This window comes from Bos grunniens, chromosome 26 (genome assembly GCF_055505025.1).
Source record: "Bos grunniens cultivar Pamir isolate PY7600 chromosome 26, Bosgru_T2T1.0, whole genome shotgun sequence".
NCBI lineage: Eukaryota > Metazoa > Chordata > Mammalia > Artiodactyla > Bovidae > Bos > Bos grunniens.
The window spans coordinates 639,101-700,055 of record NC_141190.1 but is presented as its reverse complement, the minus strand read 5'-3'; the positions used below and the strand labels follow the sequence as shown (position 1 = coordinate 700,055).

The window sequence follows — 60,955 nt, the reverse complement described above, 5'->3', positions numbered from 1 at the left end:
GATGAAAGTGAAAGAGGAGAGTGAAAAAGTTGACCTAAAGCTCAATATTCAGAAAACTAAGATCATAGCATCTAGTCCCATCACTTCATGGGAAATAGATGGGGAAACAGTGGAAACAGTGTCAGACTTTATATTTTGGGGGGCTCCAAAATCACTGCAGATGGTGACTGCAGCCATGAAATTAAAAGACGCTTACTCCTTGGAAGGAAAGTTATGACCAACCTAGATAGCATATTGAAAAGCAAAGACATTACTTTGCCCACAAAGCTCCGTCTAGTCAAGGCTATGGTTTTTCCGGTGGTAATGTATGGATGTGAGAGTTGGAATGTGAGGAAAGCTGAGAACTGAGGAATGATGCTTTTGAACTGTGGTGCTGGAGAAGACTCTTGAGAGTCCCTTGGACTGCAAGGAGATCCAACCAGTCCATTCTAAAGGAGATCAGTCCTGAGTGTTCGATGGATGGACTAATGCTAAAGCTGAAGCTCCAGTACTTTGGCCACCTCATGCGAAGAGTTGACTCATTGGAAAAGACCCTGATGCTGAGAGGGATTGGGGGTAGGGGGAGAAGGGGATTGCAGAGGATGAGATGGCTGGATGGCATCACCAACTCAATGGGCATGGGTTTGGGTTAACTCTGGGAGTTGGTGATGGACAGGGAGGCCTGGTGTGCTGTGATTCTGGGGTTGCAAAGAATCGGCCACGATTGAGTGACTGAACTGAACTGAACTGAACTGAATATGTACAAATATGGATAACTTAATATATCCCCCAATCAGCTCAAAGTGTCAAGACATTTAGGCTTAAGTTCAAACAAACAATGAGTCCCATTGCTTTACCATTTCACGGGATTTGATTCCTTGATAATATTGGGGTATGGCAAGAATTCATGTCTTCACTGAACTTAAGATTAAAAAAATAGTGAAACACTTATGTTTGTTCATAGCCTGAATTGTTTTCTATGAAAAATAGTTGAACCTTAAGGAGCTGGTTCTTCTGTGACATTCTGGTATAAACTTCTCAGAGTCTTCACATCAGTGCTGTCCCTTGGAAATCATTCTCCTTTCACAGGTAGGACTTGGTATTGTTAAAATATATTTTGGATATTAGAAATAGATACTTTAATCAATAAAAATAAAATTGTGGCCTGAAATCTACTCTCATAAATTAGAAAATGCTTTTATAAACAATTATAAAATGAATCAATAAAAAAATCTGAGTTTGCATAAAAAATAACAGCACATATTTATAATAAATACAATGTGAGAAACATTCTTCATTGAAAGTTGTATGAAAATCATTATTATTTTATAAATTAGGCAATGTTCTTTTTTAAAAGTTTTCTTCTCTTTCTCTGCAATGTGGGTAAAAATGTATTAGTGGTACCTAGATCATCAGCTAAGTAATTACTGTTATTGAGTACTTTCTACTATGAAAGTGAAAAAAAAAAAGTGAATGTGCTCATCACTCAGTCATGTGCAAATCTTTGCATGGACCAAAGCTCACCAGGCTCCTCTGTCCATGACTTATTGAGGTAAGAATACTGGAGTGGAGAGTGTCTTCCTGAACCAGGGATTGAACCCATGTCACCTGCATTGCAGGCATTTCTTAACCATCTGGGCGACCAGTGAAGTCCACATTCTCCTATGTTGCCCCCTCTAATTGCCACTAACTTTCACCTGATGCAAGTGATATGCTATGTTTCCCCCACAAAACAGGATGCCATAAGCACACACATCATATGTAAGATACAATTCAGTTCGACAAATGCTAAAATGTGACTCTCAGATTCAGGAGTCATTTCTAAGTACTGGACAAATTGTTTTGGACACTTACCTCAGACAGGTAAGTGTGAGAACTCATTAAGTGAAAATTACCACCCTCATTAACATACAGATGAAAAAAATAAGCAGGTTTACATTTTTTTCTATTTTCTCATAGTACAAATGTTTATAAATGTACCTTGGAGTGGTATCATAATGGAAAAAGAAAAATAGATCAAAGACCACATGGCAGAGCTCAGCATGAGGGTGATTGTCCAGAGTACAAAGCTTGTTAGACTCCAGAGCCATCTCTGCCCACTTCTCTCTGAGTTTTCCTTGCCCCATCATGTAGGATGTTGTGCTCTGTTTTTGTGAAGAAACGTCATAACCATGAAGTATTCAAGTAAATGATCTAACATGTTGACTGTTTGCACTATCTCAATTCTTCACAGTAAATATGGAATGGAGATGTTAATTATTTGGGGGTCTTATTGATGATTTAATAAATATAGAGATTAAAGAAACAATCCAGAAAAAAAATAATGTTTGCTTGTTATGACAATAAATATAAGCATCAATTCAGTTCAGTTCAGTCTCTCAGTCGTGTCCAACTCTTTGCGAACCCATGAATTGCAGCACGCCAGGCCTCCTTGTCCATCACCAACTCCCGGAGTTCACTAAGACTCACGTCCATCGAGTCAGTGATGCCATCCAGCCATCTCATCCTCTGTAGTCCCCTTTTCCTCCTGCCCCCAATCCCTCCCAGCATCAGAGTCTTTTCCAATGAGTCAACTCTTCGCATGAGGTGGCCAAAGTACTGGAGTTTCAGCTTTAGCATCATTCCTTCCAAAGAACACCCAGGACTGATCTCTTTAGAATGGACTGGTTGGATCTCCTTGCAGTCCAAGGGACTCTCAAGAGTCTTCTCCAACACCACAGTTCAAAAGCATCAATACTTCGGCGCTCAGCTTTCTTCACAGTCCAACTCTCACATCCATACATGACCACAGGAAAAACCATAGCCTTGACTAGACGGACCTTTGTTGGCAAGGTAATGTCTCTGCTTTTGAATATGTTATCTAGGTTGGTCATAACTTTCCTTCCAAGGAGTAAGCATCTTTTAATTTCATGGTTGCAATCACCATCTGCAGTGATTTTTGAACCCCCCAAAATAAAGTCTGACAGTGTTTCCACTGTTTCCCCATCTATTTCCCATGAAGTGATGGGACCAGAAGGCATGATCTTCGTTTTCTGAATGTTGAGCTGTAAGCCAACTTTTTCACTCTCCACTTTCACTTTCATCAAGAGGCTTTTTAGTTCCTCTTCACTTTCTGCCATAAGGGTGGTGTCATCTGCATATCTGAGGTTATTGATACTTTGCCCGGCACTCTTGATTCTAGCTTGTGCTTCTTCCCGTCCAGCATTTCTCATGATGTACTCTACATATAAGTTAAATAAGCAGGATGATGATATACAGCCTTGACGTCCTCCTTTTCCTATTTGGAACCAGTCTGTTGTTCCATGTCCAGTTCTAACTGTTGCTTCCTGACCTGCATATAGATTTCTCAAGAGCCAGGTCAGGTGGTCTGGTATCCCCATCTCTTTCAGAATTTCCCACAGTTTATTGTAGCATAGGTGTTTATAAAAGGAAACCAAATGATTGTGATTTCATTGATTTAGATGACTTTGGCATGGGCTTCCCTTGTGGCTCAGCTGGTAAATAATCTGCCTGCAACGTAGGAGACCTGGGTTTGATCCCTGGGTTGGGAAGATCCCCTGGAGAAGGTAAAAGCTACCTACTCGAGAACTCTGGCCAGGAGAATTCCATGGACTGTGTAGTTCATTGGGTCACAAACAGTTGGACACGACTGAGTGACTTTCACTTTCACTTTCAATTTACCACCCTGGTCAATAAATTCAAATATCTCAGTGGGATAATGAACTAGTGTAAATGGGTGAGAAAGCAGGCGTGGTTCTTCATTTACAAAGTGTTTTAAACATGGTCTGTGTCCATCCCTGTACTGTAGCTTTTAATAAGAGTTGTTATAACAATGACCTACCTGGTCATTTCCTGCTACTGAACAAAAATATAGATTCTTCCAGCACTGCCTTTATGGTTTCCTTTATCATTCACAAAAGTTGAAAAGTGAACCTTATGATTTTTCACATAATATCACAATTTTGTAGGTAATATGATTATTATTATCAGTGTGACCATTTACATGTTTTAAAGAACTTGAAACAAACTTTTATCATCTAATTTATTCTTACCCTCTGTAAGAGTTAAAATGAGGGGTAGTTTCAGCAAAATCATTACAGTTTGGGGATGTGTCTGACAATCATTTTAAAATAATTGTCTCCTCCCCCAAGAGAAAACTTTTCATACAATATTTCCCCTAATTAGGCCCTCCTTTATTATTTAATATCAATTATATACATATGTGTGTTTGTATAAAAAGCTACACATATTTTTGTGTAATGTATACTTATTTTTATAGAAAAAAGAACTGACTTACTTTTGTGTCCCATGAACCAAATTATGCCCTCAATATTTGGCTATAATAAACAAAACTAAGGATATCCTGAATGGTATAGGGGTTTTCCCTACTATCTTCAATTTAAGTCTGGATTTGGCAATAAGGAGCTCATGATCTGAGCCACAGTCAGCTCCCGGTCTTGTTTTTGCTGACTGTATAGAGCTTCTCCATCTTTGGCTGCAAAGAATATAATCAATCTGATTTTGGTGTTGACCATCTGGTGATGTCCATGTGTAGAGTCTCCTCTTGTGTTGTTGGAAGGGGGTCTTTGCTATGACCAGTGCATTTTCTTGGCAAAACGCTATTAGTCTTTGCCCTGCTTCATTCCGTATTCCAAGGCCAAAGTGAGAAATAGATTTAAGAGCCTTGATCTGATAGATACAGTGCCTGATGAACTATGGAATGAGGTTCGTTACATTGTACAGGAGACAGGGATCAAGACCATCCCCATGGAAAAGAAATGCAAAAAAGCAAAATGGCTGTCTGGGGAGGCCTTACAAATAGCTGTGAAAAGAAGAGAAGCAAAAAGCAAAGGAGAAGAGGAAAGATATAAACATCTGAATGCAGAGTTCCAAAGAATAGCAAGGAGAGAAAGAAAGACATCCTCAGAGATCAATGGAAAGAAATAGAGGAAAACAACAGAATGGGAAAGACTAGAGATCTCTTCAAGAAAATTACAGATACCAAGGGAACATTTCATGCAAAGATGGGCTCGATAAAAGACAGAAGTGGTATGGATCTAACAGAAGCAATATTAATAAGCAATATTAAGAAGAGGTGGCAAGAATACACAGAAGAACTGTACAAAAAACATCTTCACAACCCAGATAATTATGATGATGTGATCACTGACCTAGAGCCAGACATCCTGGAATGTGAAGTCAAGTGGGCCTTAGAAAGCATCACTACAAACAAAGCTAGTGGAGGTGATGGAATTCCAGTTGAGCTGTTTCAAATCCTGAAAGATTATTCTGTTGCACTCCTTACGCCAGCAAATGTGGAAAACTCAGCAGTGGCCACAGGACTGCAAAAGGTCAGTTTTCATTCCGATCCCAAAGAAAGGCAATGCCAAAGAATGCTCAAACTACTGCACAATTGCACTCATCTCACACACTAGTAAAGTGATGATCAAAATTCTCAAAGCCAGGCTTCAGCAATACATGAATCATGAACTTTCTGATGTTCAAGCTGGTTTTAGAAAAGGCAGAGGAACCAGAGATCAAATTGCCAACATCTGCTGGATCATGGAAAAAGCAATAGAGTTCCAGAAAAACACCTATTTCTGCTTTATTGACTATGCCAAAGCCTTTGACTGTGTGGATCACAATAAACTGTGGAAAATTCTGAAAGAGATGGGAATACCAGACCACCTGACCTGCTTCTTGAGAAACCTATATGCAGGTCAGGAAGCAACAGTTAGAACTGGACATGGAACAACAGACTGGATCCAAATAGGAAAAGGAGGACGTCAAGGCTGTATATTGCCATCCTGCTTATTTAACTTATATGCAGAGTATATCATGAGAAATGCTGGACTAGAAGAAGCACAAGCTGGAATCAAGATTGCCAGGAGACATATCAATAACCTCAGATATGCAGATGACACCACCCTTATGGCAGAAAGTGAAGAGGAAAGAAAAAGCCTCTTGATGAAAGTGAAAGTGGAGAGTGAAAAAGTTGGCTTACAGCTCAACATTCAGAAAACGAAGATCATGCCTTCTGGTCCCATCACTTCATGGGAAATAGATGGGGAAACAGTGGAAACAGTGTCAGACTTTATTTTTTTGGGCTCCAAAATCACTGCAGATGATGACTGCAGCCATGAAATCAAAAGACACTTACTCCTTGGAAGGAAAGTTATGACCAACCTGGATAGCATATTGAAAATCAGAGACGTTACTTTGCCAACAAAGGTCGGTCTAGTCAAGCCTTTTCCTGTGGTCATGTATGGATGTGAGAGTTGGCCTGTGAAGAAGGCTGAGTGCCGAAGAATTGATGCTTTTGAACTGTGGTGTTGGAGAAGACTCTTGAGAGTCCCTTGGACTGCAAGGAGATCCAATCAGTCCATTCTAAAGGAGATCAGCCCTGGGATTTCTTTGGAAAGAATGATGCTAAAGCTGAAACTCCAGTACTTTGATCACCTCAATGAAGAGTTGACTCATTGGAAAAGACCCTGATGCTGGGAGCGAATGGGGACAGGAGGAGAAGGGGATGACAGAGGATGAAATGGCTGGATGGCATCAGTGACTTGATGGACATGATTCTGAGTGAACTCCGGGAGTTGGTGATGGACAGGGAGGCCTGGCGTGCTGCGATTCATGGGTTTGCAAAGAGTTGTACATGACTGAGTGACTGAACTGAACTGAAGGATATCCTGAGATGTCTTAAAAGTGAAACAAGTTTTGGTGATGTGAGGGCCACCTTAGGCAGGCAAGAATGGATGAAGTGAACAGGCATCACTTTATGTTGTGATGTGAGGGATTAACTTAAAATGTCCCTGAGGTTAGAGTGGCACATAGACAGACACTCTTTCTGTAAGTATGTATCTGTTCTACTTCCTTAAGTCCATTCAGCTCAAAAAATGCTTGAGCTTTATTGACTGATTTTTTAGACACTGCACCAAAATTATACTGAAGACAAACATCAAAATTTCAAAGAAAAGCAATGTTTAAGAGGAAATGTCAGTGACCAATTTATGAGAATGAATTGGAGAAAAGAGAAAAGATTTTCATATAGGAAAGACTTGTGCAAAAGCATTGGAAAATATAACTAATTTTATGTAAAGGAACTCTACATTAAGTTAACTATTGAAAACATCAAATACATGTTTACTAGGATATTTCTGTGCTTTTTTAAAAGAATTTTTCTATGTGGACAATTTTTAAAATACTTACTGAATTTCTGATAATATGGCTTCTGTTCTATATATAGAATATGTCAATGAGGCATGTGGGATCTTAGCTTCCTATCTGGAGATCAAACTCTCACCCCTTGCATTGTAGCACCACTGGATTCCCAGAGATGTCTCTTAGGTTACTTTAAAAGAAATTAATTTACTTATTTTAATTGGAGACTAATTACTTTACAATATTGTACTGGTTTTTGCCATACATTGACATGAATCAACCATTTATATGACATGTATTTAGAAGTTTGAGAGAGGTAAGCATCAGATGACACCATGTGAGTAATGGAAAAAAGACAAAGGACCAATTAATTTTTATTTCCTTTCTTTTCAAAATCATTGGAAGCTGAGCAAACACAAAGTTAAAGGAAAACTACACAGACGTGACTGAATTTATCCTCCTGGGACTGACAGATCGAGCTGAGTTGCAGCCTGTCCTTTTTGTGGTCTTCCTAGGTTCGATCCCTGGGTTGGGAAGATACCCTGGAGAAGGAAATGGCAACTCACTCCAGTACTCTTGCCTGGAAAATCCCGTGGACAGAGGAGCCTGATAGTCCATGGGGTCGCAAAGAGTTGGACACGACTGAGCGACTTCACTCACTCACTCGCTCACTAGTCATCTATCAGATCACAGTCATCGGCAATGTGAGCATGATTTTGTTAATCAAACTGACTCAAAGTTTCACACTCCAATGTACTTCTTCCTCAGCCACCTCTCCTTTGTAGATCTCTGTTGTACCACGAATGTCACTCCTCAGATGCTGGTTAATCTCTCATCTAAGAAAAAAACCATTTCCTTCCTTGGTTGCTTTATACAATTTGACTTTTCCATTTTCTTGGGGCTCACAGATAGCTATAGGCTCAAAGCAATGGCTTATGACTGCTACATGGCCAACTAAAAACCCTTGTTATATGGCAGCAAAATGTCCTGAGGTGTCTGCCTCTCTCTCATTGCTGCTACTTATACTTACAGCTTTGCAAATGGTCTTACCCAGACCATCCTGATGCTCCGCCTCTCCTACTGTGGACACAATGAAATCAACCACTTTTACTGTATGGACCCACCTTTCCTAGTCCTGGCCTGCTCAGATACTTATGTCAATGAAACTGCCACGTTTGTGGTGGCTGGTTCCAACCTCATGTTTGCTCTCACCATCATCCTCATCTCCTACATTGTCATCTTTACAGCCATTCTGCAAGGTCGTTCTCCAGAAGGGAGGTGCAAGTCCGTCTCTACTTGTGGGTCTCATCTGACAGTTGTCACTATGTTTTATGGGACACTGTTCTGGATGTATCTGAGGCCGCCTTCTGAGGCATCTGTAGAACAGACCAAAAATTCAGCTGTTTTTTATGTCTTTGTGAGTCCTATGCTAAACCCTTTGATCTACAGCCTTCAGAACAAAGATGTTAAAAGAGCAATAAGGAAAGTGTTTCAAGAGAAATTATTTGTCAAATCAGGTACACATTTAGTCAGAGGTATGTAATATAATTGTATTCTTTGACCAATTAGAGAAAATTTTCAAATAATAAGTCACTTTTTCCTATTGACTTGTCTTTGTCTTTTATAATTCACCTATGAGACTGGAAAGAATGTTTCCAGTCATTAGCTTGTGTTAATTTACTGTATTAAAATGACTACAACCTTGAATGGATAAAGAAATGGCAACCCACTCCAGTATTGTTGCCTGGAGAATCACATGGACAGAGGAGCCTGGCAGGCTACAGTCCATGGGGTCTCAAGAGTTTGACAGGACTTAGTGACTAAACCATCACCACCTACCATGCTGAAATTCATAAAGCATTGCTATTGCTCTGTAAAATTAATATATGTCAGATAATTCTACCCATAGTACTCATAATGGTAGAAATTTATGAAAGACAGATTTACCAAATGACAATTTGTTTGATTTGGAGGGCTTAATAATTTGCAAACTATTTATCAAAACCTGTCAACCATATCAGGAAGAAATGTTTTCCTTTCTTTGATTCTTTTGGTTGGTTTTTCCTTTGTTCACCTTATATATCAGTTAAGATCATTGGGTATCTTAAGTTATTATTCTAAGAAATATATGTAGATATTAGTATTAGTGTAATGGAATCCTCAGTCATAAAACTTTTGAGAGAAATCCCAAATTTCCTTTAGGTTTTTTAAAAACTTATTTATTTTGACTTTTGTTTGTTGTTTTACCAATATGCTTTCCACTTTAAAACTGATACTGTGTTTTTACTATTTTTTTTTATTATTATGAACTCCTCACAGTCAGAAGTAGAAAATATTGTAATGAGCACTTGACTATGCATAACTAATCATCAGTAAGCATTCACACAACCACACTTTTCTTTAGGATTTTCACACATCTCCATGTCATGGACCCCACTGCTCACCTTTGGCATCTCCTCCTGAGGTGTGCAAGTTGGGGAATCTTATGGTGCTGGAAAAATCTCAGAAGAGATGGCAGTTGAGCAGAATATGGTTCTATTTGGCCAAGTTAGTTGATTTCTCTGCTTTTTTCAGATCTTCAGTATCCTCACATGTGTTTATTATTTCATACATAAAACATGAGACAGAAGTGTGTGGATTTTTCTCTTTCTTTTCATGATTCTTTAAATATTAAACTGAGAACTGCCTTATGACCCAGCAATCCCACTGCTGGGCATACACACCGAGGAAACCAGAACTGAAAGAGATGCGTGTACCCCAATGTTCATTGCAGCACTGTTCATCAGCCAGGACATGGAAGCAACCTAGATGTCCATCAGCAGATGAATGGATAAAAAAGCTGTGGTACATATACACAATGGAGTATTACTCAGCCATTAAAAAAATACATTTGAATCAGTTCTAATGAGGTGGATGAAACTGGAGCCTATTATACAGAGTGAAGTAAGCCAGAAAGAAAAACACCAATACACTATACTAATGCATATATATGGAATTTAGAAAGACGGTAACAAACCCTGTATATGAGACAGCAAAAGAGACACTGATGTATAGAACAGTCTTTTGGACTCTGTGGGAGAGGGAGAGGGTGGGATGATTTGGGAGAATGGCATTGAAACATGTATAATATACATGAAATGAGTCGCCAGTCCAGGCATGATGAACGATACTGGATGCTTGGGGCTGGTGCACTGGGACAACCCAGAACAATGGTACGGGGAGGGAGGAGGGAGGAGGGTTCAGGATGGGGAACACGTGTATTCCTATGGCGGATTCATGTTGATATATGGCAAAATCAATACAATATTGTAAAGTTAAAAAAAAAAGAAAAAAAATAAAGGAAAAAAAGTAATAAACTAGTATTATTCCTCATATCACTTATAGTTTCTATCCCATCTCTGATATTTAAAAATCTAAAAATTGCTTATGATAATCATAAATCCTCAGCAGCACTTTTTACTGTTTTTCAGTTCAGTTCAGTCGCTCAGTCATGTCCGACTCTTTGTGACCCCATGAATCGCAGCACACCAGGCCTCCCTGTCCATCACCAACTCCCAGAGTTCACTGAGACTCACGTCCATCGAGTCAGTGATACTATCTAGCCATCTCATCCTCTGTCATCCCCTTCTCCTCCTACCTCCAATCCCTCCCAGCAAAAGAGTCTTTCCAATGAGTCAACTCTTCACATGAGGTGGCCAAAGTACTGGAGTTTCAGCTTTAGCATCATTCCTTCCAAAGAAATCCCAGGCCTAATCTCCTTAAGAATGGACTGATTGGATCTCCTTGCAGTCCAAGGGACTCTCAAGAGTCTTCTCCAACACCACAGTTCAAAAGCATCAATTCTTTGGCACTCAGCTTTCTTCACAGTCCAACTCTCACATCCATGCATGACCACTGGAAAAACCATAGCCCTGACTAGACAGACCTTTGTTGGCAAAGTAATGTCTCTGCTTTTAAATATGCTATCTACGTTGGTCATAACTTTTCTTCCAATGAGTAAGCATCTTTAAATTTCATGGCTGCAGTGACCATCTGCAGTGATTTTGGAGCCCCCCAAAATATAAAGTCTGACACTGTTTCCACTGGTTCCCCATCTATTTCCCATGAAGTGATGGGACCAGATGGCATGATCTTAATTTTCTGAATGTTGAGCTGTAAGCCAACTTTTTCCCTTTCCACTTTCACTTTCATCAAGAGGCTTTTTAGTTCCTCTTCACTTTCTGCCATAAGGGTGGTGTCATCTGCATATCTGAGGTTATTGATATTTCTCCCAGAAATCTTGATTCCAGCCTGTGCTTCCTCCAGCCCAGCATTTCTCAAGATGTACTCTGTATATAAGTTAAATAAGCAGGGTGACAATATACAGCCTTGACGTCCTCCTTTTCCTATTTGGAACCAGTCTGTTGTTCCATGTCCAGTTCTAACTGTTGCTTCTTGACCTGCATATAGCTTTCTCAAGAGGCAGGTCAAGTGATCTGGTATTCCCATCTCTTTCAGAATTTTCCACAGTTTATTGTGATTCACAGTCAAAGGCTTTGGCATAGTCAATAAAGCAGAAATAGATATTTGTTTCTGGAACTCTCTTGTTTTTTCGATGATCCAGCAGATGTTGGCAATTTGATCTCTTGTTCTTCTGCCTTTTCTAAAATGAGCTTGAACATCTGGAAGTTCACGGTTCACGTATTGCTGAAGCCTGGGTTGGAGAGTTTTGATCATTACTTTACTAGCGTGTGAGATGAGTGCAATTGTGTGGTAGTTTGAGCATTCTTTGGCATTGCCTTTCTTTGGGATTGGAATGAAAACTGACCTTTTCCAGTTGCTGGTATATTGAGTGCAGCACTTTGAAAGCAGCATCTTTCAGGATTTGAAATAGCTCAACTGGAGTTCCATCACCTCCACTAGCTTTGTTCGTAGTGATGCTTTCTAAGGCCCACTTGACTTCACATTCCAGGATGTCTGGCTCTAGGTAAGTGATCATACCATCGTGATTATCTGTGTCATGAAGATTTTTTTTGTACAGTTCTGTGTATTCTTGCCACCTCTTCTTAATATCTTCTGCTTCTTTTAGGTCCATACCATTTCTGTCTTTTATCGCGCCTATCTTTCCATGAAATGTTCCCTTGGTATCTCTAATTTTCTTGAAGAGATCTCTAGTCTTTCCCATTCTATTGTTTTACTCTATTTCTTTGCATTGATCGCTGCAGAAGGCTTTCTTATCTCTTCTTGCCATTCTTTGAAACTCTGCATTCAGATGCTTATATCTTTCCTTTTCTCCTTTGCTTTTCACTTCTCTTCTTTTCACAGCTATTTGTAAGGCCTCCTCAGACAGCCATTTTACTTTTTTGCATTTCTTTTCCATGGGGATGGTCTTGATCCCTGTCTCCTGTACAATGTCACAAACCTCCATCCATAGTTCATAGGCATTCTGTCTATCAGATCTATTCCCTTAAATCTATTTCTCACTTCCACTGTATAATCATAAGGAATTTGACTTAGGTCATACCTGAATGGTCTAGTGGTTTTCTGGAATCAAGATTGCTGGGAGAAATATCAATAAGCTCAGATACGCAGATGACACCACCCTTATGGCAGAAAGTGAAGAGGAACGAAAAAGCCTCTTGATGAAAGTGAAAGTGGAGAGGGAAAAAGTTGGCTTACAGCTCAACATTCAGAAAACAAAGATCATGGCATCTGGTCCCATCACTTCATGTCAAATAGATGGGGAAATGGTGGAAACAATGTCAGATTTTATTTTTGGGGGCTCCAAAATCACTGCAGATGGTGATTGTAGCCATGAAATTAAAAGATGCTTACTCCTTGGAAGAAAAGTTATGACCAACCTAGATAGCATATTTAAAAGCAGAGACATTACTTTGCAAACAAAGGTCCGTCTAATCAAGGCTATGGTTTTTTCAGTGGTCATGCATGGATGTGAGAGTTGGACTGTGAGGAAAGCTGAGTGCCAAATAATTGATGCTTTTGAACTGTGGTGTTGGAGAAGACTCTTGAGAGTCCCTTGGACTGCATCGGGATCCAACCAGTCCATTCTAAAGCAGGTCAGCCCTGGGATTTCTTTGGAAGGAATGATGCTAAAGCTGAAACTCCAGTACTTTGGCCACCTCATGCGAAGAGTTGACTCATTGGTAAAGACTCTGATGCTGGGAGGGATTGGGGGCAGGAGGAGAAGGGGACAACAGAGGATGAGATGGCTGGATCGCATCACTGACTCGATGGACGTGAGTTTGTGTGAACTCTGGGAGATGGTGATGGACAGAGAGGCTTGGTGTGCTGCGATTCATGGGGTCACAAAGAGTCGGACACAACTGAGCGATTGAACTGAACTGAGGTTATTTCTTTATTTCACATGTATTTGCAAGTCTGAAAAAAGGAATAAGTATTAGATGACATGATGTAGGAAATGGAAAAATGATAAAACACAAATGAATTTTATTTCCATTACTTTAGCCATTGTTGGAAGTTGAGCAACATGATGTTAAAGAAAAACTATACAGAGGTGACTCAGTTTATCTTCCTGGGACTGACAGATTGAACTGATTTGCAGCCTGTTTTTTTCATGGTCTTCCTAGTCATCTACCTGATCACAGTCATTGCCAATGTGAGCATGATTTTGTTAATCAGAACTGACTCAAAGCTTCAGACTCCAATGTACTTCTTCCTCAGCCACCTCTCCTTTGTATATCTCTGTCATGCCACCACTGTTGCTCCTCAGATGCTGGTCAATATCTTTTCAAAGAGAAAAAAATATTTCTTTCCTTGGTTGCATCATACAATTTCACTTTTTCATTGCCCTGGTGATCACAGATTATTATATTTTGGCAGTGTTGGCTTCTGGTCACTATGTGGCCATCTGCAAGATGTCCTGAGATGTCTGCCTCTCTCTCGTTGCTGCTCCATATACTTACAGCTTTGCAAATGGTCTTGCCCAGACCATTCTTATGCCCTGTCTCTCCTTCTGTGAACCCAATGAAATCAAACACTTTTACTGTCATACCCACCTCTCCTAGTAGTGGCCTGCTCAGATATTTATGTCAAAGAGACTGCCATGTTTGTGGTGGCTGATTTCAACCTCACGTGTTCTCTCACCATCATTCTCATCTCCTACATTTTCATTTTCACAACCATTCTGCATTTCCACTCTGCAGAAGGGAGGCACAAGGCCTTTTCTACCTGTGGGTCTCACCTGACGGCTGTCACTATATTTTATGGACACTGTTCTGCATGCATCTGAGACCCCTTTCTGAGACATCTGTAGAACAGGGAAAAATTGTAGCTGTTTTTTATATGTTTGTGAGTCCTATGCTAAATCCTTTGATCTACAGCCTTCAGAACAAAGATGTTAAAAGAGCATCAAGGAAAGTAATTCAAAGGAAATTGTTCACTAAATAGGGTAAACATTTTGGTCACAGGTATTTAACATATCTGTATTCTATGAGCATTTATTGAACATTTTAAATTAAGTCATTTTTTTGTCTTTTGTAATTGGCCTATTATATTTACAAGAATTTGTCAAATTATTAGCTTGTGTTGCCTTAGTTTAGTTAAAATGAATACTGCACAGAAATTAAAATACAAGACTAGACAGCATTATTATTGCTCTATAAAATTGATAAAGGACAGAAAATTCTATTGGCAGTACTCAGAGGGATATGGATAAGACAATGGCAACCCACTCCAGTACTCTTGCCTGGAAAATCCCATGGACAGAGGAGCCTGGTAGGCTGCAGTCCATGGGGTTGCTAAGAGTCGGACACGACTGAGCGACTTCCCGTTCACTTTTCACTTTCATGCATTGGAGAAGGAAATGGCAACCCACTCCAGTTTTCTTGTCTGGAGAATCCCAGGGACGGGGGAGCCTGGTGGGCTGCCGTCTCTGGGGTAGCACAGAGTTGGACATGACTGAAGCAACTTAGCAGCAGCAGCAGAATACTGATAAACATGACTCAAAATTTTCAAGAATAAAACAAATCCATTCATTTCTTTTAATTTGTTCATAGGCAATGCAGACTGGTCTAAGTCAAGGCAATTCCAAATTTCACAGATGTGACAGAATTTGTTCTTCTGGGATTGACCAGTCATCAGGAGCTTCAAGTTCTCTTTTTTGTGGTGTTTCTAGTAGTTTACATGATTACTCTGATAGGGAACATTGGCATGATTATTTTGATCAGCATCAGCCTCCAGCTTCAGAGCTTCATGTACTTTTTCTTGAGTCACTTGTCTTTTGTGGATGTGTGGTTCTCTTTCAATGTCACTCTGAAGATGCTGGAAAACTTACTATCAGAGAAAAAACCATTTCCTATGTGGGATGCTTGGTGCAGTGTTACTTCTTCAGAGCCCTTGTCCACGTGGAAGTATATATCTTGGCTATGATGGCCTTTGATTGCTACATGGCCATCTGCAACCCTCTGCTTTATGGCAGTAAAATGTCCAGGACTCTGTGCTAGTCTCATCTCTGTGCCATACATCTATGGGTTCTCTGATACCCTAATTTGCACATTGTGGACATATAGCCTGTATTTCTATGGAAACTTTGAAATCAACCACTTCTATTGTGCTGACCATCCTCTTACAAAGATTGCCTGTGGAGGGGTCCACATTAAAGAATACATCCACGTGTGGGTCCCACCTGACAGCTGTTACCATGTTTTATGGGACTCTCCTCTTCATGTATCTCAGGAGGCCCGCTGAAGAGTCTGTGGAGCAGGGGAAGATGGTGGCTGTGTCTTACACCACAGTGATTCCCATGCTGAATCCCATGATCTACAGTTTGAGGAACAAAGATGTGAAAGAGGTGGTAAACAAAGCAATCATCAAGGCAAACTTGAGGCAGTGAACCTGCAGGACATAATCCCGTGTATACCACTTCCTGTTATAAATGTCCAGGCATATAAATTCCCTGTTTAAAATAGACTGTGTACAGGCAACACTTAAATATGCTAAGAGGTCCAGTCTAACACAGTGATGGCTTATCCATGAATGGACTCTCAGGACTAGGCCTCCTTTATCTACATATGCAAACATACTAACACTGCCCTATTACTGTTAGTCACAGTGTATGTAAAATTATGCTAAGTGTAGTCATCGGATAACTCATAAATACTCATAAATATTTGGATAAGCACATGTTAATTTGGAGGCATCTTTGTAAGAGTTGAATATGATTTCTTAAGATATTTTCTATATATAATTGCTCTTCACTTGTTTTATAAGTAATATATAATTTCATGAGAAAAAATTAAGACTTCATCACTTTTCCATGAATATAAAAGTTGGTGGATCCTCATTTACCAAAAAACTTTCAATAACATTCATACATGCATGGACTTTTGAAAACAAAAATGTATTCAGAATCTTCAACTAGTGTCATGAATCAATCAGAAGGTTAATTCTCAGTATGTATTGCTCTATAATTAACACTATTTGTGTTTCAATCTGTTGACTCACCGTAATTCTACTCTTTGGTTTGGATTTTGGCTGCTGTTTTTCTCCTTATTAATTTAAATAGGTGAAAAATTTTGACTAAAGCCTATCATGTCCTTCTCATAGTTTAAAAAGATGAAGCAATATGGATTTTTGTCATTTAAAATCTAACTTTTGATCAGAAGAATGTCCTATTAAACATTTGATTACTATGATGAAGCTATTGTTTGATTCCAAATTCTTGTCACTAACATTACATTCTTAGGTCTGTGTTTAGTTGCTTAATTCAAGCTTTTAATAACTAGTGTGGGTCAACCAGATAAGAATCTCTGTAAAACCAAATGCCATTGCACTAGACATGTATTAAAATGTGATCAGCACAGCTCAAACTGGTATCCATTGGGATCTGATTACAAGTTTACTATTCAATTTATGTTGATTGGTGTCCACTTAATCTACCTTCATTCTTAATATGAGTAGAATATATATATATTTTTGTCCTTGTTGACTCTTGCTAATAATACCAGCATAAAAGCAAGTCAGAAGCAGAAGTAATTTCTCATTGAATGATTTTTATTCTTGTTTAAGGGCTAATCCAATTAAAAGGGGTGCACAATTGAACATATGTAGAAAGACTCTGAGAAGTAATGTTTACTTGTGGTAATATCACTGGAAAGATGTATTCATTTAAGCCCAGAAAGTATTGTTACTCAGGCTAATTTACTAATTGCCCACAAGCCACATTCCCTCAGATTGGTTCTGAGAAAAGGCGGATGGTGGGAGGAGAGTTCTTTTTCATAACTTTAGGTTCTGAGCAGGAAGAAAAAGTACCATTTGATTAGTATTGGAAACTACACTAACAATTTTTTTTAATGTTTTCAAATCACCCAAATTTGCTTCTAACAAGTTGGTGTCAAGTGTGAAATGATAGGCTGTTCAAGAAACAATTGTATTGACAGAGATCATTATAACTTGACCCTTTAAGATCACATTTTCTGTGATCCTTATGGCAGACATATTCCTCAGTGTCCACTATTTTATATTTTATTTTATAAATAAAGCATCTGTCATCCAGCTGTTAACCACCTTTCCCATTGTCCCTTGTCAGTGAGGTACATAATGTTGTCAAGTCTTGGCAATGAGCCATCAGTAGAAAGTGGTGCCTGAAACCTAAAGATCACCTTCTCTATGTTAGAGCCATTAGATACAGACTTTTTTCTCCTTCTTCCCACTTGAAAATGTTGCCACTGAAATGATCACTTTTTAGACAAAGTTGGAAACCACATAATGAGGGTCTAATTGCCTTTCCCAAATACCTTAACTCATACTGCTGCCTGAGAAAGAAAGAAATTATTTTATCAAGTCACTGCATCTTTGGAGTTCACTTAGCTATAGTGCTGTATTTGCTTTTATAATACTTTCCATAAACATATCCCTGGCACTTCACCTCTCCATCTTACCACTCACTAGGATGATTTTTACCTGAGAATGATCAAGTCTCTTCAGAAACTATTCTGGTGTTGAGAGAAGGGCATCTTGTCTTCTGTCTTAACCCGAAGGAGAAAAACTCAAGCTTCTGATCTATATTAGATATTAAGTTATATATACCTTTGTCCTAACTACTTGATGAGTTCTTGGGCTTGTTATGACCTTTAAGTTTCCAGTTGGCACATTAATTTGTTTTGGATTCCTTTTGACCCACCATCTAGGCCATTTCGCTAGCCTTTTTAGGTACTTACAAGTCTCTTTCTTAAGCTTAGGAAATCTCAGCTATTTTTTTTTTTTCCTGCACTGTGCTTGCAGGTGCAGATAAGGTGTGTTTTCACCAGACATTTGAGCCAGCACATCTTTAACTGTCCTTACTTATTAGTGGGGCTTCCCCAATGGCTCAGCAGTAAAGAATTATCTGCAAGGCAAGAGACATGGTTTCAATCCCTGGGGGAAACATCCCCTGGAGAAGGAAATGGCAACTCACTCCAGTATTCTTGCCTGGAAAACCCCATGGAAAGAGGAACCTGGCAGGTTACTGAGTGAGTGAACAGCAGCAAATAGTTTTACATTAATTATTTTCAACACATAATCAGGAATGCTTTCTTAATTATCTGGTAAATTTTTAGTGTAACAATAGCATGCACTCCTGCTTTTAAAAGACAGCCATCTCTTTGACAAGAGAAATAGCAATTATCTGAAAGTGGCACTCTTATCATGATGTTCCACTTGCATGATGTGGTTTTTGAGAATTCTCCACCTCTTTTCACTTCTGAGGCTAAGGAAGATAACTGGCTAATTTTAATTTCAAGAGTAAAGTTAAAAAAAAGAAAAACTCTCACCATAGCAAATTAAAATGAAGTGTGCAAAATAGAAAGAATAACACCTTACTTTTCCCCTAAACATTTTACCCAAAGGGAAGCTTCATTTCTTATTGTTGTTTTTTAACAAGTTACTGTGAGTAGTCAGAAAATGTGTCCTTTTAGTTTTTCCTCCTCTTTTTCAGCTTAATGTGATGACTTGTACCTAATGTGCTTTCCAGAAAAAAAAAAAAAACAACACATATATATATATATACGTGTGTGTTAAGTCGCTTCAGTTGTGTCTGACTCTTTGTAACACTATGGACTGTAGTCTGCAAGGGTCTTCTGTCCACAGAATTTTCCAGGCAAGAAAAGTTCAGTGGGTTGCTGTGCCCTCCTCCAGGGAATCTTCCCAACCCAGGAATCAAAACTGCATCTCCTTTGGCTCCTGCACTGCAGGCAGATTCTTTACCACTGAGCCACTGGAGAAGCCCATGTAAATATATATATATATATATATATATATATATATATATATATATATACACACACACACACACATACATACACACACACACATAAATATACATACATACATACATATATGGTAAATCATCTGGCTGCAATGCAGGAGACCCAAGTTCGATTCCTGTGTTGGAAAGATCCCCTGGAGAAGGAAATGCCAACCCACTCCAGTATTCTTGCCTGGAGAATCCCATGGACAAAGGAGCCTGGCAGACTACAGTCCATGAGATCACAAGAGTCGGACACGACTTAGCAACTAAACCACCACCATATACATATATACATACATATGCATATATACAAATACACTCATACTTACACAGAAGTACATACATAAAATATGATGTGAAAGCTGTTTTCCCCCATTCATTTATTTTCCTCTTGCTAGAGGCAAAACCCAGTTTGTGAAAGGTGTGTTTCAACTAACTTATCTTCCTGAACAGACATCTTTTTTTTTTTTTTTTTAACTTTACAATATTGTATTGGTTTTAACAGAGCTACTGGCACTACATCTCACCATTCTGGCAAAAGAATGGAAAAGATGATAAAATATTGATCTGAACATCATTTACCCATTTCCATGATGGTCATATAATAACTCTAGTCTCAGTTTGGTCTTCCATGATAAATATCAATTTGAATATTTTAGAGATAATTAGCAGAAATTTTGATACTGAGTTAGTTTTCTTTGAGCATACATTTAAATCAGGCTTGCTTTTTTTATATTTCTTCTTTGTAATAAAAGGGAAAAAATGCCAAATCCACACAGCCTCATCAATTTTGAAAAAAAGAGAAAAAACTCCCTCTTTTGTGAATTACTTTCAGCCACAAATGTCTCTTTTTACATTTTTTTTAAACAATCAAAAGTTTCCCCTGAGAGAAAGACAACACTCATACATAAAAATGCTCTTCTTCCTTAGGAATTGGCTTCCACACTTTCATCAACAAAGTGTTTCCTTCTAAAGGAAACTCAAGTCTTTGGCAGAAGTCAAAGAGGATATTTTATTTGGAGTGGGCTAAGAAAGTATTCCATTATTGTGTATACATGTCAGCTACATTCAGTTGGAGCAGAGTTAGACAGGGTCATCTACTTTCCTTTAAATGGTGAAAAGTGGAGAGGTTTGGAAAAGGAGGGTTATGGAAATGACTGACAGTACCTCTTAATCTACTTGGTTGTAGAAGAAATCTTCCCCTGAAGGTTGGAATACTGAGGTTACCTGAATGTGTGAAGTAGGCCTTTATAAAATGCAGTCTCTATTCCTTGGGGAGTTAATTCCTAATATTAACCAGACATGACTGGACCAGGTTCACTGACCCTCAAGGGTGCAACTGTGATTAGAAAGCTTCAATTAGATTCATGTTGATATATGGCAAAACCAATACAATATTGTAAAGTTAAAAAATAAAATAAATTTAAAAAGTCTAAAAAATAAATGTAACAGTAGGTCTTATTTTAAACTTAGAATGTTGTGAAGTAATTAGCCTTCAATTAAAATAAATAAATAAATTTTAAAAATTAGAAATACAAACTATAATGATGTCATCATAAAAACACTAATCCTTGATTCAGTTCAGTTCATTCATTCAGTCATGTCCAACTCTTTACAGCTCCATGGACTGCAGGATGCCAGGCTTCCCCTATCCATTACCAACTCCTGGAGCTTACTCAAACTCATGTCCATCAAGTCAGTAATGCCATCCAATCATCTGATATTCTGTCGGTCCCTTCTCCTCCCACCTTCATTTTTTCCCAGCATCAGGGTCTTTTCTAGTGAGTCAGGTCTTAGCATCAGGTGGTCAAAGTATTGGAGTTTCAGCCTCAGCATCAGTCCTTCCAGCGTTCCCTTGGTATCTCTAATTTTCTTGAAGAGATCTTTCCCATGCTAATGTTTTCCTCTATTTCTTTGCATTGATCACTGAGGAAGTCTTTCTTATCTCTCCTTGCTATTCTTTGGAACTCTACATTCAAAGTAACGTATCTTTCCTTTTCTCCTTTGCCTTTAGCCTCTCTTATTTTCTCAGCTATTTGTAAGGCCTCCTCAGACAACCATTTTGCTTTTTTGAATTTAGTTTTCTTGTGGATGGTCTTGTTCACTGCCTCCTGTGCAATGTTATGAACCTCTGCTCACAGTTCTTCAGGAACTCTGTCTATCAGATCTATTCCCTTGAATCTATTTGTCACTTCTGCTGTATAATTGTATGGGATTTGACTTAGGTCACATTTAAATGGTCTGGTGGTTCCCCCAACTTTCTTCAATTTAAGCCTGAATTTGTCAATAAGAAGTTCATGCTCTGAACCACAAGTCATCTCCCAGTCTTGTTTTTGCTGACTGTATAGAGCTTCTCCATCTTCAGCTACAAATAATATAATCAATCTGATTTTGGTATTGACCATCTGGTAATATCCAAGTGTAGAGTCTTCTCTTGTCTAATTGGAAGAGGGTGTTTGATATGACCAGTGTGTTCTCTTGGGAAAACTCTATTAGTCTTTGCCCTGCTTCATTCTGTACTCCAAGGCCAAACTTGCCTGTTACTCCAGGTATCTCTTGGCTTCCTACTTTTGCATTCCAGTCTCCTATAATGAAAAGGACATCTTTTTTGGGTGTTAGTTCTAGAAGGTCTTGTAGGTCTTCATCAGTTCAGTTCAGTCGCTCAGTCATGCCTGAGTCTTTTACCCCATGAACTGCAGCACGCCAGGCCTCCCTGTCCATCACCAACTGCCAGAGTTCACCCAAACCCATGTCCACTGAGTCAGTGATGCCATCCAACAATCTCATCCTCTATAGTCCCCTTCTCCTCCTGCCCTCAATCTTTCCCAGTATCAGGGTCTTTTCAAATGAGTTAGCTCATCAGTTGGCCAGAGTACTGGAATTTCAGCTTCAACATCAGTCCTTCCAATGAACACCCAGGACTGATCTCCTTTAGGATGGATTGGTTGGATCTCCTTGCAGTCCAAGGGACTCTCAAGAGTCTTCTCCAACACCACAATTCAAAAGCATCGATTCTTCTGCACTCAGCTTTCTTTATAGTCCAACTCTCACATCCATACATGACTACTGGATAAACCATAACCTTGACTAGGTGGACCTTTGTTGACAAAGTAATGTCTCTGCTTTTTAAAATGCTGTCAAGGTTGGTCATAACTTTCCTTCCAAAGAGTAAGCGTCTTTTAATTTCATGGCTCCAGCCACCATCTGCAGTGATTTTGGAGCCCCTCAAAATAAAGTCTGTCACTGTGTCCACTGTTTCCCCGTCTGTTTGCCATGAAGTGATGGGACCAGATGCCATGATCTTAGTTTTCTGAATGTTGAGCTTTAAGCCTTCATAGAGCTGTTCAACTTCAGCTTCTTCATCATGACTGGTCGAGGCATAGACTTGGTGTTTTTTTTTTTGTGTGTGTGTGTGTGTGTGTGTGTGTGTGTGATATTGAATCTTTTCCTTGGAAACAGAGATCATTCTGTCAGTTTTTGAGATTGCATCAAATACTGCATTTTGGACTCCTATGGAGTATAATGGCTACTCCATTTCGTCTAAGGGATTCTTGCCCACAGTAGTAGATATAATGGTCATCTGAGTTAAATTCACCCATTCCAGTCCATTTTAGTTCACTGATTCCTAAAATGTTCATACTCACTCTTGCCATCTCCTGTTTGACTGCTTCCAATTTGCCTTGATTCATGGACCTAATATTCGAGGTTCCTATGCAATATTGCTTTCTACAGCATCAGACTTTACTTCCATCACCAGTTATGTCCATAACTGGGTGTTGATTTTGCTTTGACTCTGTCTCTTCATTCTTTCTGGAGTTATTTCTCCACCAATCTCCAGTAGCATATTGAGCACCTCCCAACCTAGGAAGTTTACCTTTCAGTGTCCTGTCCATTTGCATTTTTATAGTGTTTATGGGGTTCTCAAGGCAAGAATACTGAAGTGGTTATCCTTGATTGTGCATGTCCAATTCAGTTGCTTGAAACAAAACAAGCAAAAGCAAAAAAATAAATAAATAAATAAATAAAGTGGTAAACTATTTAAATATCCCAACTGTTTCCGATGCATTGTCATCATTTGTTCACATTTGTCTCTTTCATTCCCTGTGACTTTCCTAGTTGAGGGGATTCTGATTCAAATTATTTGCTTTACATCTACTAACTGTGTTTTTCACCTAGATGTTATAAATCATAAGTTGTTTTCTTCATTCTTTGCTATGTGTAGACCTAAGAACAATAAATACCCTCTGTCTACATCATATATCATTAAAATTCAACTTTAAAAATTACATAGCATTAATTTGTTCTGTGACCTGTGGCAAGAATCTAAGCTATTGTTTTTCCACACAGCAAACTAACTTCCCTAACATTGTTAATTTAATAATCTGTCCCTTTCTTATTAATTTATAATTAACATGATTTTAAAAATATCACCTCATTTACTAAACTAACTCAATAAAATCCATGAGTTTAGAGTTTCAGAAACTTGATAGGTATAGGGCATTTTTATATATGCTTTACTTTATGAAAAGAAAATGTTTTTTTAGAACATAAATAAAGTATAGTTGACACCTGAACAATACGGGTTTGAACTGCATGGATCCACTTATATGCCATTTTCTTTTCAATAAATACTACTACAGTCCTACTCCATTCAAAGTTGTTTGACTCTTCAGATGAAGAACTGCATATCTAATGCAAAATTGAGGCAAATTCTACAACAAGTGGGGTTTATGTCCCTAATTCTACATTGCTCAAGGGTCAAATGTATATGTATGCATCATAATAAAATTTGATATATAGAAAAATATGAAAAAATATACAGTATAAATCATACAGTACAGGTAACTACTCTTTAAGTTTGAAGACAATTCATTTTACTTCATAATTTATGTACTTTATTAAAATATGTTCATAGAGTATATGATGATTTACTACTTATACTGCCTCCCCCTCTTTTTTTTTCCCATCCAGTCAGTCATTCATCAATATCCAGGGGGGAATGGTTCAAGGACAACTTTCCTCCCTCCCCACCAAATGCAGGGGTGATCAAGTCCCTTATACAAAATGGCATAGCACAGCACAGTTGTCCCTCCAATTCAGAGGTTCTGCATCAGTGGATTCACCAACCATGGTTCCTGGATGAATTGCCAAATTCAGGGTCCTCATATATAAAAGCCTGATGATATAGCAGGATTCTGGGCTTCCCTGGTGTCTCAGATGGTAAAGAATCTGCCTGTAATGCAGAAGACCTGGGTTTAATCCCTGGGTCAGGAAGATCCCATGGAGAAGGGAATAGCAACCCATTCCAGTATTCTTGCTTGGAAAATCCTATGGGCAAAGTAACCTGGCAGACTATAGTTCACAGAGTTGCAAAGAGTTGGACACCAGCTATTAACACTACTATTACTACAATATCAGGATTTTATATACCATGTAAGATTATTTCAAAAATGTTTCTAATACTCTGTTATATATCCAATTTTAATATTTTGTCACTTTTTCTAGTTAGTAAAATGCTTCCCTGGTGGCTCAGTTGTAAAGAATCCACCTGCCAATACAGGAGACATGAATTCTATCCCTGGGATAGAACCCAAGGAGAAGGAAATGGCAGGAAGATCCACTGGAGAAGGTAACGGCAACCCACTCCAGTATTCTTGCCTGGAAAATTCCATGGACAGAAGTTGCTAGCTGACTACAGTCCATGGACATGACTTGTCATCAAAAGAGTCAACATGACATAGTAACTAACCAACAACAAATTAGAAAATACTAATCCTATGATAAATTCTCTTACTCAAGATTGGTTTAGAATGATCCAATATTTTTAAGATTAAATAATGAAAAATAGAAATGCTGAATAAAACAATAAGTCTACTTTAACATTTTCCTGTTGTTGTTCAGTCACTAAGTTGTGTCCAACTCTTTTCAACCCCATGGACAGCAGCTTGCCAGTCTTCCCTGTCCTTCACTATCTCCAAGAGTTTGCCCAAACTCATGTACATTCAGTCAGTGATTCCATCCAACCATCTCATCCTCTGTCACCTCCTTCTCCTCCTGCCCTCGAACTTTCTCAACATCAAGCTCTTTTCCAATGAGTTGACTCTTCACATCAGATGGCCAGAGTATTGGAGCTTCAGATTCAACATCAGTCCTTCCAATGAATATTCAGGGTTAATTTCATTTAGGATTAATTGGTTTGATCTCCTTGCAGTCCAAGGACTCTTAAGAATCTTCTCTGGCATTACAGTTTGAAAGAATAAATTCTTTGGCCCTCAGGCTTCTTTATAGTCCAACCATCTCATCTGTACATGACTACTGGAAAAAACAAACAAACACACAAACATAGACTTGTACTTACTTTGCTTCAAAATTATCTTTTTTGCAGCACTGTTCTTTGCAAAGTTGTTTGTGTTTGTATGCTGCTTCCAGTGTATGTCTTCCCACTCCTCATGAAATCATTCCAGTCATCCTTTTATTCCCATTATTCAATATAGAGTCCACTTAACAAGATCATGCTATTAATCTATCAGCCATATTTGCCATAGTTTTTCCTTCCTTGATGAATTTTCTTACATTTGAATTTTCATGCCCCCTGAATTTCTTCCTGAATGTTCATCCTCAGTTTCATTGCTGGTTTCTCTTCATTGCCTTGACTTCTAAAATGTTGGACAGATACAAGTTCAAGTCCTTGTAAATTTCATCTGATTATATCTACACATTTTCCTTTATTTGTTAATTTCATTCAGTCTTATTCCATTTAACAGTGCCCATATGCAAATTGTTCCTAATATAACTCTTCACCTTAGTACATTCTGAATTCTAAACTCTCATATTCAGCATCAGATTGATGTCTTTACTTGGTAGTGCACTAAGCATCTTAGATTTAGTGTCCAAAACTGAGTTTCTAATACCATTCTCTTTCCTTTCTCAAGTCTGTTCTCAAACTCCTCTGAATCCTATGGTTGCTCCAGGCAAATACCTTGAGTCACTCTTGACTTGGAGGAAATCAGATTGGTGCTTTATTCCAATTTATCTGTCATCAAACTTATTTTACCAGCTAGAATGCTACTCCATGTTTTTATCCATCATCCTTTCAGCTAGGTTCCCTGTTTCCATCCCTTCTCTCTTCAGTTGATTGTAAAGCAGAGTAATTTGTTTAAAGAGTAAATTTGGTTATCTCACTCCCTGGTACAGAATCCTCCAACAGTTGCCCATTTTACCCTGTATAGAAATCAGATTCTTTTTTATGTTTTTTTTTTCAAATTTATTTTGAATTGGAATATAATTGATTTACAATGTTGTATTGATTTCTGCTGTGCAGCAATGTTAATCAGCTTTAAGTAGACATATCTCTCTTTCTCTTGAGTTTTCCTCCCAGTTTTCCTCTCCATCCCATCCCTCTAGGTCATCACAGAGCACCAAATGAGCTCCCTGTCCTCTACAGCATTTTCCCACTAGCTATCTATTATATACATGGTGGTGTATACATCTCAATGCCACACTCTCAATTTGCCCCACTCTCTCAGATAGGCAGATGACACTGTTCTAATGGCAGAAAGGAAAGAGAAACTAAAAAACCTTCTGATGAAGGTGAATGAGGAGAGTGAGAAAGCTGGCTTAATACTCAGTGTTCAAAAAATTAAGGTCTTGGCCTCCAATCTCATCACTTCATGGCAAATTGATGGGGAAAAAGTGGAAACAGTGCTAGATTTTATTTTCTTGGGCTCCAAAATTTCTGCAGACTGTGACTGTAGCCATAAAATTAAAAGATATTTGCTTCTTGGAAGAAAAGATAATAAATCTAGACAACTTCTTAAAAAGCAGAGACATTATTCTGCTGACAAAGGTCCATATAATCAAAGCTATGATTTTTTTCAGGGGTCATGTAAGGATGTGACAGTTGAACCATAAAGAAGGCTGAGTGCTAAAGAATCAATGCCTTCAAATTGTGTTGCTGCAGAAGACTCTTGAGATTCCCTTGGACTGCAAGAACATCAAACCAGTCAATCCTAAAGGAAATCAACACTGAGTATTCATTGGAAGGACTAAGGAAGAAGCTCCAATGATTTGGCCCCCTGATATGAAAAACTGACTCATTGGAAAAGACCCTGATGCTGGGAAAGACTAAGGGCAGGAAGAGAAAGGGGTGACAGAGGATGAGATTGCTGGATGGCCTTACTGACTCAATGGATATGAGTTTGAGCAAACTCCAAGAGAAGGTGGAAGACAGGGAAGCCTGGCATGCTGCAGTCTACGGGTTTGAAAAGAGCCGGGCATGCTTAGGGGCTGATCGACAACTTATTCTCCTCCTGTGTTCACAAGTCCCTTCTCTAAATCTGTCTCTATTTCTGCCCTGCAGATAGGTTCATCAGCACCATTTTTCTAGATTTCATATATATGCAGTAATATATGATATTTATTTTTCTTTTTCGGACTTACTTCATCCTGTATAACAGGCTCTAGGTTAATCAACATCACTTCAAAAATTTTACAGAGGTCCACAGAACTGGGAATGATTGAGCTGTATATGGCTTTCTGACTACACTTATCTTAATTCTTCCCCCTCCCCCATTCCCTTTTTTCTATCTATCTATCTATCTACCTATATATTAGTATTTTGGGGCATGCAAGCTTGCATGTGTGTGTTCTGGGCTCTTCTGTCCATTGGATAATCCAGGAAAGGATACTGGAGTGGGTTGTCATGCCCTCCCTCAGGGGGAATCTTTCCATCCCAGGGATCAAACCCATGTCTCTTATATCTCCTGCACTGGCAAACTTGTTCTTTACCACTAGAGCCACCTGGGAGACACCATGTTTGCATTTGTTCCCTCTGCCTAGGATACCTTTCTTTGACATCTCAATCTTTCGCCCCCTGGACACTTTCACAGTGTGAAATGTGAGAACACTAAAGTTAGATTATCTAGGCCCAAATTTTGGATTTGTTGGTATGAGTCATGACAATACTTATTCACGTAACACCCTATGTTTTGCTTTCAACATCTTTGAAACAAAAATGGACATAGTAACTGCTTCTGGTGTGGCTTTGAGGATTAAATGTGTGTGTAAACTATGCAAATATAAAGGATATAAATTGTGTAAAAGATCTAGAATCATGTCTGTATTATCATAAATGCCACATCAGCATTAATTGCTAGTGCACTACTTCTCTTCCCTAATTTAAGTTTTTTCCCCAATATCATTTATCATTATACCAAACTTTTAGTTGGTTTGTTCCTTTGTCTTCTCTGTTGTTTATCATATGGGAAGAAGTTTTGGTCTCTTATCAGCCTCTTTATATGTGTTTGTTGACACAAACTGGAGACTCAGTAAAGATTCTCAACAGAGTTGTAATCGTTTTTATTTTTTTCTGCATTAACATTAATAATTATATATGTAGTTTTCACTTGCCAAGCTCATTCTTTAAAAATAATATTTTCTCTCTTATGCCTATTAAATCATTGTTGTTGTTTAGTTGCTATGTCATTTCCAACTCTTTTGCAACCCCAAGGACTGTAACCCACTAGGCTCCTGTGTTCATGGGATTTTCCAGATAAAAATATGAAGTGGGTTGTCATTTCCTTCCACAGAAGGTCTCCCTGACCCAGGGGTTGAACTTGTGTTTCCTTCATTGGCAGGCAGATTCTTTATCACTGAGCCACCAGGGAAGCATTAAATCTTTAGTAAATTATATGTTTATCATTAGTAAAATTTAAATTTTACTAATAATTAAATAAATTAACATAAAAGAGGAAACATCCTTTGAAAATAATGAGATTGGTATTGTTGGGAGTCAAACTGCCAAAACTTTTTGAGAAATTCATTTATTGCTCAGCAATAATTTAAGTCCCCAGTTGTGTCAGGAACTACAGATAAAGTGGCTCAAAAATGTTTTATTTTTTGTTGTTTTTTTTAAATTTCTAAATCAAGTTACATAAGGCTTTTTATTTTCTTTGCCCAGTTTTTGGTACTTAATTTCTAATATACCTAGGTTCAATCTTTCTTATTTAACTATGAAGGAGGATACTGCTATTCATGAATAATTCTCTACATATACCTTCATTTGTATTCTTTTAGCTTTTATTTCAGAGAAGGCAATGGCAACCCACTCCAGTACTCTTGCCTGGAAAATCCCATGGACGGAGGAGCCTGGTAGGCTGCAGTCCATGCAGTCGTGAAGAGTTGGCCACGACTGAGAGACTTCACTTTCACTTTTCACTTTGATGCTTTGGAGAAGGAAATAGCAACCCACTCCAGTGTTCTTGCCTGGAGAATCCCAGGGACGGGGGAGCCTTGTGGGCTGCCGTCTATGGGGTCGTGTAGAGTCAGACATCACTGAAGCGACTTAGCAGCAGCAGCAGCAGCTTTTATTTGAGCTTCCCTGGCAACTCAAATGGTAAAGCATCTGCCTGCAGTGTAGAAGACCCTGGTATTAAACACACACACATACGCAATTATTTCTCTGATATTTTTAAGCTGAAAATTTGACATTCCTTGAAGCAAGTTTTTTATTTGTTTTCACAGAGTAAGTTGATTTGAGGGCTTCCCAGCTAATGATAAAGAAAATGCCTACCAGTGCAGGAGATGCAACAGACATAGGTTCAATCCCTCAGCTGGGAAGATTCCTTGGATTAGGAAATGGCAACCTACTCCAGTATTCTTGCTTGGAAAAGTCTGTGGACAAAGGAGCTTGGCAGGTTACAATTCACACAGGAACAAAGAGTTGGACAAAACAGGACACTGGGCACTGGCGCTGACTGGACTTATGAATAATTGCTGATCATTAAGTAAAGAGAAACTGAAGTTAGAGTGTGCTTAAGTTTCAGTGATGAAACTGTCTCTCTGGGTCTTATTACAAAACTCTTCCCTGCAAACAGAATTCCCTACTGTAATTGCTAAAGGTAGATTTACCTTTTAATCAGTTTCAAGGAGACTTATTAAAATTATGTTCCTCAGCTTTTTCTTGGTGATGTATTAACAGAAACCAATTTCAACAAATAAAGTTTCAACTCAGGATTAATGAATATGGAGTTCAGTTTGAGTGTGCTGAAGTAATCATCTGATTCCTCAGGGATGACTATGTCCTCAGCCTTGAAGCATCTTCCTTTAAGAGATCAAACTGCAGACTGCAGTGGGAAGATTACAGGTTTTGGAGCAGGATGTAGGTTTGACTCAAGCTCATCAATTACCTCCCTACACACACTTGGGAAAGTCATAAACTCTGAGTCCCAATTAAGAAAGAAAAATACTTATAACACCAGGCACTTTTGATGAGTAAACCTTTCAATTCAGTTCAGTCACTTTGCAGACTGCAAATTGATGCTGCTATAATAATTGCAAGTAGAATGATAGTAATGATGATAACTGACTAAGATTTATTGGGTCCTAATTATATGATAAGAAAGGTACTAAAAAATCTACATACTTTATATTGTTATTCCTTGCAAAACACAATGATGCAGGAAAAATACTCCCATATATTAGATAAGAGAAACTCAGATAATTTAAATAATTTGTCTCAAGTCACAGCTGATTAAATCATTAGCTAGTATCAAGAATCAAGGTCTAACTGCAGAATGGCTATATATTTCAAAATTAATGCTATCTAAAATTCTCAAGAATGTACTATTATTATGTCCCTTTCAGAATGTCTAACAAAATTCTTGGATACTTTTGTCATTTGTAGTAGTATATTAGATAGATGATAGATAGATAAATACATACATACATATATACATATGTATATCATTAAATTATTTTAAATATCTCAACCAAAGAAATTATTTTTCTTTCCTCAAAAAGAATCCCACTATAAAACCCCTTATCACACCAACATAAACCAGAGAGCAATGAACTATGAAAGTACATCTCTAAATTCTCTTGTTTTTGAAGTACACACATAGCATCTATAATATATATATTTTTCATTTTGAATTCCATTTTTTCTATCACATTCGGAGCTAGCAACTGTAAAGGACAGTTTGAAGGTATATATGTAATATATATTTTTTCTTGTGTAAAGATTTGCTGACCTGTATGATAATAGTTTTAATAAAGATGTATTAATATTTCAAACCACAAGCTGAAACAACTACTAACAGACTTTCAATGATTTTTATCTTTTTACTAAAAAAACTAACTATCATGTAATCAGGATTTTTGCTATGGAAATTTTCAAACCTATACATAATTACAAGATTTGATACAATAATTTCCTCCATAAAACCTGCCAGCTTTAACATGTCTGTTCATTGTTAGATATGTTCCATCCATACCTCTTGTTGTTCAGTGGCTCAGTTCATCTCTAGGTCCATTCATGTTGCTGCAAATGGCATTATTTCATTTTTTCTTTATGGCTCAGTAGTAGTATTCTATTGTATATATTTTAATCGTAAGGACATATAGAATGGATAAACAACATGTTCCCACTGTATAGCACAGGGAACTATATTCAATACTCTGTGATAAACCATAATAGAAATGAACATGAAGAATATGTATATTCAATATTATATATTATATATAATATTATATATTATATATTCATATATATTATATTATTCAATATTATATATATATTGCATGCTTATATATGTTATATATTATATTATATATTATCAGTTCAGTTCAGTTCAGTCGCTCAGTCACGTCCGACTCTTTGCGACCCCATGAATCGCAGCACGCCAGGCCTCCCTGTCCATCACCAACTCCCGGAGTTCACTGAGACTCACGTCCATCGAGTCAGTGATGCCATCCAGCCATTTCATCCTCTGTCGTCCCCTTCTCCTGCCCCCCAATCCCTCATAATATATATTATATATATATATAAAATATATAATTATATATATATATTATTCAATATTATATATATATTGCATGCTCAATATTATATATATATATATATATATATATATATATATAAAATGCATGCTCAGTCACTCAGTCATGTCCACCTCATTGTGACCCAATGGACTGTAGCCTTTCAGGCACTTTATATATATATATATATATATATATATATATATATATATATATATATATATATATATATCTGTGTGTGTATATACACACAGATATGAATCACTTTCCTCTGAAGAAATGTCAACTATCCTTTAATTAAAAAAGAAAAGAAAATGTGGCATATACATACATAGGAATATCAGTCTTAAAAAGAAAGAAATTCTGCCATATGTGACTACATAAATGAGCCTGGAGGATATTGTAAGTAAGATAAGCCAGTTAGAGTAGGATAAATTGCTCGTTATTCCACTTATATAATGTATCTAAAATAGTCCTTCAAAGAAATGGTCGAATGGTGGTTGCCGGGATCTGGGAGGAGGGGTGAATAAGAGCTGTTTAGGAAAGAAAAGTGTCAGTTATACAAGATGAATAGCTCTAGAGATCTCCTGTACAATACTTTGTCTGTAGTTAACAATATCTTATTGTGTACCTAAAAATTAAAGTGGGTAGATCTTATGTTAAGTGTCCTTACTACAGGTAAAAAAAAAAAAAGAAAGAAAGAAAGAGGGACTTCCTTGGTGGCCCAGTGGTTAAGAATCTGCCTGCCAATGCAGCGGACACAGGCTCTATCCCTGGTCTGGAAAGATCCCACATGTTGCAGAGAAACTGAGCCTGTGCAACACAAACTCACAAATTACTGAAGCCAACAAAGGTCCGTCTAGTCAGGGCTATGATTTTTCCTGTGGTCATGTATGAATGTGAGAGTTGGACTGTGAAGAAGGCTGAGTGCTGAAGAATTGATGCTTTTGAACTGTGGTGTTGGAGAAGACTCTTGAAAGTCCTTTAGACTACAAGGAGATCCAACCAATCCATTCTGAAGGAGATCAGCCCTGGGATTTCTTTGGAAGGAACGATGCTAAAGCTGAAACTGCAGTACTTTGGCCACCTCATGTGAAGAGTTGACTCATTGGAAAAGACTCTGATGCTGGGAGGGATTGGGGGCAGGAGGAGAAGGTGACGACAGAGGATGAGATGGCTGGATGGCATCACTGACTCAATGGACATGAGTCTGAGTGAACTCTGGGAGTTGGTAATGGACAGGGAGGCCTGGCGTGCTGCAATTCATGGGGTCGCAAGAGTCGGACACGACTGAGTGACTGAACTGAACTGATGTTCCTAGAGCCCATGCTCCATAACAAGCATAGCCACTGGAATGAGAAACCCACACACTGCAATGTAGACCAAAATGAATAAATTAAAAATATCATAAAAAAGAAACAAATCAAAGAAATCATGGTATCATAAATGACAAGAAGTGAGATAATGTACAACATTTTCAAATTTCAGAGGAATCTAACTAAGACTGACAAAAGTTTATTGTGTTTATCAATCATATAAGCTAGAAAGGACTGGTGTCAGTGTTGTGGGAAAAAACTGGGTGGAAAGGACAAGGTTTAGGAAAAACTGGAAGCAGTGGACAGCTTTTTCAGGAAGTTGGTGTACTGCTGTGAGTAACGTTTTCATGCACAAACATATTTTGAAATTGGTTTAAAGTTGATTTTCTAGTTTGAAATTTGTGAAAAAAAATCTGGATTTCACCATTAATGGTAACATTTCCTTTACTGTGCAGATTCACCAAGATAGAGTCTGACACTGTGTTGAAGTGGTTCCATTTTTCAGGTAGTTTTTTGGAGTATGTTTATTTTTTTTAATGTTCTGATTTACTTCCTTTTTTCAGAGAAGGCAATGGCACCCCACTCCAGTACTCTTGCCTGGAAAATCCCACGGACGAAGGAGCCTAGTATGCTGCAGTCCATGGGGTCGCTCAGAGTCAGACACAACTGAGTGACTTCCCTTTCACTTTTCACTTTCATGCACCAGAGAGGGAAATGGCAACCCACTCCAGTGTTCTTGCCTGGAGAATCCCAGAGACGGTAGAGCCTCATAGGCTGTCGTCTATGGGGCCGCACAGAGTCGGACACGACTGAAGCGATTTAGCAGCAGCAGCACTTCCTTTTTTAAAGAAAATATCTTTTGAGTATTCACTATTTATCATAGAGTTTACTGAGTCTTTACATATATTAATACATTCAATGTTCATTAAAACATAAAACATGTTTTACTTGATTTTACAATTGAGGAAGCTGAGATCTAAAAAGAATAAGACATTACCCACATTCTTATACTTTACTCAGAATTTAAATTCTGGTCTTATCCTTTCACAAAGCTTGAGTTCTTATTTAAATGAATGAAAGTGTATGGTCTTTTTACATTGCTGTCTTTAATACAGCCTACTTTTGCTTCTGTGGAAATTGTCTGATAGGTATACTTGAAATATAGCTTCTTTAGGAATACAGATAATTATATATTTTTTTCAAATCCCCAGTTATAATTTGTTCAGCTCATCATACTTTGAAAGAAACAGATATCTCTCGAGGTTCAAATTTAGACTCAAAGGGATCTAGGAACTATTAAATCACCCAGACAACTTTGGAATGAGTACATTTGGAGCCAGAATCATGGCTAAGCAGGTGAGTCTTGTGAAGTTTGTAGAGTGAATAGTCAACCGTCCACCTAGAACTTAGCTTTCCACTAGAAACCTTTCTCCTTTATATGCTGAGGTATTGAATGGAATCCTAATACCTCTTAACTGCATTTCTTACTTTCATACTGTCTGCATTTCAGTCCTTTCTACAGGATATCTATTGGTACTTCAAATACTTTTAAAAGAGTTTTTAGAAGTTTGATCTCCTGAAATTTGGCTCAACTATAGTTTTCATTTTTGACTTCTCTAAACATTAGGTTCATACCAGAGCAAAATAGGCATATCTGCCAGTATTGTTACACATTGGGCAGCATGGCTTGATGGATTAGGAATATGGACTCTGCAGTCAAACAAACCCAGTTACATCCATACTGTACCATCTACTCTCTGTGTTGCTGTTGCTGTTTAGTTGCTAAGTAATTTCCAACCCTTTGCAACCCCATGGACTGTAGCCCACCAAACTCCTCTGTCCATGGGACTTCTCAGGCAAGAATACAGGAATGGGTTTCCATTTCCTTTTCTACAGGATCTTCCCAACATAGGGATAGAACCTGCATTTCCTGCATTGGCAGGCATATTCTTTACTGCTAAGCCATCAGGGAAGTCCCTATTCTCTGTGACCATAGCTCTAAGCCTGAGTTTTTCCATTGTTACTCAGACATGATGGGATAGAAATTTCATCAGAGTGTGTTAGCAAGAAACTATGAAAAATGAAAGTGAAAGTCGCTCAGTTGTGTCCAACTCTTTGCAACCCCATAGACTTCACAGTCCATGGAATTCTCCAGGCCAGAATACCGGAGTGAGTAGCCTTTTCCTTCTCCAGGGGATCTTCCCAACCCAGGGATTGAACTCAGATCTCCAACATTGCAGGTGGATTTGTTACCAGCTGAACTACAAAGGAAGCTCAAGAATACTGGAGTGGGTAGCTTATCCCTTCTCCAGTGGATTATCCTCACCCAGGAATTGAACCGGGTTCTCCTGCATTGCAGGTGGATTCTTTACCAACTGAGCTGTGAAGGAAGCCCATAGCACAAGTGAATTCATGTTTTGCACTATGTAGAATATCTGTAAGGACAGTCCTCAACTTCAACAGATAAATAATTATAGTATTAATAAATAAAATTTGAAATGCGAAGGAATTATACAGAGTTATGTCTTGAGGCTCCTTTTTTGTTAATATTTCATGGTTCCACTATGTGGGAAATAAAAACAGGATCAAAAATAAAATTCAAATAGGCTAACATTGGATTTAGTGAAACTAGTCTTATTTTTCCAGAGCTGCCAAAAATAAAAGTAATTATTCGGAAGCATTCATGAAGAACTACTATACATCCTTCCACAAAACTTCGTTTACAATTGAAGGTAAGTACTTTGGATGTTTTAAGCCCCTGAAATATACTGACACATGTTTATGGGAAAAGATGTTATCTACATATAGTATAGAATACATTATCTAACAGACTACTTAATTAGTGTTATCTATCAGAAACAAAGTACAAAATGTAGTAAATTTTTGAATGGGAACATAATCCTAAGTCTCTTTAATTATTATGCAAATAAAATTATATTTTCACATAGATCTGATTAATTTCCTTTTAACTTACATAGCATCAAGTATGTATTTTATAAAAGTAAGTAAGTCATGCTAGATCATTTTTATATTTTAAAGCTTTGGGGACTTACACAAAATTGAAAAACAGGGAAATATAAGTGTATTTTCATTTATCTATTATGTATTTTTAACCGCCACTTTTGTTACCAAATCAAAGCTTACTCTGCTTACTGCAAGGCAAGCCAATTAACTGTGAGCTTAAGTATTGAGGCAAGGAATATTGACTTTATTCAGAAAGCCAGCAGGCCAAGAAGATAGCAGACTGATGTCTCAAAATAATCATCTAATCAGGGTCCAGATGACAGGTTCTTTTATAAAACAGAGATGAGGGGAGGATGAAGAAGTAAATTTAAAAGGTCATTAGTTTTGCAATCATCTCCTGGAGTCTCAAGTCTTGGGCAGAAGATGTGTTAATTCTTTCCCTCCCATAGCCATCCACAGGTGGACAGGGTCCTGAACAAATGCACTTTGGTTTAACATTCAGGCAGAGGGGAAGGGTTTTCTGAGGTAGACCAATATGTATGAACAGTATTCTTTCAGTGAACAAAAGCACAGGAAACAAAGGTTAAAGAAAATAAATATATCCAACATGGAGTAAGTTTTTCCCTGTAACGTATACATGGGCATCAAAGCCTTGGTGGCACCAAAAACACTGGAATATTACTATCAGTCATCTCAAGTGCTTTCTTTCAGATACTATTTAATTTTTAATCAGCATCTTCCCATATTTTCTACATCACAAAGCAAAGAAGTACTGCTTATTTGTAGAGCAAAGTAAGGCTTAAGAGGACTACTCTGAGAGTAACAGACTCCTTTCCCTGGGGCTAGAATGGCATGCCATTGGAGAGCTGTAGCTACCTTGTGCCCACAAGACGCTTTGACTCACAGATAGAAGATGCTAATGATCACCTTCCCCAGCACTAGAAGAAGCCATAGAAGGTATCATTTTTATTTTTCAACTCGCAACAAACTCTGCCAAATCCACAGACTAAATGGCTAAAGTGAATCTTACTTTTGTCACTGATTCATTCTCAAGGGAATTACAGACCAGCCAGAGCTTCAAGTCCCCTGCTTCGTGGTGTTTTTGGTCATTTATCTGGTCATGGTGCTGAGCTTGATAACCCTTATTGGAATTGATGCTCAACTCCACACGCTTATGTACTATTTCCTCAGTCACTTGGTCTTTGTTGATGTTTGCTGCTCCTCTGCTGTCACACCAAAGATGATGGTAAACTTTGTTGTGGAGCATGATACTACTGCTTTCTATGCTTGTACAATGCAACTGGGCTGTTTTCTCACCTTCATCATCATGGAGTGTTTCCTTCATGGCCTATGATAGCTATGTAGCCATCTGCAGTCCCTGCATTATTCCACACTGATGTCAAAGAGAGTCTGCATTCGATTAGTGGCAGTTCCATATGTATACAGATTTCTAGTTGCCCTGTTCCATACCATCATCACCTTCCATCTAACAGTGTGGGCCCAATGTTAATAAGCATTTCTACTGTGATGGTCTTCCTCTCTTGGCTCTGTCATGCTCAGACACACACATGAAGGAAATTCTGATCTTTGCCTTTGCTGGTTTTGATATGATCTGTTCATCTTCCATTGTCCTCACCTCCTACCTCTTCATCATCAACACCATCCTAAGGATCCACTCTACCCAGGGGTGACACAAGGCCTTTTGTACCTGTGACTCTCACATGGTGGCTATTACTATTTTTTTATGGCACACTGATCTTTATGTACCTACAGCCCAAGTCAAACTACTCCCTGGACACAGACAAAATGGCATCTGTGTTTTACACAGTGGTGATCCCCATGTTGAACCCACTTATCTATAGTCTAAGAAACAAAGACGTAAAAGATGCCTCCAAGAAAGTCTTGGGAAAAAGTTGTGAAACTTTAAATATATTAAAATTAAGAAAATAATAATAATAATATTTTATTACATACAAGAAGAGAAATAAGTCAGTCTTTCCCTTTTTGACATTGCTTGTAATTTTTTTTTTTTTTACCAATAAACTGAAAATGTGATTGTTAATTCAGAAAGTGAAAGTGAAAATGAAGTCGCTCAGTCATGCCCGACTCTTTGTGACCCCATGGACAGTGGCCCACACCAAGCTCCTCCGTCCATGGGATTTTTCAGGCAAGAGTACTGGAGTGTGTTGCCATTTCCTTCAGAAGATCTTGATAATTACTACAAAGACCCAGGTCAATTCTGGAAAGTCAGTTTGATTCTGAGTCTTGCTCAGGACATTGTAGCATTTAAAGACCATGAAATCATCTTCAAATACAAACACAAATACACTCCCAAACACATACACATGTATCCCAAACAAAGGTATCAGCATCTTTTTCTTAGAACTCAGGACTTTAGAACCAAGACTGCCTGAGTTTGAATTCTGTCTTCTTTTATTAGCTGTGAAACTTGGGACAATTGACCTGAACTCTGCATGATTCTCTTTCCAACTTTACAAAATAATGGGAACCAACTGGTTGATCCGGTTTTGAAGGTTAAGCAGGTTAATGTTTATGAAAGGCTTAGAACAGTATCCTGTTATAGTAAGTGCTATGCATGCTAAGTCACTTCAGTCATGTTCAGCTCTTTGTGACTCCATGGACTATAGCCTGTCAGGCTCCTCTGTTCATGGGCTTTATTGGACAAGAATACTGAAGTGGATTGCCATGCCCTCCTCTAGGGGATCTTCCTGATCCAGAAGTCAAACGTGCATCTCATATGTCTCCTGCAGGCAGATTTTTTACCACTTGTACCACCTGGAAAGCCCATAAGTTCTATGTGTTTGTTATATAAATGCCTTTATGTGTTTGTTATATAAATGCTTTTATGTGTAATTAAAAATCAATCAATTAAGTTCTCAAAAGTTCATCAGTCTTAAATAAGAAAGTCAGAGCCTAGATAGATTTATGCTGCCAGGATTTTAATCACCTAGTTCTACTTAATCCTATGTATCAAATCTACTGGAGTGTAAGGTTTCACTTCTAGGTCTCACTAATTTATAAATTGTCTAAGGTCACATGACTAATAATAGGAATAGTCTAAGTTCAAATTCAAGTCTATTTGAATTTTGTTTTCTTAACAGTTTGGATGTTAAGAGTATTATAGATTGCACCCTTAGTCTTTCAGGCATGTCCATTTCTTTGCAACACTTTGGACTGTATGCTACGAGGCTTCTGAGTCCATTGGATTCTCCAGGGAAGAATGGAAGGAGGCTTGGCATACGCAAAGGCGGGATCAAGCCTCAGGAGTCTCCCTGAAAATTCTCGAGCAATCTACCCCCCAAACCAGAGTCTGCCTACTTTCTGCTTTGTGCTTTCACCTACACCTCTGACTTTACGGGGGGCTGTCCCCCACTACCTCTCTCTGAAAAAAAAGTTAGCTTATAGCTCCAGTTAATAATTCCTGGGTGTGACAGTGTTTCAACCTACAAACTCCCTTGGAAGTCCTCTAGCCTGCCTGAATAGGTTTTTCCGGCCACATGTGATTGCTCAGAGCCTCCAAACTGTGAGAGGCATGAGATGTTCTAAACTGTCTAAATACAGATTCCTTCGAGCAGTCAAAAGATTGATTAGAAATTGTATTGGTGAAGGGATTTTCACTTGTTGGGCCAATATTTGCTGTTAAGTCTCCATATCCCTTACCTGCTGTGTCCCTGGCAGTGTATTGATTAATATAACTGGTGTAAATGGTAGCTTTAATGTTTGTAACCTGGGACCCTTGAGTTAATTCTTTTTCTTGTTATAGCCCACCACACCTTTGCTCTGTAGGAATGCAACTTTATCTAATGCTTTTTGGAGGCTGGCGCCAGACTTTAGAATAATCACCTTTAGAGGAAAAGGCCTCCGGGCCAGAAGATGATGCAAATCACCTAAACTTTTGCATATGATAAGTTTGCAGGAGGAAAGCCTGGCTTACTGCATGACTCTACCCCTTCCCCCATTATCCTCTATGCATAACTTAAGGTATAAAAACTACTTTGGAAAATAAAGTGCGGGCCTTGTTCACCGAAACTTGGTCTCACCATGTCGTTCTTTCTCTTACCTTCTGGCTGAATTATTCAGCCTCTTTTCTCCACTGAATTTCCTCACTGAGCTATCCTTATTTCAGCCTGTTTTCTCCACTGAATTTCCTCACTGAGCTATCCTTATTCTATTACTCTTTATATCCTTAATTAACGTTTAATTAAGCAGTTGTTTCCTGATCCTCGCCGACGGCGTCCCCGCTTCGAATTCCCTGGATCCACCGGGGCTGGACCCCAGCAGTCCATAGCATTTTCCAGGTAAGAATACTGGAGTGGGTTGCCATTTCCTTCTCCAGTGGATCTTCCCAATCAGAGATCAAACCTAAGTCTCCTGCATTGGCAGCTGAATTCTTCACCCCAGAGCCAATAAGGAAGCCTTGAGATGTATTGTACAAGGGAATTATTTCCTCTTCTGAACTTAATTGGTAAAGAACCCATGTATGTTGCCATGAAATATGTTTGGAACCTTGTGAGTTGGATGAATTCTCAGATTTTTAAATTAGGTTTAACAGAGAACATGGTGCTTCTATTCACTGCACTATGCCTTGTGAGTACATATTTATATGATGGATATTCACACATATTCTCATATATCACATATAAAACACATAGAAACAACATAAGAAGGTTCCCCTTCACAGGAAAAGAAGTTCAAACCTAAAGAATCTTAATGCCTCACTTGAGGAACTCTGCTCTTCTGGAGTTTCACTTTACCTTTTTGATTCCAATGATTATTTACAATAGCAATGTTGAAACACAAATTGGAGTTTTCATATATACACAATTTTAATCCCTTACTATTAGCAGTCATTTCTTAAAGTAATCCTGACTTTTCTCAGGGAAATTCAAGGAGAAATTCACATATAATCAACAGCTATGTTATTCAGCTTCTTCCTAAACAGACACATACAATTATGTGCAGCCTTTAAAACTGTACTGTGAAACATCATTCCCTCAGCTAAAATATCAAAATCCACACTCTTATGCAGTCTTTGGAGCAGCGCTTCCCCAGGTCTATCCCAGGCCTGCACTCACTCTAGCTGGAGTCAACCTGCCAAAGTCACCACTTGCAAGCAGTGGACACAAGAGATGAACCCACACAAAGATACTCCTTCAAGACAAGGAGAGGTAGATGTTTTGCTAATTCATAAAAACAGAAATCAAAAGTCAAACATAATGAGGAGATAAAGGAATAAGTTCCAAACAAAAGAGCAAAATAAAACCCCAGAACAAACCCTAATGAAATGGTCTTTAGATAAGTGTTTACCTGATAAAGAGTTCAAAGAAATGATCAAAGGAGGCTCACCAAACTCAGAAAATGAATGGAGAAATTCAGTGAGAAACATCAACAGAGACAGAAAATATAAGAAAGAAGCAATAAAACTGAATATAATAACTGAAATTTTAAAATTTATATGTATATTTATATGTATATATATATGTATATATATATATTTTTGGGTGTTAGTTCTAAAAGGTCTTGTAGGCCTTCATAGAACCGTTCAACTTCAGCTTCTTCAGCGTTACTGGTTGGGGCATAGACTTGGATTACTGTGATATTGAATGGTTTGCCTTGGAAACAAACAGAGATCATTCTGTCGTTTTTGAGACTGCATCCAAGTACTGCATTTTGGACTCTTTTGTTGACCATGATGGCTACTCCATTTCTTCTAAAGGATTCCTGCCTGCAGTAGTAGATATAATGGTCACCTGAGTTAAATTCACCCATTCCAGTCCATTTGAGTTCGCTGATTCCTAGAATGTCGACATTCACTCTTTCCATCTCTTGTTTGACCACTTCCAATTTGCCTTGATTCATGGACCTGACATTCCAAGTTCCTATGCAATATTGGTCTTTACAGCATCGGACCTTGCTCCTGTCACCAGTCACATCCACAACTGGGTATTGTTTTTGCTTTGGCTCCATCCCTCCGTTCTTCCTGGAGTTATTTCTTCACTGATCTCCAGTAGCATATCAGGCACCTACTGACCTGGGGAGTTCCTCTTTCAGTACTCTATCATTTTGCCTTTTCATACTGTTCATGGGGTTCTCAGGACAAGAATATTGAAGTGGTTTGCCATTCCCTTCTCCAGTGGACCACTTTCTGTCAGACCTCTCCACCATGACAGGCCCGTCTTGGGTGGCCCCACAGGCATGGCTTAGTTTCATTGAGCTAGACAAGGCTGTGGTCCTACTGTGATTAGATTGACTAGTTTTCTCTGATTATGGTTTCAGTGTGTCTGCCCTCTGATGCCCTCTTGCAACAACTACCGTCTTACTTGGGTTTCTCTTACCTTGATGTGCCGTGTCTCTTCACAGCTGCCCCAGCAAAGCTCAGTTTCTGCTCCTACCTTGGAAGAGGGGTATCTCCTCACTGCCACCACTCTTGACCTTGAACGTGGAATAACTCCTCTAGGCCCTCCTGTGCCTGTGCAGGCACTGCTTTTTGGACATGGGGTTGCTCCCCAAAAGATGTCCTTTTCATTATAGGGGATAGGAATGCAAAAGAAGGAAGTCAAGAAATACCTAGAGTAAACGGCAAATTTGGCCTTGGAATATGGAATGAAGCAGGACAAAGACTAATAGAGTTTTGCCAAGAAAATGCACTGGTCATAGCAAACACCCTCTTCCAACAACACAACAGAAGACTCTACACGTGGACATCACCAAATCGTCAACACTGAAATCAAATTGGTTATATTTTTGCAGCCAAAGATGGAGAAGCTCTATCCAGTCAACAAAAACAAGACCAGAAGCTGACTGTGGCTCAGACTGTGAACTCCTTATTGCCAAGTCCAGAAATTGAAGAAAGTAGGGAAAACCACTAGACCATTCAGGTATGACCTAAATCATATCCCTTATGATTATACAGTGGGAGTGAGAAATAGATTTAAGGGATTAGATCTGATAGACAGAGTGCCTGATGAACTATGGACTGAGGTTCATGACACTGTACAGGAGACAGGGATCAAGACCATCCCCACGGAAAAGAAATACAAAAAAGCAAAATGGCTGTCTGGGGAGGCCGTACACATAGCTGTGAAAAGAAGAGAAGCGAAAAGTAAAGGAGAAAAGGAAAGATATAAGCATCTGAATGCAGAGTTCTAAAGAATAGCAAGGAGAGATAAGAAAGCCTTCCTCAGTGATCAATGCAAAGAAATGAGGAAAACAACAGAACGGGAAAAACTAGACATCTCTTCAAGAAAATTAGAGATACCAAGGGAACATTTGATGTGAAGAACATTTGATGTCCTCAATAAAGGGCATAAATTGTATGGACCTAACAGAAGCAGAAGATATTAAGAAGATATTAAGAAGAGGTGGCATGAATACACAGAAGAACTGTACAAAAAAGATCTTCAAGACCAAGATAATCACGATGGTGTGATCACTGACCTAGAGCCAGACATCCTGGAATATGAAGTCAAGTGGGCCTTAGAAAGCATCATTACGAACAAAGCTAGTGGAGGTGATAGAATTCCAGTTGAGCTATTTCAAATCCTGAAAGATGATGCTGTGAAAGTGCTGCACTCAATATGCCAGCAAATTTGGAAAACTCAGCAGTGGCCACAGGACTGGAAAATGTCAGTTTTCATTCCAATCTAAAAGAAAGGCAATGCCAAAGAATGGTCAAACTACCACACAATTGCACTCATCTCAAACGCTAGTCAAGTAATGCTCAAAATTCTCCAAGCCAGGATTCAGCAATATGTGAACTGTGAACTTCCAGATGTTCAAGCTGGTTTTAGAAAAGGCAGAGGAACCAGAGATCAAATTGCCGACATCTGCTGAATCATTGAAAAAGCAAGAGAGTTCCAGAAAAACATCTATTTTTGCTTTATTGACTATGCCAAAGCCTTTGACTGTGTGGATCACAATAAACTGTGGAAAATTCTGAAAGAGATGGGAATACCAGACCACCTGACCTGCCTCTTGAGAAACCTAAACGCAGGTCAGGAAGCAACAGTTAGAACTGGACATGGAACAACAGACTGGTTCCAAATAGGAAAAGGAGGATGTCAAGTCTGTATATTGTCACCCTGCTTATTTAACTTATATGCAGAGTACATCTTGAGAAACACTGGACTGGAAGAAGCAGAAGCTGGAATCAAAATTGCTGGGAGAAATATCAATAACCTCAGATATGCAGATGACACCACCCTTATGGCAGAAAGTGAAGAGGAACTAAAAAGCCTCTTGATGAAAGTGAAAGTGGAGAGTGAAAAAATTGGCTTAAAGCTCAACATTCAGAAAATGAAGATCATGCCATCTGGTCTCATCACTTCATGGGAAATAGATGGGGAAATGGTGGAAACAGTGTCAGACTTTTTTGGAGGGGGCTCCAAAATCACTGCAGATGGTGATTGCAGTCATGAAATTAAAAGATGCTTCCTCCTTGGAAGAAAAGTTATGACCAACCTAGATAGCAAATTGAAAATCAGAGACATTACTTTGCCAACAAAAGTCCATTTAGTCAAGGCTATGGTTTTTCCAGTGGTCAAGTATGGATGTGAGAGTTGGACTGTGAAGAAAGCTGAGCAATGACGAATTGATGCTTTTGAACTGTGGTGTTGGAGCAGACTCTTGAGAGTCCCTCGGACTGTAAGGAGATCCAACCAATCCATTCTGAAGGAGATCAGCCCTGGGATTTCTTTGGAAGGAATGATGCTAAATCTGGAACTCCAGTACTTTGGCCACCTCATGTGAAGCACTGACTCATTGGAAAATACTCTGATGCTGGGAGGGATTGGGGGCAGGAGGAGAAGGGGACGACAGAAGATGAGATGGCTGGATGGCATCACTGACTCAATGGACGTGAGTCTGAGTGAACTCCGAGAGTTGGTGATGGACAGGGTGGCCTGGCATGTGGCGATTCATGGGGTCGCAAAGAGTCGGACACGACTGAGCGACTGAACTGAAGTGAAATATATAATCACTAATGGTTTTTCTTCACAGATGACACTGTAATGTTACTATGAAGCAGTCAAACTATATTAATATATGGACTTCTCTGAACTAATATGTAAATAAGAAATATACTTGAGGGAATATGAGGTATGTATATGTAAGCAGCAAAATATTAAACTCATCAGAGTATTTACATTCTAAACATATTCTTGAAAATTTAGTGCTTCTACAATTTATTTTGTTAAATTATTAAATCATACTTTCAAGAAACTTTAACTTAATATGTTTTCTACTTATAATTTTCTAAAAGTTATGGGTTAAATCTCACTTTCTTTATTTTGTAAATCCTGATTTTCACATTGCTAAACAAATGCATATGACTTATTTCTTAGCATTGGTAACAGGATTAAATGAGTTGATAAAATTCAAAATTAGGCTAAGCAAAAGTAAGCACTCAATAAAGGTCAGGCATTTTTCTTCTTTTTCTTTGTTGCTGTAAATAAATTGTATAACTGAGTGATGGTCTTTGTTTAAATATATCATGTAAAAATAAGTTATAAAGAAAGTGTGCCCTCCTTTTTAAAATAATTCAATTGTTACTCAAGAAACTGAAAAGAATTGAGAGGAGCTTGTTTTCGGTACCAAAGGGTCTGTATTCTTCCCCAGGTTAGGGTAATTTTCTGCCTTTTTAAAAATATATATACAAATATATTATTTTTGAAATTATTTCAATTAAAGGCTACTACAAGATACTGAGTACAATTCCCTGCTACACAGTAAACATTTGTTGCATGTCTATTTTTAAAAAAGAAATCCAAAGTAATCCCAGGGCTGATCTCCTTCAGAATGGACTGGTTGGATCTCCTTGCAGTCCAAGGGACTCTCAAGAGTCTTCTCCAACACCACAGTTCAAAAGCATCAATTCTTCGGCACTCAGCCTTCTTCACAGTCCAACTCTCACATCCATACATGACCACAGGAAAAACCATAGCCTAATGCTCAAAATTCTCCAAGCCAGGTCTCAGCAATACTTGAACTGTGAACTTCCAGATGTTCAAGCTGGTTTTAGAAAAGGCAGAGGAACCAGAGATCAAATTGCCAAAATCCGCTGGATCATCAAAAAAGCAAGAGAGTTCCAGAAACATATATTTCTACTTTATTGACTATACCAAATCCTTTGACTGTGTGGATCACAATAAACTGTGGAAAATTCTGAAAGAGATGGGAATACCAGACCACCTGACCTGCGTCTTGAGAAACCTGTATGCAGGTCATGAAGCAACAGTTAGAACTGGGCATGGAACAACAGACTTGTTCCAAATAGGAAAAGGAGAACGTCAAGGCTGTATATTGCCACCCTGCTTATTTAACTTATATGCAGAGTGCATCATGAGAAACACTGGGCTGGATGAAGCACAAGCTGGAATCAAGATTGCCGGGAGAAATATCAATAACCTCAGATATGCAGATGACACTACCCTTATGGAAGAAAGTGAAGAGGAACTAAACAGCCTCTTGATAAAAGTGAAGGAGGAGAGTGAAAAAGTTGGCTTAAAGCTCAACATTCAGAAAACTAAGATCATGGCATCCAGTCCCATCACTTCATGGCAAATAGATGGGAAACAGCAGAAACAGTGACTGACTTTATTTTTCTGGGCTCCAAAATCACTGCAGATGGTGACTGCAGCCATGAAATTAAAAGACACTTATTCCTTGGAAGGAAAGTTATGACCAACCCAGACAGCATATTGAAAAGCAGAGATATTACTTTGTCAACATAGGTCTGTCTAGTCAAGGCTATGGTTTTTCCAGTGGTTATGTATGGATGTGAGAGTTGGACTATAAAGAAAGCTGAGTGCCAAAGAATTGATGCTTTTTAACTGTGGTGTTGGAGAAGACTCTTGAGAGTCCTTTGGACTGCAACAAGATCCAACCAGTCCATTCTAAAGCAGATCAGCCCTGGGTGTTCATTGGAAGGACTGATGTTGAAGCTGAAACTCCAGTATTTTGGCCCTCTGATGTGAAGAGCTGACTCATTGGAAAAGATCCTGATATTGGGAAAGACTGCGGGCAGGAGGAAAAGGGGACTACAGGGGATGAGATGGTCAGATGGCAGTACCGACTCAATGGACATAGGTTTGGGTGGACTCCGGGAGTTGTTGATGGACAGGGAGGGCTGGTGTACTGCCGTTCATGGGGTTGCAAAGAGTCGAACACGACTGAATGACTGAACTGAACTGAACTGAAACCCTTTTTCTACTACTTCAGTTACCTTGATTTTTCCTCACTGCCTGCTGCCTTTGAGCAAACCACAATGAAACAAAAAAGGTGTCCAATATACCTTGTGGCAAACTCTGTGAATGTCAACAACATTTAACTTTACTTAACTGTAGTGAGTATATTTTGTATCATTTGTTGGTCCCTCCAGAATGTGTTCCCTGTGTTGCACAATTTTAAGCAATTTCTGAACAAAACAACGTAATGATGTTTCACAAGCATAAACAATCATTATGCCTAATCTTTTGGGACTCAGTTTGCCTAACAGACAGGGACTGATCACTTGAAATTTCAGATCATTCTGCTGAATCTATGTAAAATTAAACATTAATAATTACCAGCAAAGATTATTTTATCATGTGGGAAAACAACTCAGAAATGTTTAACTGTTTTTATTTATTTTTTATTATTGGGGTTTGCAGGGACACTAGTGGTAAAGAACTCTCCTGCCAATGCAGGAGCATAAAAGACAGGAGTTCAAACCCTAGGTCAGGAAGATACCCTGTAGGAGGACATGGCAACCCACTTTAGTATTCTTGCCTGGAAAATCCCTTGGACAGAGAAGCCTGCTGGGCTACAGTCCACAGGGTCGCAAAGAGTCAGACATGATTGAAGTGGCTTAGCATGCACACATATACATGAGCCTTATTAAAATTTGAATTTTATAAGAACTCAGTGCACATTAAAGCAGTGAGTTAACTTTTCTGTTGGACTTTGCAAGGCTAACAAGTAATAGTTTATATTGTACCAAAGATTCAACCCTACATCTGCAACCCACTCAGTTATCTGTTAGGTTGTAAGGAAATAATAATTAAGCCATTAATTTAGAAGCTTGGAGTTACATTTAGTTAAGTCTCAAAAAATTGTTGTTTGAACATTCTGTTCAAAAAATAAAATAATTTAAAATTAACTTTGTTTTTTTTCTGAAGTCTGATGGAAAGCTTTTAAAGGCATGCAAGTCAGAGAGAAATGAACACTTCTTTTCTTCAAACTCTCTAACAAATTCTCCTCATTCCACACATGTATAAAGTGATAAATAGAAAGACATACAGATAGAAAATCCATAGACAATGCTTATTACAAAGAAAGAAAGAACAATTATTATTAAATGTGGATATTTTGTCCTAGGAAGACTTTTATGATTTTTATAACACCATTTTCTCTAGTAGAATAAATGACAAAGAACCTCAAACATAAATTGTACAGAAGTCATCGTATTTGTTTGCATTTTATTTCTAATCAATCTGTAATGATTTAACTCTGTAGTTTTTCTTAGAGGCTTGGTAGAAATTCAAGAAAGTTTAAAAGAGATCTATCAGCATGCACAAAGCTATGAGTGTCTAAAATACGTTCCTCAATTATTTTAGAAAAAAATTTTTCAACATTTTCCTTCTGTCAAATCATAAAATCTATCTTCAGGATTTCTTATTAGAGTTAATTTCACTTTAAAATGTTTTTCAATTCATTCTATGATCACTGTTGTTTCAACTATATAACATTTTTTTTAAAGAAAACCCCTAAGTTTTAGAGCCCTCAGGCAAAAAGGATTTATTATCTCTCATGTTTACATGGGCTAAGAACAATCTCTCTCCACTTGTGGTGTCAGCTGAGCAGTAGGCTGGCTGTATGGTCAATGAAGACCTCAGTCACAGGGCTGATATTATACTTGATGAGGCTGACAGCTGGATGTGATCCATGTAATGAGTGTCTGGCTTGGACTTCCAGTGAAAACATGGTGGTTGAGTTCAAACATTTAAAATTTCCCTGGAAAAAAGTTCTAGCCTTAGAAGCTGTACACTTTTAAGCATTCTATTGAAAAAAGCATGTCACAGGGCTTATAGCTCTGAGCTATGTGTTGGATATTTCTGAAGACTACCAGATTTGATTTAACCTCAGAAAGAGTAGGTTCTGCAAGTAATCCAAAGATATTAGAAATATCTATGTTGGGAAAGAATGATGTCTGAGTCTCTAGGAAGCTGAAATCAGCATCACGGCACAGACTTTACAGAAAAGCCGGATATTCTGATGAAGAAATAAAATGGTTTTGTGTGTTCTAGTGTGCCCCAGTAGAAACTAAGTGCCAGATGATGAGCTAGCAAGTAAACATTTAGCATCTGCTGTCTATTCTGTGCTGGGTTTTACATGATCCACCAACTCAAATTTTGGTCCAGCACAATAGCAATCCATGAAATGGGAGTCATTCACTTACAACCTGGTTAAATTAGGTTGAGATGTTAGTAACAAATTATATGAACAAAGGATGCGGATTTTTATATTACCTGTCTCTGCCACACAGACCCTTACACAGTCTATGCTACAGTTTAATAAGCTAGGGGTTTCAAATTAAGAGGCCCCAAATAATATTTGGAGCTTAAACAGATCCAAAAAAGGAGACTCCAAATAAGGTTGGAGTGGCAACAGTGGTAGTGAATCTGCCTGCCAAGGCAGGAGATGCAAGAGATGGGGGTTCAGTCCCTAGGTTGGGAACATTTCTTGAAGTAGAAAATGATAACCCGTTCCAGTATTCTTGCCTGGAAAATTCCATAGACAGAGGAGCCTGGTGGGCTACAGTCCAAGAAGTCACAGAGTCTGACATGATTGAGCATACACACACAAATAAGATTTGAGCCAAGTGCAAAGAAGGGCTTTTACACCATGTAGGAAACAGTGGTGGTTCTGAATGATAGCAGTGAAGGCAGTTTGTCTTGGTGGTCTTCTATTTCAAATTGAGAGAGTGTGGCCTGAAGATGGTGGCCACTCTCTGACCCACAGATGGTGATGAACAGCGCTGGACACTCATTTATGGACTGAGGATAGCAAGGGTCCAAGAACATGGCATTTGAGGAAGAGGACTTTAGATGAAGTTGTGAAAGAGGCACAAAGCATGCTGATTTGATATATATATATTTTAAACTACTAAGGAGTAACTGGGCTTCCCAGGTGGCTCAGTGGTAAAGAATTTTCTTGCTAAGCAGGAGACAAGAGTTTGATCCCTGGGTTAGGAAGACCCCCTAGGGTAGGAAATGACAACCCACTGCGGTATTCTTGCCTAGGAAATCCCATGGACAGAGGAGACTGATGGGCTACAGTCTGTGGGGCTACAAAGAATTGAACTGCTTAGTGACTAAACAGCAAGGAGTAACTACAACAGAAGAGGTCTGCACTGATAAGAAGGATTGGAAAACCCATCATATGCATACTCGTCCCCTTCCCTTCTCCCTCACAGCCCCAGGGACACCATGGGCAGCATAGTCACAGTGTAAGGAATGAAGACCATGTGTTACCAAAAACATGACTCCTTCCTACTGCTACCAATGCTGAATGTCCAATCTGTTAGAAGCAGAGACCTATGCCAAGTCCTGAGTGTGGCACCCATCTTTTGAGATAAAAATCAGAAACATGTGATACAACAGTTATATCAAATCCCTTCAATGTTGAATGGGACAGCAGTTTGTCCCCACTAAAATCAATAGACTGAAAAGGAATTTTTCTTCCCAAGACCCATTATCCTAAGATGTGTTATTTTTCAATAGTTTAAAGGATGTTTTGTTCTTGAAAGTATAAGCCATACAATATTCCCTCAGAAGAAATACACTCACTCTATAGCAATGAAAGTTTGACATGGCCATGGTCTTAATAGTTTATCTCTTGTCAAGACTCAGTTGGCTTGATTGGATCTATGAATGGCAACCTGACAACACAGCCAAGTCACCAGCTCAGAAAATGATTTGGCTACATTGGTGCACCATCCTCCATGATACACTGTAGGTAATGAACTGATGAGAACATAAGTTATAGTGTCCCTAACAGCATAGGATCATGCATCTGGAAACAAAGACGTGAAAGTAGAATTGATCCTTCTCATCATTACATCTTGTGAATAATTTTCTGATTTTATGTCTCCTATTCCTATAATATTAGGCTCACTGGATTGTAGTATGAGAATCCCAGAGGGCAAATATTTGCACTAGCAGCTCAATTAGTGTTTTAAGAAACTGGAATCTTTGACTACTTCACACCAACCGACTGTCAGACAAGGAAAGACTTAATGTGCCAGTTAAGGTAATGAACTCGGATTAACTTAAGAAATTAGGGGTACCCATGCACAATGGAGCAAGGAAAAAATATATATATATATATATGAAACATAGGAATTCATATGGCATCTTTAGAACTTCTGTGTCCAGTGATAATGCCACTGCCAGTGGGAAACTGCACAAACTATTAATATAAATTGACAAAAATGGGCAATTAATTTCTCAGTAATTATGCAGAATAAAAATTATGTCACTGCACCCAGAACTAATCAGTGGAGCTAAAATGCAGGCTGAATATAGAAGAGACAGTGCTTAAATGATCATGGTAAAATGTTCAACCAGAAGAGTTTGGCTGTTTCATACAAAAATAAACACATTTTTTTTTACCATACAAATCAACAATTTATCAAAAGGATTTGAAAACTTGCATCTCTATAAAAATATGCATAAAGACATTTATGGCTGATTTATTCATAATTGTTAAAATTTTGAAGCAACCAAGATGTCCTTCAGTAGGTGAACAGATAAATAATCTTTGGTACATCCAGATAAAGGAATGTTATTCCAAGCTAAAAAGAAATGAGCTATTAGCTATGAAAAGACACAGAGGAACCTTAAATGCATGTTGCTAAGTGAAAAAAGACAACCAAAAAAGGCTATGTATTATATAATTACAACTCTATGACATTCTGGAGAAGGCAAAACATGAGAGACGATCAGAAAATCCATGTTTGCCATGGGTGAGGGCAGTGGGGATGAGATGAATGAACAGAGCAGAGAGGATGCCTAGGGCAATGAAAATACTCTGTGCAACAGTACAATGATGGATTAAATCATTACACATTTGTCCAGAATCACAAAATGCACAATATCTAGGGTGAAACCTAAGGTAAATTATGGACACTGCATGATTAAGATACATCAATGAAGATTCATCTATTGTAACAAGTGCACCACTTTGGTGCTGCTGCTAAGTCGCTTCAGTAGTGTCCGACTCTGTGCGACCCCATAGACGGCAGCCCACCAGGTTTCCCCTTCCCTGGGATTCTCCAGGCAAGAACGCTGGAGTGGGTTGCCATTTCCTTCTCCAATGCATGAAAGTGAAAAGTGAAAGTGAAATCGTTCAGTCCTGTCTGACTCAGCGAACCCACAGACTGCAGCCCACCAGGCTCCTCTGTCCATGGGATTTTCCAGGCAAGAGTACTGGAGTGGGTTGCCATTGCCTTCTCCGCCACTTTGGTGAGTGGTGTTGATAACTGGGAGGTTATGTATCTGTGACAGTAAGGGGGTATAAGATAAAGCTCTGCATCTCTCTTCAATTTTGTTGTAAACATAAAACTTCTCTAAAAAATAAAGCCTTTTAAAAAATGTCTGACCATATACATGTAACACTGTAAAGATAATAACTTCATTTTATGGACATTTTAAAACCAAAACATTTTAACCAAGCAACATATCATATTTAACTTTGGTTCAACCTGAAGGAAAAAATTTACATGGTGTTTATACTATTTGCATAGCTTGTGTCTCTCAAGATAGCTAAAATCCTCAATATTAGAGAGAAATGAGGCAAAATTATGATTTTAAAGTGCTTTATTTTTCATCTCTATTGACAAAGCATTTTATGTTCAAAGAGAACGGATAGTTTCTATCTCTTTCTTAGAATTTGACCATTAAAATATTTGTTATATCTACTATGTGTAAGTTAAAATAGGAAAATATCTATTTTCAAGGAGGAAATAAGACATCAGCAAACTGAGCCACAAAGGCCAAAGGCTTCTCTGCCTATTGATACTGAATCATTGTACAAGTCTTGATTTAAAATGTCCTAAATCTGTACCCTTATGGCAGAAAGTGAAGAAGAACTAAAGAGCCTCTTGATGAAAGTGAGAGTAAAGAAGTTGGCGTAAAACTCAACATTCAGAAAACTTAGCTCATGGTCCCATCACTTCATGGAAATACATGGGGAAACAGTGGCTGGCTTTATTTTCTTGGGCTCCAAAAATCACTGCAGATGGTGATTGCAGCCATGAAATTAAAAGATGCTTACTCCTTGGAAGGAAAGTTATGAACAACCTAGAGAGCATTTTTAAAAGCAGAGACATAACTTTACCAACAAAGGTCCGTCTAGTCAAGGCTATGGTTTTTCCAGTAGTCATGGATGGATGTGAGAGTTGGACTATAAAGAAAGCTGAGTGCCAAAGAATTGATGCTTTTGAACTGTGGTGTTGGAAAAGACTCTTGAGAGTCCCTTGGACTGCAAGGAGATACAACCAGTCCATCCTAAAGAAGATGAGTCCTGGGTGTTCATTGGAAGGACTGATGTTGAAGCTGAAACTCCAATACTCTGGCTACCTGAGCAAAGAGGCTGACTCATTGGAAAGGACCCTGATGCTGGGAAAGATTGAGGGCGGGAGGAGAAGGGGACGACAGTGTATGAGATGGTTGGATGGCATCACCAACTCAATGGACATGAGTTTGGGTAAACTCTGGGAATTGGTGATGGACAGGGAGGGCTGGTGTGGTGTGGTTCATGGGGTTGCAAAGAGCTGGACATGACTGAGAGACTGAACTGAACTGAAAACTATACCCAGCATTTCTTTAGTAACAACACAATTCTTATTTTTTATTCAAATACATCTTTTCAATAATCTTTCTCAAATCATTTTTTACCTCCCAATTCCTCAAGCTGTAGATCAATGGGTTTAGCATAGGAATCACCACAGTATAGAAAACGGAGGCAAAATTGTCTTTATATAGTGAGTGGCTTGATCTGGGCTTCAGGTACATAAAACTGAGGGACCCATAATGCATAGCAATAGAAAACAGGTGAGAGGTGCAGGTAGAAAAGGCTTTCTGTCTCCCTACAGCAGAACGGATCCTTACGATGGCAAAGATGATGAATACATAGGATATGAGTACAATGATAAGAGAACAGAAGACATTGAATCCTGCAGGGCTAATAACATCAGCTCTTTGACTTGGGTATCAGAGCAGGCCAGAGTGATCAAGGGAACATCATCACAGTAGAACTGATTGATCACATTAGGGGCACAGAAAGCCATGTGGAATGTAGCTACTGCTTGTATGAATCCCACCAGGAATCCATAAATATAAGAGCCAGTGACCATTTGGATGCAGAGTTTCCTAGGCATAAGAACTACATAGAGTAAAGGGTGACATATGGCCACATACTGATCATAAGCCAAGGCAGACAGCATTAACAATTCCCAAGCTGAAAATGTGATAAAGCAACACACTTGAGTGGCACATGCATAAAGTGATACACTTTTAATTTCATGAAAAGTGTTTACAAGCTTGTTTGGTGTGATGGTGGAGGAACCATAAAAATCCACAAAAGCCAGATGACAGAGGAAAAAATACATGGGTGTGTGAAGTTGAGGACTCACTTGTATTAGCACAATAAAACCAAGATTGCCCAAGGCAGTAATCAAGTAGATTAACAATAAAATGCAAAAGAAAATGAATTGAAGCTCTGGGTTATCTGTGAGGCCCAAAAGGATGAACTCAGTAACCACTGAACGATTGCTTTCTGCCATGAAATAAGCAATTCTATAGTAAATCCCACCAGATCACATGCTCTGAATAATCTTGACTCTGAAAGGAATGATTAAGTGTGAGAAGGCAGCCCTGGCACTTCAGGCTGTCATGCTAAATTCAGTTAAAGTAGAATCTTGATAAGCACCCTGAATTATGTGTAGATTTATTGTGAATTTACTGTAAAAACATTTGGTCCAGGTGGAAATTCCACTAAGAAGCTATGAAAGAAGAAAGAGAGAATTTCAATTAAAATTTTATAATCAATACAATAGCAAAGACTGTGTTGTGCTTTTCTTTAAAGAAACAAAAAAGAGCATTCAGGATATAAAGTGGCTTTGATAGAAAATACATTAACATAATTTCTTAAGTTGTATATTTCTTTCACAGAACTGTCATTTTATCATTTCATAAGAATATTAAAAATAAGCAAAATCAAGCATGGAAAGTATAAGTAAAAAATCAAAATACTAACAGTATGTATCTTTAGGGAACCAGTTTGGTATAATCGTAAAAGTTTCTTCACCTTGTTTTTTCTTCATATTCTATTTTTTTCAATATATACATAATATTTATATTTAGGAAAATGGCATTGTGAAATTTTCTGGCTATCTTTTGGGGAAATACACACCAGTGAACAATTTTCCAGATTGTAAAATGTTTTTAAGTAATTAAGATATATGTTTTTAAGCTCTATCTTGAAGTATCAAATGGTCCCAAGTGAAGAGCATTTGGACAGAATTTAGAAGAACCTCACTTCACAGAAAATTTATATAAACCCAAGGTGGCTTCTCAGTGCTCAAAAACTGGTACAATTGAATTTGTTCCCATCCTTTCTTAACAGGGCAGAATATAAGTTAACATGATTTTCCTTTATCACTGTATTTTCTCAGGTTACTTTACATGCACCTTATAGATTTTCAAGACAGTAAAAAACATGATAAAATAAATATAAAAGCTCCTCCCACATTAAATTTGGATTTACATCCCCTTGAAAACTTATCTTGGTTACTCCTTTCTCTTTCTGTCCCCATCACCAGTTTTCAACCAAACTTATTGGAACAGGTATCTGTCCCCAACTTCTCAAATATATTTATAACTATTTTCAGTTGCTAAGTTGTGTCTGATTCTTTGTGACCCCATGGACTGCAACATGCCAGGCATCCCTGTCCTTCACTATCTCCCAGAGTTTGCTCAAATTCATTTCCTTTGAGTCATTGATGACATCAAAACATCTTATCCTATCTCGCCCTCTTCTCCTCCTGTCCTCAATCTTTCCAGCATCAGGGTTTTTATCAGTGAGGCTGCTCTTTGCATCAGGTTGCCAAATTATTGCAGCTTCAACTTCAGTATAAGTCTTTCCAGTGAATATTCAGGGTTACTTTCCTTTAGGATTGACTGGCTTGATCTTGCAGCCCATGGGACTCTCAAGAGTCTTCTCTAGCACAACAATTTGAAAGCATCAGTTCTTCGGTGGTCAGCCTTCTTTATGGTCCAACTCTCACATCCATATATGACTATTGGAAAATGATAGCTTTGACTATACAGACCTGTGTTGGCAAAGTAATTTCTCTGCTTTTTAATATGCTGCCTAGATGTGCCATAGCTTTTCTTCCAAGAAGCAAGCATCTTTTAATTTCAAGGCTGTAGTCACCATTAGCAGTGATTTTGGAGTCCAAGAAAGTAAAATTTGTCACTGTTTCCACTTTTTCCTCTTCTGTTTGCCGTGAAATGATGGGACTGGATGCCATGATCTTAGTTTTTAGAATGTTGAGATTTAAGCCAGCTTCTTCACTCTCCTCTTTCACTCTCATCAAGAAGCACTTTCTGCCATTAGAGTGGCTCTTTGTGATCCAACGGATTGTAGGCCACAAGGCTCCTCTGTCCATGGAATTTTCCAGGCGAAGATATTGGAGTGGGTTACCATTTCATACTCCAAGGGATCTTCACAACTCAGATATGTAACTTGCATCTCTTATGTCTCCTGCACTGACAGGCAGACTATTTAACCACTAGTGCCATCCTGGAAGCTCCATTTATAACTTAACAAGGTGTAATCCACCTATCTTTCTCATTAAAACAAAAAAATTCCTGAGCATGTTTATTATCTACTTCCCTATTTTTGAATTCAGTAAAACCTGTATTTTTTGGCAGCACTGTAGCACTGAACTCGATTGAATACAAGTTTGAGTTCTAAAGCAAAGCAGTCTTCTGAGTTTGTTTATTTTGATCCTCAGTCTTGGAGTCTGTTTCTATTACTATGCTTTAGATGGCATGTTCTTCATGTTCTCTCCAAAGCTCCTTCCTCTCATTTTGGCACCTTCTTGATCAATTATCCAATCCTATGTGCTCAATAGGCATCTATATGCTGATTATGAACAAATCTATTAATAAATTATTTTTCCAACTACCTCTTTCTGCTCCAGTTTTATACAACTAAATATCTCTCAGAAATTACCATTTAGATATTTATCAAAGTATTACACACAGAAAACAACTTGATATTTCTGCACATGGGACCCAAAACCCAAGACTTGGCATATACATTTTCTAGCGCAATGAATGGTCTTCCCAGATGGTGTTAGTGATAAAGAATCTGCCTGTCAATGCAGGAGACATAAGAAACACAGGTTCGATCCCTGGGTTGGGAAGATCCCCTGGAGGAAGAAATGGAAACCCACTATAGTATTTTTTTGCCTGGAGAATTCCATGGACAGAGGAGCCTGGTTGGCTCTAGTCCATGGGGGTCACAAAGAGTCGCAATGAACAGTGTCATTATCCATTTGCTCTCCAAATCAGAGAGCAATTTCTTTTACTATGCTTTCCTGATCCTCATGCCAATGTTCAATTTGCCCCCCTACTACCGATAAAGAATCCACCTGTCAATGCAGGAGACACAGTAGATGCGCATTCAATCCCTGTGTTGGAAAGATCTGCTGGAGGAGGAAATAGCAACCCACTCTAGTATTCTTGCCTGGGAATTCGGCTCCTTTGTGACTGAGAGACTAAACAATGACAAGACTAACAATTTTATCCCTCACACAATTTTCAAATCTTGTCATATATATTGCTTTATTGGTCCAAGCACAACGATGCCTTTTTTTTTTTTTTTTTTTACTTTTAGTCTTGCCTCTAATCTGTCTTATTTTTCTCTGTTCCTCAGTTTTCAGCTTATATGAGATTTTACAGAAACTTTATTCTTATTTTGTCCTGATGAAACCCTTCAGTATCTTCCCATTGCCGTTTGGATAAATTTCAAGTTCTTTCTCATGGCTAACATAGCCCTTGAAAACTTCATTTCTGCATCTCAGATCAGGCACCTCCTGAAACATTTTTTATTTTTTTTAATCTAGTTTCTATGTCACAAGTATTCCAAATTTAAATATGAGACAGAATTTTGTACATCCTTTATTCTCCTCCTAGAACACTTTTCCTCTGCCATCATTGTTTTTATTTGCCTGATTTTTCTTTTACTTAATTTTCTCTACTCTATTAAATCACTTCCTCTTAGAGAATTTCAAGGGAGTTTAAGTCCTCCTCATATATACATTCTTGCAGCCACTGATTCCTTCATAATATTCACCACACTATACTGAAGACAACTATTAATATGTCTATAACACATTCTAAAGGAATGATGCTAAAGCTGAAACTTCAGTACTTTGGCCACCTCATGCAAAGAGTTGACTCATTGGAAAAGACTCTGATGCTGGGAGGGATTGGGGGCAGGAGGAGAAGGGGACGACAGAGGATGAGATGGCTGGATGGCATCACTGACTCGATGGATGTGAGTCTCGGTGAACTCTGGGAGTTTGTGATGGACAGGGAGGCCTGGCGTGCTGCGATTCATGGGGTTGCAAAGAGTCAGACACGACTGAGTGACTGATCTGATCTGAAGCTTGAACTCCTTTTGGCAAGCAATAATATTTCTATTTCATATTCAATTTAATCTTTACCTCCAACTGTACCTAGTATACAGAAGATGGTCAATCAGATCAGATCAGATCAGATCAGTCGCTCAGTTGTGTCCGACTCTTCGACCCCATGAATCGCAGCACACCAGGCCTCCCTGTCCATCACCAACTATCGGAGTTCACTGAAACTCACGTTCATTGAGTCAGTGATGCCATCCAGCCATCTCATCCTCTGTCGTCCCCTCCTCCTTCTGCCCCCAATCCCTCCCAGCATCAGAGTCTTTTCCAATGAGTCAACTCTTTGCATGAGGTGGCCAAAGTACTGGAGTTTCAGCTTAAGCATCATTCCTTCCAAAGAAATCCCAGGGCTGATCTCCTTCAGAATGGACTGGTTGGATCTCCTTGCAGTCCAAGGGACTCTCAAGAGTCTTCTCCAACACCACAGTTCAAAATAATTATCCCTAAATGATTAAATGGATAAAGTTATATTTTTGTAAGTCCAAATTCCTTCCCCCAAAAAGGGGATTGAGCATATTTTTCTACTACCTAATGCCTTTCAATATTCAATATGTCATCATTCAGTTCAACAGCAAACCCCTAAATAGTTCAGTGTGCCTGAACTATTTCAGGAATCTTTGTGAGGCCAGTAACATTTAAAATTACCTGGGTATTTATGAGACAACTTTGTATTTTATGTATGTAGTCCCTTGGGTAGATTTCTTTTTGTACTACATTCTTTTTAATAAAGGTTGAAAACAATATAATTATACATACATACATGAACATAATTATTTAATGTTTAGTAACTGGGGGGAAAATTATTTCCCTTGAAATGGTAGATCATTTTTTCATCTATGTTTAGTTAAAGATCTAAAGTAAAGGAATATTTTCATGATCTCTTTTGGGAAAACAACTTGATTAGTTGCTATGTCTGCTTTGATTATTTGCTTTGAAGTCTGTCACATTGGCTTTATATTAAAATTATGAATTTATTTAAGATAAGTGTTACATCTATGGGCCTTGTATTTGGTAGCAGTTTTTGTAAACCATTGGATAAAAATGAATTTCCCAATAAGTAACTTTCATTCCTTCCTTCTGAGATTCATGTTCAAATCAATATTATGATTGACATTTCAGTTCAGCTGCAAAGATTAAAAGTATTCATTTCTTTCTCTTCAGTATCTAGAAGACAAAACATATAAAACATAGGTCAATTTACATTTCAGATAAATATATGTGTACTTGCTTTAGATGGCCAGCCAGATGATACTGCACATCTAAGAAGAAAAGATATTAAGAGTTTTGTTCACATAATAGGGCTTTCTAGGGAGAGGAAGGTGAACTCCCAATCTGATCTGAAAATATGGCTAGGAGGAGCCAGCAATGGCTATGGGGTTTGAGGTTTTTTATTGTGATGAGTGAGTGGGACTGAGTGAGGATCCCCATGTGCAAGAAAATACTTATATAGTTTGAATCTTCTGCAAAAGATGGAGCAGTGGGTTCCTTACTCCAGTTATGGACTAAAATGAGACAAAGTGGTGAAGCTGGAAAGCTGTAACTGGTCAAAACAGCAAAAGACAGTTAGATACTTCTCTCCACACCTCTCTTTTTCAATAGGCTCTCCATCCTGTGATATCAGAGATGAATTTTATAATCATGTTTTTGAACCTGTCCTTTTCTGTCCCAAATAAGAAAGAATCTTTCTGTGATATAGGG

General features: G+C 38.4%; 5 pseudogenes; 4 read left to right on the top strand and 1 right to left on the bottom strand.

The window, feature by feature from the left end:
- The first annotated feature begins 1,764 nt into the window (after nt 1-1,764).
- Nucleotides 1,765-8,686, top strand: LOC147343930 (olfactory receptor 5M5-like; annotated as a pseudogene).
- A 4,947-nt stretch (nt 8,687-13,633) lies between these two features.
- LOC147343929 (olfactory receptor 5M5-like) lies at nt 13,634-14,550 on the top strand (annotated as a pseudogene).
- A 260-nt stretch (nt 14,551-14,810) lies between these two features.
- On the top strand, nt 14,811-15,994 carry LOC147343928 (olfactory receptor 5M9-like; annotated as a pseudogene).
- Nucleotides 15,995-37,493: 21,499 nt separating this feature from the next.
- LOC147343927 (olfactory receptor 8U3-like) lies at nt 37,494-38,433 on the top strand (annotated as a pseudogene).
- Nucleotides 38,434-54,386: 15,953 nt separating this feature from the next.
- Nucleotides 54,387-55,405, bottom strand: LOC147343926 (olfactory receptor 5AL1-like; annotated as a pseudogene).
- Between the last annotated feature and the right edge of the window lie 5,550 nt (nt 55,406-60,955).